The following is a 72,089-nucleotide window of genomic DNA, read 5'->3' as shown; positions in this document are numbered from 1 at the left end:
AATTTATGTTTCAGAGAATTTACAGTTGATGTTGCTTGTTCTTCATTTTTCCATTTCCTTTCCTTTCCTATTTTCGTATTAACATTGAAATATAAATCTATGGCAAAGAAGTGTTCGTTTTTTTGCAACTTCCACTTGTTTTGCTCCACATTAATCTGTCATGTCAAAAGCATAATTTCCAGTGATTCCCTACTGTTCCTGCATTCATGTTGCTCATTGCTGTTTCAAAGTAATGCTTTTATTTGCTTAGGTGATAGGCCATGAACTCATAAAATCCTTTGATTCCTTCATCTCTGTAATTGTTTGGTGGTGCATAACCCAGGATCAATTGGAGTTTGTAATGTTTAGACAGTCTGATTATTAAATAGACTATCCCATTCTCAATGTTTTCAAATTTGTATTATCAACTAATCCAGTATATCACTATCACTTATTCCACTGCCTGTTGTTCCTATAGTATAGCTAATATCTTTGTTTAATATCTAGGTGTTCTTCATCTTTAAATCTGTCTTTGCAAAAGCCATTCACACTCCATATGATGTGCTGTAGTTTTTATTTTATTATTCTAATATTTGCTTGTCTAGCATTTAGAGTAGCAATATTCAGAAATTCCTATGATAACCCATTGGAACCCCTGAGATTCTTAACATTTAATTTAGACTTTGCCAATATTCCACATCTTTGGCACTAAGGTTGTTTGAAACTGTGTATTCATAACGTTAGTCTTTCATAGAACATGGACATTGTAAAGCTGAATAAGACTTGTTCCCTGCACACGTCCTGTTGTTTGACTTTTACTATTACATGTGCTTAATCTCTTATCTTTCCAAACTAAACCCTTATCTATTTGTGTTTATCTCTGCCTGACGACAGCATTTTTCCTATGCCTAGGGTTGTCTTGTGCCATCGCTATTATTTACGTTGTGCCTCTCTGATAGTGGTCATTGACTTTTTCAGTCCTTTGGTGTTTTACGCTTAATCTTTGGTTGCTCTGTGTCACATTCCTAATTCAGCCTAATTTTGCTGACTGTTGGGAACTTTAGTGTAGTGGGATACAGTCTGGCCTCAGGAATCAGTTAAGCTATGCGATTAGATAACATTTTATGCCAGTTACATCAGGAAAACGATTAGGCTGCCTGTTAGAAATGTTTACAATTAGTGGATTTTTCCCACCCGTCATTTTGTAACTCTTCTTTTTCTTGGATATGGCTTTTCAGCTTTGCTTGAATAAGTCCCTTTTGCTGGACGTGTCTGCCATTGTTACTCAGGCATATAGCCCAGACAATCACAAACCTTGAAAATCAAAATGACCGATTAACCATACATCTTGTCTTTAACCTTCAAGAATGAAGAGAAACACTTAAAAATGACAGCCAGAAAATAACTTGTGTGCATTATCAACATGAATCAGTCTGTTCAACAGGGGATTTACACTCAATGAGAATGTATTCTGTAAAACAGACGCTATACCAAATGCAATACATCCCTCCCTAGTTACCAATAACAATTAGAAGAAAAAAATATGTCACTAAAGAAACAATTCATTTAGTGTGTTTTAATGTGTGTTTTACTCCCACATACAAACAACTGAAGAAACCTTCTAGAACATCACAATGTCTTGCAATTTTTAGTGGAGTCTCCTTAATAAGTCTTTTATACTGTTGTTGAGGAGAAACAGTAGCAAGTTGACAGCACTGGGAGATGGAAAGACTAAATAAGAACTTTTAAATGGGCAATGGTCAGAGGGCACAAAGACAAATAAAGAAGAGCATTAACTGAACGCTGACCAAAATCAGCCCAGAACGTTAAGCAAAATCCAAGTCAAGATACTTACTAAGAAAAAGGTCAAAATCATAAAGCCTATTGAGACATAAATGACACTGCAAAAGATTTCATCCAGAATACTTTCAGCAGCCAGTCTGAAGTAACCAGGGACAATCCTCCCCAATAAGGATGTATTAACTATATTTATTATCTGTTGTACGGCTATTATGAGTGACTTTTACAAAAATAGTGGAAACTGTTTTCAAATGTGTTGTAAAAAGGTGACACAAATATGGCAAATAAAGGGGTCAATGTCTAAAAACAGATCCACAAACCAGATCAGGACCATCACTGGCCAGCATAAATATTGAAATGTCTGCAAGCAGACAGGGTTTGAGAGTGAGTCAGGAGAACAGATGAAATTCAAAAAAGGTCAAAAGTAGGAGATCTAAAGAAATGAGCATCAAAGCCAAAATGAGAGACAAAGTGAAAAAAAAGAAAAAAACAGGAGCAAGGAAGTCATTCACCAAAGGTGTTGTACAAAAAAAAGTTAAAATTTGAAAAAATGATTTGAAAATGGTTTGAATCCACAACTCGAATGAGAAGAAGTTCAATGGTGGTCCTTTTATCCTGTCACATTGTGTCATGACCTCAGAGGATACTCTTCTAACAATGAGTACAGTTGCACTAAAGGCAGGAGCTCCAAAATGGTAGTGAGAGTGAAAACAAAAAAAGTGGACAATATGGTTCAAAAAATTATTAATGAATAAAAGGCAGTACAATCACCACAAATGGCTGTCAGAATCAAACTCTGTGACTTAAAACAACAATAAACAAAACCAGTGTGAGATTACCAGAATCCATAGAAAGAAACTAAAAAAAACAGAAAAGAAACCCAGTCCTAAAAGATATAGGCCTCAACCCTGGCAGCCAAACCTCAAGCTCCACAGGGTACCGGCTTACCAAATAAAAGAAAAATGTTCTAAACACACAAAACACCCTTCATAAACCAGCAAACCTTGATAGCCTGATATATAATAAAGATTTCATTAAAATAACAAAAAGAAACAAAAATGAAGGTAACCAGAATTAATAACTGGCTTTGTAATGACTACTTGCTGTTGAACTCTAGAAAGACTGGGGTTGTAATTGTTGCTCCCCTTAGGCTTCACTCTAAGATTAGTGTCAAGATGGCTTCTGTCTCACCAATTGAAGTCGAATTTACGTAACCTGGGAGTTTTTTTTTCGATTAGTCTTTAAGCCTTGATTCACATGTGAGGTCTGTTATCCACTTCTGCTTCTTTCATTTAAGAGCCCTTTCTAAATTGAGGTCTGCAGTCTCAAGACCAGAATTGGAGATGCTTGTACATGCTTTTATCTCCTCAAGTCTTCACTACTATAATATCCTGTATACTGGTCCGAATAAATCCTCCCTTTCTCGGGTACAGTCTGTGCAAAATGCAGCTGCCAGGCATTAAACTCCATCTAGTTGGAGGGTGCATATTACGTCCTTTCTGTATGCATTGCACTGATTTCTGGTTTATTACAGAATTCATTTTAAAATTTTGGTGCTTACCTGTAGAACTCTCAGCGGGTAAGCCCCTGAGCACCACCATATAGCCTGTCGGGCAGTTAGGTCTGGGCAATAGGGCCTCTTAGTCATTTCCTCTTACCTGGCTTAAGTTACATGGGGATTGTGCTTTTCAGTCCATTGCATCAAGGCTTTGGAATGGTCTTTAATTAGCGCTGCACACGGCTGAGTCAGTTGATGTTTTTAGTAAGTAACTTAAAACATTTTTGTTTAATCGGGGTTTTGAAAACAGCTGAGTAGTCTCTGCTTGGAGTTTTCTTTAGTTTGTTCTTGTTATTTTAATTTATTTTTTCTTTTTCTTTTTCTTGTTTTGTTATATTTGGATGCCACTTTTATGTGTTTTTCGTTGTACAGCACTTTGTGATGTTATTTATGTGAAAGTCACTTTTATAAATAAATTTTACTTATTTACTTGCATATTTACTTACACTCCTGAATGTGCAGAAAAGAGTGGCAAAGTCCTTTGCAACCATGAGACGATGGTTCTTAACATCAACCAGCAACCCTTTTTCACACAGGAAGTCCGCCCCCAGCAGCACCCAGTCCACCTTGACCAAGACAAAAGTCCAACTGTAACGATTACCACTGAAAGATAAGGTGGTGTGTCATGTGTCATAGGTGGGGATTTTAGTGTCATTAGCTGCCTCCCGAATGGGCCCTTCTCTCCCTGAAGCCACATCAATAGGCAATGCAGATAGCACACTCACTTGTGCACCAGTATCACACAGAAAAGGGCAGCCAGACTTGGAATCTGTTAAGTAGAGCAGTTGTCTTGTGGGGTCCGAGGAGACAGTGTTTGCAGGCCCAAGTGGGCTAAACCTACAAGGTAGACAGCATTTCTTCACTTTCTCGCCAAATCGGTATGGTAAAAACACAGGCCAGTTGTTGGGATCGAAGCAGGAGGAGGAGGAGAAGCGCTAGCCACAGTCTTGCTAAGAGGACTGATGAGGGTTGTAGAAGACAGACAGCATTGTGAAGCAGAGTGCAGGTTTTTGCCAACTCTCAGGAGTCAACAACGGAAACATTTGTCAAAGCAGTGTGCACTTGTTCGGTTGCAGAAACAATTCTCCAAATATGAAACAGTGCTTATGGCTTCCTAGCAAAGTCAACATGTGGTTTGCAGAGGGTTTTGTGTCTCTGAGGCCTGGCAGTGATTGTAGTCACTATGCCTGCTCTGACTCTATGAGACCATATGTCTCTAAAAGGTATGCCTTTAAGGTTGCATACTTGTTTGTATCTGGGGATTTTTAAGCAGACTCACCACCCTGGATGCTGTGGAACTGTTAAAGCTGCAATGACGTAGTAGTACCTTGTGTCATCTGCGATAATGTTGCGTAACGTGAACTATGCCTCTTCTTCGGCAAACCACACTGCGGCTTGTTGTTCACAAAATGCCAGCAGTCTTAATGCCACTGGATTGGCAGACATGTCTAACATAACTCTGGAATCATCTAAGAGCATTGGGGTCACCACTGCAGTGCCATGTGAGGGAAGAAAACACTACAGACAATGTTTTCTTGATGCAGGCAAAAGACTACTGAACTTTATTAAACATGACTCAAAACTACTGTATATATACAACTGTTGCTTCTCAACTCGTCACCCCACCTTCTCCCACACTGCAGTGCATGTAAATTATGTTCCTACAGTGGCACAGCGCCTCCAGCCACTACAGGGGTATCTGCTCGTAAGTTAGGTTCAAGCTGCTTAAATGGTAGCACTAAAGGTGCTAGCCAGATAGTGAAGGAAACAAAAACATTTCAGTCTGATCTTCAACCTGCATTTGACACTAGAAATAGTCCTCAGCAATCAGTAGAGACACAGCAGTTAGCTGAGGTTGCCAGAATTGCCAATTTATATCTGAAAAAAATCAAAAGTTGAAAACACTGGAATTGGAACAACTTTCAACTACAGAACAATTTGCAAAAGTGCCTTTGATTAATTAATCAGAAACGCTTGCCAGCCTGCCATGGGTACTTGATGCCTTTCTCCAATAAAGCTGTTATATCGATTAACTCTCCTATGCTGTCAACTGGCCCACTTCAACAATTAATTAATGGACTTACTGCTATTGCTGGGCTCCATGTATGTTAATAAGTATCAAACTACTTTGTTTCCCAGTCTATTTAAGAAAATTGGTGTTTTTAGGTGTACTCATTATGTTATTTATAATTTGTAAAGATTGTATTTGCATTTTACCTAAGAATCTGTCACAGCGCTCTGCGCCTGCACTCAGTATGCAAGAATATACTAAATTAATATCAGTTCTTTAATATAAAGGCAGCTGGCGAAAAAAATGTGGGCGGGGGAGTAGTTTTTGGGGGGTCAAAGTGAAGCAGCACTTATCTATTATATAGTGCCTTTCACAGCTATCTATTATATAATACCTTTCCCAAGCTCTTGTGGTCCTCATCTGTCATGATTTAGGCTGAAAACAGATGCTTTGTAGCCTTTTCCTTTAAGAGGAGTCATATTGTATGCTGCTGTCATCGTCACGCCCTTCATTTCTAGGGGTGCAGTCTGAGTATGACATCCTGGGTATGACGTTAAACTGCATCCGGCCCTGCAAGCGGTCCTCCGACTTGCAGGGAAATCATGAGGGTTGGTGGCAGGAATGGCACTCCAACCACCATAAAAAAACCTCACACAGCTCCGAGACAATAGAAAAGACTTCTTTTTGCTCTGCTGCAGCTGCCCATAGGAAGGCTGCTTGCATCATGAAGGGGATGGGGGAAAGCCCTCAGGAGCCCCATCCCTGGAAGAGTCGAAACTGTTGGAGAACTAATGGGGTCAGGTCTGTTGGGTATCAGAACTGGTGTGATGCTGAGGCGTTGCCCGCTGCAAAGCAGCACTCGGTTCCAATTTGAGATGGCCCATCCAGGTAGGTGCATGAAATGTCTTGTTTCTCCGGCAAGATGATCATCTTCCTCTGCTGTTGAAGGAGCTGCGTAAACTCTGCATTTCAGTGGCAGATCTCTCTGAGGAGTGCAGACCTGGGACTGGCCAGATCTCTGTACGTGGATACACCTTTTATTAGTCTGTTCGCTCTGATGGCTGTCATACTCGGGGAGTAGCTGTTGCTGTAGCGGATTGGCTTCTTCAGATGGTGTCCGAAGTCACTCCTTTCAATGAGCGTATTATGAGACTCAGATTACAGCACTCCCTGAGTGCCTTGACTGTTGTCTGTGTATTCTCTGACTGTGGTGAGTGATGTCTCGGTGAGGGAGACATTTTATTCACAACAGTGGTTGATGGTGCCCACGAGGTGACACTCCTCTGGTCATGGGTGGCTTCAGTACAGCCACTGGAACTCACTGGGCTGGCTATGAGGATTGTCTCAGTCCCCATGGATCTGGTGACCATGGTGAAAGTGGCTCCATGTTCATTGACTTTACAAAAGGTCAGGGGTTGCAAATCGCTGGATCCTGGTTCCAATGCCCTGAGCCTCATCATTGGACTTGGTACTCCAATGCTGGTGGTGCAGTGAAGGAAATTGATCACATCCTCATGGGCAGACGCTGGAGGCTGTTGCAAAACTGCAGGATATATAGAAGTGCACAGTTTTTGAATTCTGACCACAGACTTGTTGTTGCTACTCTTAGGATCCACCTTAGGTCCAGTAGGTTATGACGCAGTTTGTGTGAGGAACTTGTGGATTTGGGTGTGACTGCTGATCCTAATGTAATGAGGGAGACCTTCCATGACAAAACCCTGAAGGTTACTGAGGGTTGTGTTGGTGTTATCGGTGTTCCCAGAAGGAGGTGTTCGCCTGCATTCAGTATGCAAAAATATACTAAATTAATATCAGTTCTTTAATATAAAGGCAGCTGGCGAAAAAAATGTGGGCAGGGGAGCAGTTTTTGGGGGGTCAAAGTGAAGCAGCACTTATCTATTATATAGATAATCTATTATATCCAGGGAACCCTGGATATCATCGAGAGGAGTCGCAGTGCATGGCTCAGTGGCAACTCTGGTCTGTACCAGGAACTGAGAAGGACAGCTGCGAGGGCTCTAAGGGCAGATAAAGAGGTGTTTGTTAGAGGAATCTGTGAGCAAGTGAAACACCATCTGTGGTCTAGCGACCCACATCTTGCTTACAGAGGAATCGAAGCATTAAGCACATCCGAATCTGTTCCTCGGAATGTCACAGAAAGGGTGGCTGATGGAACGGTCATTATGGAATGCCCTGCAGTTGTGACCAGCTGGGCTGGCTACTTTGAGCAGCTGTTCAAAGTTGATCCTCCGGCTAGGATGTTGGATATCTCTGGGTCAACGATTCTTGAGGCTGATCCTCCAATTAGCTGTGAACCACCCAGTCTCAGTGAGATTGCACAGATGGTGAACCAGCTGAGGGGGCAAAAGGCCACAAGGATCTGTGGTATCTGGGGTGAACTTCTCCAGGCTGGTGGTAAGACTGTCCTCCTGGCAATGCAAGCAATCTTTGATTCTATTTGGTAGACTTGCATCATGCCAACTATCTGGAAAGGGAAGGGTGATCGCCTGGATTGAGGCAACTACAGGGGAATAACACTGCTCTTGGTGTGGGGTAAGGTCCTTGCTAGGGTCATCCTCAATAGGATCTGTGATCACTTGCTCACCTACCAGCAACCGTAACAGGCTGATTTTATGCCTAAGAAGTTTACCATCGACTGCATCCTGGCACTGAGGGTTCACTGAGTGCAAACGCGAATATCAGAAGAGTTTCTTTGCAGCCTGCCACAAACTCGAACAAGAGCCATAGCAAGGTTTGGGGTAGCCACCCGTATATTATTTCCTGGCTGCAAAATTGAAAACAAGTGATAGCGCTGGTGTGCACAAATTGGAGTCCAAAACCGAACTGAGGGGATAGGGGAAAGGTGGAGGCTTTTAAAAGCCAGTACAGGATGTGACATCCAAGGGGCTGAGACCAGAACGATCTCCTCAGTCTGTCAGTGGAGCAGGACAGTGACAGCAGTCTGTCGCTGAAGTTGCTCCTCTGTCTGGAGATGATACTGTTCAGTGGATGCAGTAGATTCTCCATGATTGACAGGAGCCTGCTCAGTGCCCGTCGCTCTGCCACAGATGTCAAACTGTCCAACTCCGTGCCTACAATAGAGCCTGTCTTCCTCACCAGTTTGTCCAGGCGTGAGGCGTCCTTCTTCTTTATGCTGCCTCCCCAGCACACCACCGCGTAGAAGAGGGCGCTCGCCACAACCGTCTGATAGAACATCTGCAGCATCTTATTGCAGATGTTGAAGGACGCTAGCCTTCTAAGGAAGTATAGTCGGCTCTGTCCTCTTGCACAGAGCATCAGTATTAGCAGTCCAGTCCAATTTATCATCCAGCTGCACTCCCAGGCATTTATAGGTCTGCACCCTCTGCACACAGTCACCTCTGATGATCACGGGGTCCATGAGGGGCCTGGTCCTCCTAAAATCCAACACCAGCTCCTTGGTTTTGCTTTTGCACGTGGCAGGACTCCGAGTTGTATTGGAAGTCCGATGTATATAGGCTGAAGAGGACCGGAGAAAGTACAATCCCCTGCGGCACTCCTGTGCTGCTGACCACAATGTCAGACCTGCTGTTCCCGAGACGCACATACTGAGGTCTGTCTGTAAGATAGGAATTGCCCTTATTCAAGCCCTTTAGCTGCATCTCATGCGCACGTGTGTGACAAGCCTTTGTCGATTTTCGTAAAGCGTTTGACTCAGTTGATCGAGCTGCCCTGTAGGACATCCTGAGGGTTCCCGGGATCCCCTCGAGGTTGCTGGATGATGAGTGAGTGGCTTCCAGTTCCGGATGAGAGTAGGCCTATGCTGTGTGCGATCTGGCTGCCACTTCTCACCAGTGTCTTTTTGCTCTGTTTTGCTTTGTTGCTGTTACTACATCCTCTGCCTTGCTCGTACTTGTATGTTTTATGGATGGATTCTCACTGGATTCATACTGGTCCTTTTGTAAAGTTTTATTCCTTTCGCTGCTTATATTCCACGAGCCCTCTCCTCTGTACTCTTCCTGAGCCAGCATGGTTGGTGAGTAAGTCTTTACTTTCTTAGTTGACTAGGATTAAGACTTTCTTAGCTGACTTTGTTTTCTGCTCAATTGGAGTTAGTTTATAGGTTCTGGCTAATGTGGTGGTAGCTGTTACTGCTTTTTCTGAAGATGATTACCTACTCTACAACACAATTATCAGCTTACCGTATACACTCCAGACTAGATACGGTGACTTGCGTTTTATGCATGGAGCATGGCATTGCTTGATGGCGATATTTACACTGCTCCTCTCAGCGTCATTTTAATATCACCTCTGCATCCGCCGACACTATTTCCACGATTTTTGTTTTCTCAAAAAGACAATCCGCAAGACGATGGAGTAGGCAGATGAATTGGCTGAGATACCTGCCGCAAAGGCCGGACTGGAGTAACCAAGGATTACAATCTGACGTAACTCTCCACTGTGTGCTCCTGAACTGCAGATCAGTAACTAATAAAACTACTTTCCTTAACGACTTATCAACTTCTAAAAAATTGGACATGTTGTTCCTTTTAGAAATGTGGCAAAATTCAGGTGATTACTTACAACTAAATCTGCTTACCCCCGCTGGTTACAGTTACCTTTCTAAACCCTGTCTGACAGGCAATGTTCCCTCTAAGGAGTAGCATATAGTGAGCAAAAAACATTGTTTATGAGCGACATTTTGTTTAAGCTAAAAATTTATGAGCACCAACTCCGACGGTCGGAGTGAGCGATCATGCGATAAGTACGAGCAACGCCGTCGGAATGAGTGATCGTGCGGGAAGTATGAGCGACGCTCTGAATTCGTGTGAGCGATCGCTCACGCGCTCAGCTTAGAGGGAACATTGCTGACAGGCCTAGGTGGTGGATTGGCGGTGGCTCAGTGTGATTGTCTTAAAGCAACCAGTGCTGATTTTCACAACATTACGTCTTTTGAATACGTGGTTGTTAAAATCACTGGAAAGGCTTCGCTTCACATTATTTTAATCTACAGACCTCCTAAGCTTCAGCTGGATTTTTTCTCTTAACTTTATGAAATACTCACTCTTGTCTGTGGCATGTCTACTGCTGTTATTTTACTTGGTGACCTTAATATTCATGTGGATTCTGACTGTCCATCTGCTTGTGAGCTACGTTCAGTACTGGATTGTTTCAGTTTTGTGCAGCATGTTGGTTTTTCAACCCATGCTAAGTGTTATATTCTGGATCTTGTATGTTCCACTGGTCTGCAGAATGTCTGTACATCCGGTAATGTTATTGGAATCTCCGATCACAAACTGATTGAATTTAGCTTCACTCATCCCCTCCCTAAAATAAGTCTAAAATCTAATATAACCTATCGTAATATCAAGAACATTGATCAGTTATCCTTCTCTATGTCTGTTGGTGCTTCCTGTCCCCATGATGTTTCTGGGTTGTCTTGCCCTATGCAGATTTTATCTCTGTATAATTCCACATTGTCACAAATTTTGGATCATTATGCATCTATTAAATCCTTGGTTGTTCCTACTACCCGGTCATCTCCATAGTTTACAGCAGAATTGCGTACCATGAAACAAACTGGTCGCAAACAACTTGGAAAGGCTCTGGAAGAAGACTGGTCTGACTGTTCACGCCCTGGCTTACATCGAACACTTGAAGGAATACAGTTCAAAGTACTATTCCACTCTTATTGACTTTGGTACTTGTCACCCTAGATGTCTTTTTAATACAGTTAACAGACTTTGTCAACCTGCTGTTAAAATTCCTTATTTCTCTGTTGAGCACTGTAATCTGTTTTTGGACTATTTTCAGTCAAACATTATGACCATAGGGCAGCACGGTGGCACAGTGGGTAGCGCTGCTGCCTCGCAGTTGGGAGACCGGGGGACCTGGGTTTGCTTCCCAGGTCCTCCCTGCGTGGAGTTTGCATGTTCTCCCCGTGTCTGCGTGGGTTTCCTCCGGGCGCTCCGGTTTCCTCCCACATTCCAAAGACATGCAGGTTAGGTGGATTGGTGATTCTAAATTGGCCCTAGTGTGTGCTTGGTGTGTGGGTGTGTTTGTGTGTGTCCTGCGGTGGGTTGGCACCCTGCCCAGGATTGGTTCCTGCCTTGTGCCCTGTGTTGGCTGGGATTGGCTCCGGCAGACCCCCGTGACCCTGTGTTCGGATTCAGCGGGTTGGGAAATGGATGGATGGATGGATTATGACCATATATCAAAGTTTCTCTACTAACCATTCCTCATCTCTGTTGACTGATTATACTTCTAAATCTACAGTTTATTTATCTAAATTTAACCCCACTACACCAACTTATATTGCTGAAGTAATATCTAAATTAAATCAATCTACCTGCCACCTAGATCCTGCCCCTACTTTACTGATTAAGGCTTGCACTGACAAACTTTCTGCCACCATTTCTCACTTTATCAACTGTAGTTTCCGCACTTGTGTTGTTCCAAGTAATTTAAACACTGCTGCTGTAACTCCTGTTTTTAAAAAAAACCATCTCAGATCCCTTACAGCTAAAATTTTATCGCCCAATTTCTAATCTTTCATTTATGACTAAGATCTTAGAAAAGGTTGTTGCTGCTCAACTCAATGATTATTTAAATTTGCATAACCTGCTTGAGCCTTTTCAGCCTGGATTCAGAGCCCTACATAGCACTGAAACTGCTTTAATTAAGGTAGCCAATGACTTACTTATAACCACAGATTCTTGGATGGCTGCTATTCTAATTCTTCTTGACTTGAGCACAGCATTTGATACAGTTAACCATAACATTTTACTGTCGCGACTTTCAGCTATTGGTATCTCTGGTGCTTCTCTTTCTTGGTTCACATCATTCCTTAGTGATCACCAGTATTACGTCTTCATTAGGAAATACAAATCTGCCACTACTTCATTCACACAAGGTATCCCTCAAGGGTCAGTTCTTGGTCCAATTCTCTTCAAACTGCTCCCATTAGGTGAGATTATTCGTCGGTATGGCCTGAGCTTCCACTGCTATGCCGATGACACACAACGTTATGTAAGTGTTGATGCAACTGCAACATCTTCACCTGTTGCGCTGACTGACTGCATTCGGGAAATCAATCATTGGATGACAGATCATTTTTTACAACTAAATCCTGATAAAACAGAAATCTTATTAGTTGGTACCAAATCTGTCCTCTCTATCCTTCGTGGGCTAAAAATTGACATTGATGTGATCCTGGTTCAACCCTCAGCATCAACCCATAATTTGGGTGCCATCTTTGATCAGCTTCTTACTTTCCAACCACACATTAGCTCAATAGTACAGACAGCCTTTTTTCATCTTTGCAACATTGCTCATCTGCATTCTTTCCTCAGTTTGAAAGATACTGAGACACTCATTCACGCTTTCATCACTACCCGTCTGGACTATTGCAATGCTTTGCTTTATGGCCTCCAGACTGAATATATCAACAGATTACAAAATGTTCAGAATCCTGGTGCTCGTTTACTTACACACACTAAAAAATCTGCTCACATCACACCTGTCCTCTATGTGTGATAGGCCCTAAAATTTGGAATTCTCTCCCACCCAGCCTTCGCGAGGAAAAATCTATTATTAATTTCAAATTTCTGTTAAAAACACATCTTTTCAATGAGTATTATTAATTTTTCATGTATGTAATTTCTACTGTTTTGTTAATATGTGTATTGAACTGTAAAGTGTATGAAAGGCGCTACATAAATAAAACTTGCAGAGTGGAGGCAGTACCTCTGTATTTTTCCCAGTTGATTCTGGGGTTTGTCAGGGGTGTATTTTTGCTCCTACTCTGTTTAATGCTTGTATTGACTGGGTGTTGGGCAAGGTCATGGGGTCCAACGGCTGTGGGGCATCTGTTGGTGAAGAAAGATTCACGGATCTTGACTTTGCTGATGATGCTGTGATCTTCGCAGAGTCAATGGAGGCTCTGATCAGGGCACTTGAGAGACTGAGTGAGGAGTCAAAGTGTCTGGGTTTGCGAGTGTCCTGGATAAAAACCAAGATCCAGGCCTTTAATGACCTCTTGGGCACAGACATCAGCAGTGTGTCTGTTTGCGAAGTGTTGACCTTGTCGAGAGGTTTACTTACCTTGGCAGTGACATTCATGTCTCTGGCGATTCTTCCTGTGAAGTCAGTAGATGGATTGGGAGAGCATGGGGGCTCATGAAGTTGCTGGAAAGGGTTGTGTGGCTCTCCCGATATCTATGCAAAAGGACGAAGGTCCAAGTCTTTAGAGTCCTGGTGCTTCCTGTCTTGCTATATGGTTGCGAGCCATGGACGCTATCCAGTGACCTGAGACAAAGACTGGACTCCTTTGGTACTGTGTCTCTCCGGAAAATCTTTGGGTACTGTTGGTTTGACTTTGTGTTGAATGAGCGATTGCTCATGGAGTCCCGAATGAGGCACATTACCTGCAGTATAAGGGAGCGTTAGCTATGGCACTACAGCCATGTGGTGCAATTCCCAGAGGGTGATCCAGCTCATAGGATCCTCATTGTTGGGGACCCAAGTGGCTGGACCAGGCCAAGAGGTCACCCACTTAACACCTGGCTGCGGCAGATTGAGGGTCATTTCCGAAGGGTGGGACTGGACCGCATGTGTGCCTGGGGGGTTGCTAACCGGGATCCCAAGCTGTTTCGTCATGTGGTGGGTGCGGCAATGCACTGTACCAGTGCATGCTCCCCAACTTGACTTGATTTGGTTTCCGGGGTTGTGACCTTGACTTAATCAAAAACATGCATTAAAAGTCAGCCTTTTGCTAGGAACTTTATCTGATCTGCATGCAAAATTCTTAATTTCATTTTGATCTTTTGTATATTTTCTCTTCTCGTATTGCCTGTTTTTAACTTATTGCCTGTTAATTGACTTTAATTTTGCCTCTCTTCTGGGTTAAGGTAGCTACAGATTATTTTTATTTTCTTTTGTTTTGCCTTTTGCCTGCTTCTCCTGGTTTACTCACAAAATCAGTTCTCCTGTTTTCCTGCTGAGATAGATATCATCATAGTGTCAATGCACATCTTGGCCTATCCAGTACCAGACACACAGGACAAACCCAGGCTAAAATGTATCATACCTTTTCCACCATGCTGACCAATCTGATGCCAGCTTTCCCATTTCTACTGTGCTCCAAAACATCAGTCTGTGACATCCACAGTCCCCTAATTCTTCCCATAACTTGCTCTATAGATGTAGAAAGTGCACCTACCACACAAATTTTATGCTACACCTATTTCTAAATTGCCCAATCCTCTGCCAACTTGCCCAGTTCCCCATTCCGCCAAAACCAACACCATATTGTCCACACGCCCACCTCCGTAATCATCCAATAACTTCTGTCTGTCCTATAACACATTCATAACATAAGTCCAATCCACATCTTCAAGAATATTTATTGTCATTTCATCCATATACAGTAGTACAGCATACAGTGAAACGAAACAACGTTCCTCCAGGACCATGGTGCAACATAGAACACAGGACAACGAAGAATCCATGACACATAACATAAAGACACATAATATATAACAAAGTGTATATATAACAAGGTGCATGTGAGGCAAATGTGCAAATATCTGCAACCATGTGCAACATTGCAGAGCAGAACATATATATCAGATATCAGATCGGTCCATGAGTGTTCAGGAATCTGACTGCTTGGGGGAAAAAACTGTTACACATTCTGGTGGTAAGGGCCCAAATGCTTCGGTACATTTTTCCCAATGGCAGAAATGTAAACAGTGAGTGTGAAGGGTGTGTTGGGTCATTCACAATGCTGGTGGCTTTGCGGATGCAGCATGTGGTGTAAATGTCCATGACGGGAGGAAGAGAGACATCGATGATCTTCTCAGCTGTCTTCATTATCTGTTGTAGGGCTTTACGATCCCTGACTGTGCAATTTCCAAACCAGACAGTGATACATGTGCTCAGGATGCTCTCTATGGTTCCTCTGTAGAAAGTTGTTAGAATAGCTGGTGGAAGATGGGCTTTTCTCAGCCTACGTAGGAAGTAGAGCCTCTGCTGGGCTTTCTTGGCTAAAGAGCTGGTGTTGTAGGACCAGGTGAGGTTCTCTGCCAGGTGGACATCCAGGAATCTGGTGCTAATGACGACCTCCACAGTTGAGCCGTCAATGTTCAGTGGAAGATGGTCACTCTTAATCTTCCTAAAGTCAATAATCATCTCCTTTGTTTTGTCTACATTCAGAGGCAGGTTATTGGCTTTACACCAGTCCGTTAACCTGCTGCACCTCCTCTCTGTATGCTGACTTATTGTTGTTGCTGATGAGACCCACCACAGTCATGTCATCGGCAAATTTTATGATGTGATTAGAGCTGTGCATTGCTGCACAGTCATGAGTCAGCAGTGTGAACAATAATGGACTGAGCACACAGCCTTGAGGGGCTTCAGTGCTCAGTGTGGTGGTTCTGGAGATGTTGTTTCCAATCCTGACTGACTGTGGTCTCTCAGTCAGGAAGTCCAGAATCTAGTTACAGAGGGAGGTGTTCAGTCCCAGCAGGCTCAGCTTTTCCGTCAGCTGCTGAGGAATAATCGTGTTGAATGCTGAGCTGAAGTCGATAAACAGCATTCGAACAAATGTATCCTTATTGTCCAGATGAGCGGGAGCCAGATGGAGAGTGGTGGCTATTGCTTCATCTGTTGAACAGTTCCAGCGATAAGCAAACTGCATGGGGTCCAGTGAGGGGGGCAGCACAGTTTTGATGTGCCTCATGACAAGCTTCTTGAAGCACTTCATGATAATGGGAGGGAGTGCAATGGGACGGCAGTCATTGAGGTTGGACACAACCACATGGTGGTGCTTTTGAAGCAGGTTGGGACAATGGTGGTGCTCAGGGAAATGTTGAAGATGTCAGTAAAAATGTGCCAGCTGGTCTGCACATTCCCTTAGTACTCTGCCAGGAATATTGTCTGGTCCTGCAGCCTTCCGTGGGTTGACTCTTCATAGAGTATTTCTCACATCGGCCACAGTCAGATTTATTCTGCCTCTGCAAATAGAGTGCCCAATCCTTGATAATTTCCACTGTTTTCCATAAATCCACATCATAGAGGGTGAGCCAAAGTGAAGTACCACATTTGTCAAGGTCATGGTGTGAGGTAGAGGCAGCCAAGTGGGTTGGGGTGGGGGTCCTTTGATGGGCGATGCCTTGTAGTTTTCAGTCTGCAACATGCCTTTGTCCAGTGTGCACCATGCTTTTGCTGAGGAAGTGTTCTTCAAAAACAACAAATCCATTATTACTACACAACGCGCCTTCTGAACATACTGTACTTCCACATTCCTCCTAAAGGTGACGTCCCAAATTGGAAACCAATTCTTCAGTGGGTGGCTAAATTTAGACAGACGGGTACAACATTAAACAGTAAATCTCCAGGCTGACCTCAGAATGTACGAATGCTTGAAAACAACCAAGCTGTAAAGGCATCAATTCTGCAGTCTCCTAGACGTTCAGCGTGCAAACATACTACTGCCTTAGGCATTTCCAACACGTCTTTGAGGAGTTTATCGTTCATCAAGATGTCATCATAATGTGTGGCGACGATGCACATTTCCATTTGAATGGTTGCGTAAATAGACAAAACTTTTGCTGATGGGCTGAAACCAACCCTTGTGAACTTCATTAGAGACCCCTACACAGTGAGTGTGTTATACTTTACCATTGTAGGTCCTTACCTTTTTGAGGAGGGGGGAGCAACAGTCACCATCACTTCAGAACGTTACATTGAAATGATAAAGAACTTTTTGTGGCCCCAACTGGAAGAAATGAATGTGGTAGTTGCCTGGTTTCAATAGGATGGAGCAGCAGCTCAAACGGTGCGGAGATCCATGCAAGTTTTGCAGGAGAAGTTTCCAGGGAAGCTGATCTCTCTGCGTGGTGAAGTTGGGTGGCCTTCACGTTTGCCTAATCTTGCTCCGTGTGATTTCTTCTTGTGGGGCTATCTCAAGTCGAAGGTATACACACACCAACCTCAAATCCATGAAGCCCCCAAGGATGCTATTTGCCACAAAATCGCCGTTATTCCCCTTGAAATGTCCGAACGAGTCATGGGAGTGTTCAGAAATCATCTTGAAGAGTGTATTGCCAATGATGGCCACCACCTTGAAGACATAGTATTTAAAACATAGTGAAAAAAATCTATTTTGTATACCCTTTCTTGTGTTAAAATGAAATTTATTTTTATCTTGTAGCTTTTTTTGTAGAATAAACATTTGAAATGTGGTACTTCTTTTTGGCTCACCCTGTATAATCACTAGTCCTGCTTCCCAGTTTATCATTTAACACAATCATAGAGTCATTCCCACAATAATTATATTCTACACTTCCTGTCAGTTTGCACGTTTGCCAGGCTTACCTCACCTGGGCACAAATTCACATTGTAATATCCACAGACCCTCATGTCTTAAAACATAACTTGGTACCCAACCTGTCTTGTGCTACATCCACAGGACAAGTCCAACCTAAATCTTATTCTGCCTTTATGATCAGGATGCCTATATTTCCTTGAACAAAGATTTTCCCACTTTTCCTTCAGGGCTGAAAATTTCTCATTTACTTTCTGATTAAACTGAATCATTTCACTAAGCATGCCAAAAGAAATTAGCCTAATACTATTGTCTAAATAATTTTTTACCAACCTTTTTTCTTTGATTACACACTTTTTGTAGCCAACATCATCCCAAGGCACACCACTATCTTACTAACTACAAGCACATCATATCTCATACATGTCCTCATCCGTCCAAAGAGGTGGGACCACTGGAGAAGCCAGTGAAAAAGCAGTTCTGAGATCATTGTTTGCAGACACGGCACTTTGTGACCACTCTACTGGCATCTCCCAGCTGCTTCGTCCCTTTGCCTGCCCCTCTCTGCCTCAGAGGCAACTCGTATGCCCACTATCCACTGGTCCTGTGAGACTCTCTGGCGACCACACACCCAGGCAGATGGACTCTAGCAGCCAGGAGATGCATCTGAAGTGATCGAAATGCTGTGTCTGCAACACAGCGATCATGGAGTTGCTTTTATGCCCTTTTCTCCAGGTAGACCTATCCTTCTTAGACAGATCTCGACCAACTGCGGAGCTGTTCCCTTTCAGGTTCAGACCCAAGTGTGCTACACTATCATTTCCACGACACACTTGGGTAGCTCTGGTTGAAAAACATTGCTCCAGATGACAGCAGCTACTTTCATGCTGCTTGCATTTTTCAGAGAGATGTTTTTCGGTCTCATACTCCCATTGTTGCCCACAATGCTTCTATACCGACACTTTGAAACAACAAACATGTAAAGGAAAAAAAAGGTATTGTTTACACCACATCCTGATAGCCAACTCCGTTTGTCATAACGAGAGCTGGAAAAAGTCCATGTGTAAGCTTATCTTCGACTATTTGCCTGCTGCTGAATTCTTAAGTCAGGCTGGTCCAGTCCAAGCTCTTTTATCTTCTCTTTTTCTTCAAGTGAATGATTTATGAAGTGGTGTTTCATTTAAGAAATAACCAAATTTTCTTTGATTTCTGATGCTCCACTTGGAGTTGCCATCTCCATAAAGCTGCGCTCGCTTATCTGTAGTTACATTGATGGCAGGTGTGAACTGTGAAACATTGATGCCAACATGACATATTGCGTCAATGACTGTCCAATCACATTAGATTAAAAAAACCTAAAACAGCACTAATTCGCTGTCAGTAAATGTGGGAGTGTCTGGGGCACAGAGAGCTGCGTCCCCAGAAAAACCTGAAAGCAACCAATTAAAGGGCAGCTTCAGATCACCTGCTTGCCAAAAAATGAAGGACTTACATACATACGCCCTTCACTTAGGAAAGTACAGTTTTTAAAATATTTGGAAGGGGCAGCGCCCCACCATCACGCATTACAAACCACCACTGTTGAATTGTCCCCACACTAGGGTGGCTCAGCTCCTCTGATTCTTACCTCAAAAAGGGCATTTGAGAAAATCAAGGGTGGTTAAAAGGTCAGTTTTCAATATTTTAATTTTATATTCTGAAGTTTAAAAAATAAAAGTATAGTTTAAACTGACCATTTTTGTCACAAATTATCATTGTAGGCATTATTTCCAGTAAAGAGCATAAATATCACAAATTAGCCATTACTATCAGAGTTATAAATATTTGCAGTTTGATGTACGCTGGAATTTGTCTTAAAGCTTTTCTCAGAATATTGAAAATCTTGAAATGCTGCTATTATTTATATAGCTCATAATTCTGTTTATTAACTAAAGTTTTATGCAAGTACAACAACAAATTTCACCTAACAATGATCTGGAAATACTTCATTAATTGAATTGTTATATTTGCATAGAGCATACTTTGAATTACACCAGCAGATAAAATGTTTGATTATGACATTAAGATTTTGCAAAATCCTCATAGTTTCAATAAGGGACAGAAAACTATTCCTGGAAACTTCCCTTCATATAAAAATGTCACAATTGATAGCTAAGCCAGATCAAAGCTCATAATTTTTTTAAGAATGAGAAACACGGCCCAAGAGATACAGTATGTATGCCTCTAAAGGTAGTGCAAGAAAATATTAGTTTAAGGGTCCCGTCATTTTTGTCCGTGCTGTTTTCATTTGTGTTATTAAAAAATTTCTGTCGAAACAAAACTCTAAAGCAAAGACTGACTTTTGTTTAAATACGAAATAAACAAGAGTGGGTGCTAATCACTTTTGTTAGTTTCAAGTTATTTCAGAGACAAACATATTTATCCATGTCTATTATATGATATAGCACTATATGATAGATAGATAGATAGATAGATAGATAGATAGATAGATAGATAGATAGATAGATAGATAGATAGATAGATAGATAGATAAGCTTTTTTCTTAAAAATAAAGAGAAGCGCCACAATAACAAAGGTTTGGGGACTGTCCCCATATAATGTCTGTAGGACAAGAAAAAAACACAAAAAGACTGTTTTGCATTGATCAAAAGTATACATATCACAGATGATGAATGGTACATGAGAAAATGGTGTTTTTATACAGAGGACAAAATGGAGACGGGAAATGAGTTGGTGGGATATGACGTCGAAGCTGTGGGACGAATACAACATCATCAACATAGGACCAGAAGTGATGTCATCAAAATGAGTCGGAGGTGTCGTCATGAGGAAGTGCTGGAGGTATTGTCATTGTATGCGCCGGGAGTGACGTCTTGGCGGCCATCTTAGAACCCGGAAGTAAGTGCTCTATTTTTCTTCGCATTTCCTGATGAGAAGAATGAGAGAGTCAGGTTAGTACCGTATGTTAACCCTTTGTCTCGCGATGTTTCACTCACCTTTAGGATTTTTGACTGCCTCCTAAGTGCATGTGTGACAATAGATAGATAGATAGATAGATAGATAGATAGATAGTGAAAGGCACGATAGATAGATAGATAGATAGATAGATAGATAGATAGATAGATAGATAGATAGATAGATAGATAGACACCACCATAAGTTTTTATCACACTCAGAACAAAATCACAAAGATTACAGAGAATGTTTTTATACGAGTGAATGTGTTTTACGAATGCCTGTCCATTCATAGAGGCCAACCACTTTTGGTGAATCTCACATTCACAATATAAAATTATGGTAGCTACACAGTTGTTGGTATCACGAAGCCACAAGCTGTTTACTATTTAGATTTATTTATTACATCATATCTTACTAACTGCATACATTAAGACTGCAGCTACTGGAAAAATACACAAGGTTATAAAAGTGCTGAAATGTCTGTTGCCTTGTTTGACCTGTAGGGAGAAGCCAATTCCAGGGAGAACTTCACAAATAAATAAAAAGAAGTGCAATAAGAAAAAGACAAAGTCTAAACTCTGTGCACTCCAGGTGTCTGTCAGAGACAAGGCCTAGAGTAACTCAAACACGTATAACAGCCACCTCACACACACACACACACACCTCCTGACTTTATAAAGGTTGATGATCAACAAATTATCAACTGTAAGTTTCAATTGCTTTATTCAGTTTCACAGTCTTCTAATTCCTTTTTTTAAGCTCATACTGACCAGGAAAGCCATTTCATTATAAGATACAGTATGCAGGTTATTTGATCAATTTTTTAATGTAGTGTCTTTTTGTAATAGACACAATCCCAATGTGCTTTTTAAGTAATGATCTATATTATAATAATTTTTTTGTATTTTTTATGAAGGAAAAACATGTAGGTTATATGGCTTGTCACTGTGACCTGGCCTCCCTGTTATTTAGAACATTAGAACAATTGTGATGAGAACAGGCCATTCAGCCTAACAAGCTCATCCATCCAAATCATTAAGATTGTTGAAAATAACATCAAGTCGAGATCTGAAGATTCCTAAAGTCCTGCTCTCCACCACACTACCTGGTCATATGTACCATGTGTCTGTGGGTCTTTCATGAAGAAAAGCTTTATAACATTTCATTACCCTTAACAAGTTTCCAACCGTGTTCTCCTTCAGAATGTAATGGCAGTTGATTATTCACTTACCTCAATTGCCCAGCTGGTAATGTATACTAGCCATTGTACTTAATCAATATAAGACAGGAAGTAGAGGCATTCTGGATGGAAGTAAAGAAACTTTATTTGTAATTATACCTTTACCCATAACTGCAACTTGAATGGTTTATTAAAAGCGCACTCCACTTGGAGCCATAAACACATAGGATGCACTGTACTAATTTCCTTCATAATTTTAAACACTTCACTTGTGTGACCTTTGAATCTCAGTTTGATTAAACTAAAAATGTTCATCTCCTTCAATTTCTCCTCATAGGTTCAGTGTTTTGGACTCTTTGTCCCACCTCAGCACTTCCTTTGATATGCAGTCCTTCTTCTATCATGAAATGTCATTTTGGAGAGTTATATCTTAGTAGCTACTGTTATATTTTTTATAGTTTTTCTATTGATCCTTCTTTCCACTTATTTAGTTTTTTCATTTTTTTAATAGAATATCATTATTTTTGGTCTTCATTCAACATTTCCTAGGTGTCTCGTAATCCCCAAAAATTCAGTTTTCCTACACATTATAAGTCTTTGCGTTTGTGTGAATTTTTGTATTTTTACACAATATCAATCTAAGCCAAACTAGGATTTCTATTGTCTAAACTATTAACCACGTGTTCTTCTCTCACTCTTTTTTTGTTGTTAGTTAAGATGAAGTCTAGGTAGGCATGTTGGGTTTGAGACAGAGTGGTGGACCAGTCATTTACCTTGGTCTTCATTTTAATTTATACTTTCACATTTCCAAGGAGGGTGTCCCAGTTACTGTTTGGCAAACTGAAATCTCCAATAATTATCACATGTTCTTGGTTGTATGTATGTCTTATTAAATAACAAATTACTGTTTGAAGCCCTTTGGATGACCTGCCTACTCGCAACATTCTGATATACGAGGTGAGACACAAAAATAATGGGACTAGGCTTGGGGCTTTCCTGGAAAACCGTCTGGAGGTCTGCCGAACGTGAATCATAGAACTATATCCCCTCCTACATGCCCTCTCAAACCGCCAACCAGCTAGGTATATCTGTGAATAGCCCAGTCAGTAGTTGCACATCAATCGCTACATGAGTTACCGTGATAATGTCAGGTGAAAAAATCGAACAGCGAATCAACATCAAATTTCTCGTGAATTTTCTCTTTTTCTGTAAAACACTTTTTGACTGACAAAAACATTCCTGTCCTCGCTCATCCTACCTATTCGCCCGATTTAGCTCCCTGTGATTTTTACTTGTTCCTGAAAATTACAAGTGACCTGAAGGGAACACATTTTTCTTCAATGGATGAAGTGAAGACAGAAACGGCAAGTCTGTTGAACAGCCTCAATGGAAGATATGTATGGAACTCTGTAGAGATCACGAGGAGGAGTATATAGAAGGTGACAATGTTTAGAATGCTGTAATTCATCAATAAATATTGTTTTTACTAATCCAGTTATTTTTATGTCTCATCTCATACTCCCTTCTTCTGTGTTGATCTTTTTCACATTAATTTTAGTCTGGGAACCACTCTCAGCCTGCATAATAATTTACTCTAGTTTCAACAAAAAAGATAACAGTGGTGTGTCTTTCATTTCCTAGGAACATCTGAGTACTGCGGTGTTTTCCAAACAAAGATTTTAGTGAAGCAGTATTTAGTTGTATGAAATTAAATCAAATGTGAAAAACTGGCTGTGCAAAAATTTGGGTCCCCTTGTAATTTTGCTGATTTGAATGCATGTAACTGCTCAGTTCTGATTACTTATAACACCAAATTGGTTGGATTAGCTCGTTAAGCCTTGAACTTCATGGACAGGTGTGTCCAGTCATGAGAACAGGTATTTAAGGTGGTCAATTGCAAGTTGTGCTTCCCTTTGACTCTCCTCTGAAGAGTGACAGCATGGGATCCTCAAAGCAACTCTCAAAAGATCTAAAAACAAAGATTGTTCAGTCTCATGGTTTAGGGGAAGGCTACAAAAAGCTATCTCTGAGGTTTAAACTGTCAGTTTCAACTGTAAGGAATGGAATCAGGAAATGGAAGACCACAGGCACAGTTGCTGTTAAACCCAGCAGGTCTGGCAGGCCAAGAAAAATACAGGAGTGGCATATGCGCAGGATTGTGAGAATGGTTACAGACAACCCACAGATCACCTCCAAAGACCTGCAAGAACATCTTGCTGCAGATTGTGTATCTGTACATCGTTCTACAAATCAGCGCAATTTGCACAAATCCCTTTCTGCACTCACGCCACAAACACAGTCGCTTGTTATATGCAAATGCTCATTTAGACAAGCCAGATTCATTTTGGAACAAAGTGCTTTGGACAAAAATTGAGTTATTTGGTCATAACAAAAAGAGCTTTGCATGGCAGAAGAACAACACCGCATTCCAAGAAAAACACCTGCTACCTACTGTCAAATTTGGTGGAGGTTCCATCATGCTGTGGGGCTGTGTGGCTAATTCAGGGACTGGGCCCTTGTTAAAGTCGAGGGTCGGATGAATTCAACACAATATCAACAAATTCTTCAGGATAATGTTCAAGCATCAGTCACAAAGTTGAAGTTATGCAGGGGTTGAATATTCCAACAAGACAATGACCCAAAACACAGTTAGAAATCTACAAAGCCATTCATGCAGAAGGAGAAGTACAATGTTCTGGAATGGCTGTCACAGTCCCTTGACTTGAATATCATCGAAAATCTATGGGATGATTTGAAGCAGGCTGTCCATGCTCGGCAGCCATCAAATCTAACTGAACTGGAGAGATTTTTATTGAAGAATGGTCAAAAATACCTCCATCCAGAATCCAGACACTCATCAAAGGCTATAGGAGGCGTCTAGAGGCCGTTATATTTGCAAAAGGAGACTCAACTAAGTATTGATGTAATATCTCTGTTGGGGTGCCCGGATTTATGCACCTATCTAATTTTGTTATGATGCATATTGCATATTTTCTGTTAATCCAATAAACTTAATGCCACTGCTGAAATACTACTGTTTCCATAAGGCATGTCATATATTAAAAGGAAGTTGCTACTTTGAAAGCTCAGCCAATGAGAAACAAAAATCCAAAGAATTAAGAGGGGTTCCCAAACTTTTTCATATGACTGTATAGCACTACAGTTTTCTTTTCTAACTTGTCTGTATTTCCTGTACGCATACTTCCACTGATGTTATTTTCCTGTTTTATTTTCATTTAGCTATGACTCTGGAACTCCAATTATATCATAATGCCAAATCCACATAAGAACATAAGAAATGTGACAGACAAAGGGAGACCATTCAGTCCATCAATCTAATTTGTATAGCTAATAGGTAAGCTGTCCCAATATCTCATCTGAATACTTCTTGACAGTTGTCACGTTTCCCACAATCTGACTTCAGTCCTAAATGCAAATCCACCTAGCATTAAGTTGCAAGAATTCTGGTAGATCTACTTTATCTGTGCCTTTGAGCATTTAGAAGACCTGGATTAGGTCCCCAAGTACAATGTAACTTCTGACACATTTTTTTTTTTCTAATACTATTTGATAGTGATAAATGAAACAATTTGCACAAAATTAAATTCAAAGTGAAACATTATTTTTTTCACAAAAAATGTGTTTTGCAACTGGCGAAATTTGTGCTGTTAGCACATATATTTTTATCTATGAGCAACAGAATCTGAAAATGTATTCCAGTGAATGGCGCAGAAAAGGCGTTGCAGCTGAAGAGCACTTATCTGCAAGCACTTCTCTGATGCTAAAATCAATTGGCCTGGGTGCGTATCCAGCGGCGAGTCCCCTGGTTGGATCAGTTTATAGAACTGGGAAGCGGAAGGCAGGCATTGCATGAGGCCGATGACAAAAAGGTGGAGAACGTGCATTGAGACAGGGCTGATGCCCCAAATGATTGAATGCAAGTTTTGCTGCCCCAATATATGTCCATACTATGCATGAATCAATACACTTAACACACTTACAGTAAGTATTGGAGACAGGCTTCATAATACAATATGACCATGATACAGTACCTCCTCAGAACAACAAGCTAAACAATACATTAAAAATATTATTTTGACTGCTCATAAGAATGCAGCAGAACTGTAGTTCTGAGATATTCCAAAGATTCAACATTACTTGCCCAGAGAGTTTGGACACGTCATTGTTGTCATCGTGTATATTCCTCCTCAGGCGGACGTGGAGATAGCGAGTGACATCATCTATTCTGCTGTTGCTAAGTTACAAACGCAGCACCCTGAGGCACTTGCGCTAATCGCTGGAGACTTTAACCATGTGACGCTGGACAAAACATTACCTGCATTCTCCCAGTATGTGGACTGCAACACCCGGGGAAATAGGACTATTGATTTACTGTATGCAAACGTTAAAGATGCATACAGTGCCACCCCGCTGCCTGCGCTTGGGAAAGGAGATCATAACCTGGTTCTGCTTCAGCCTCACTACAAACCAAAAGTGAGAGTCCTACCTGTAACCAAACGATCATTCAGGAAGTGGACCCCAGAGGCTGAGAATGCTCTGAGACAATGTTTTGGAACTACAGACTGGGATATCCTGCAGGGATCACATAGTGAGAACATTGAGGAGGTTGTTCAATAGTGAAACATTTTCTGTTTGTAGGGTGTTTCTAAATTCTTGATGGAAGAAAAAAACGCAAATCATCTGGACTGGTACTTTGTTAGCACTGCAGGATTTTTTTTTTCTTATTCCAAGTTTGTGGTCATTTTTAGTATTTTGCTTGTGGTTATCGTTCTGTGTCTTTTGTTGTTTGAAGCATGGTGGCACAGCGGTTAGTACTGCTGCCTCACAGCTCAAGTCACAATTCTGGCCTCACAGCTCAAGTCACAATTCTGGCCACATTAATCAGTCCAGACTTGTTGGCAGATGTGTCCCTAGCCCTCAGGGATAATCCTCTCCAAACTAATTTAGCTCCTCCTTCCCACTGACCTCAATGCATTTCATTGAGTTCGGCGAAGTTCCTGTGAATTTCTGTGGCTTTGCCAAATTCAGAGTAAAGTGAACTCTGTGGGGCTTGCTCATCACTGCTTAACAGTAAAGCTTTCAAAACCCTCTTGTTCAAATCAAGACTTCATTGATGCCTTATGGTTGAATGTTTATCTTAAGCTTTAAGACTCTCAGGAAAAATAACAGATTTGATGTTAATCTTAAAATTGTTTCAGAACGCAGAATTGTTTTAAAAAAGTATTAAATACAAAAGGCTTTCTCTAAGGATGTATCAGTTCAGTTTAAATGAATGTAAATCAAGGCATGTTATGCTCATACTATACAATGCATATGTGAGACTGTATCTGGTGTTTTGTGGGCAGTTCTGGTCACCATGCTGCAAGAAAGACATAGTAGCACTTTGACGCTGTGCAGAGGAGAGCAATCAAGTGCATCCCAGGACTTAAAACCATGTGACACACTCAAGAGAATCAAACCTGTTAAGTCTCGAGCTGAAGAGACTGCATGGTGACCCAATCCAGGTCTTCAAAGTTCTTAAAGGTATTAATAAAGTAGATCCAGCAGAATTCTTTCAACTAAAAGGTGAATCACATACTTGAAGACAACTGTGGAAACTAAGGGGAAGTGCATTTAGGATTAGAGCTAGGAAGAACTTCTTTACACAAAGAATTGTGGGAATTTGGAACAAGTCATATTTCAAAGTTCTTTAGGTAAGGATTGTCTGTTAAAAAGATTGGACATATTTTGGTCTGTGATGATGAATCTGATATTAGTCTTAAAAAAGACTAACAAGAAACCTTTAACTTTAAGACACTCAAGTCTGGTAAATACCTGTATCCATTGCTAATGCAAGTTTAAGATGCAGCTAATCTGATTTGAACTAAAGCTTCAAGAGGACTCTCTGGATCCACCATTGCCAGTGAGATCTAGGTTACTACTTGTACTTGTGAAGTACAAGTTATAAATAGTAAATAGCACATGTTAACATTATTTCTTTTAAAAAAGTGATTTAAAATAAAATTGATCTGTGTACATTATTGGCAAACTTACTTCTTTCACTGCAAGCATTAACCTAGATCTTAAGGGTGTTAAGAGTTAACAATTATCAGAAGTGTTAAAATGTACTTTTTGTGCTTGGAAGCACTGACAGGGACTTCACTTTAAATAGTTTTGAACTGTTTTCTGATGCAAATAAATCAAGGTAAAATGTTCAGATTTGATTAAAGAAATTAAGTGTGTATATACAGTACACATGGATGTCTTATAGACTGTATGATCATCCATGCAATGACTGTGTGAACAGTGATTATTTTATTTGAGTAGGTAGCATTACATTTTTAAAGACAGATTCTAAAGTACAGTCAGACATGTAAATAAGTGTGCATATACAGTACGCGTGGACATCTTAGAGTTAGAATGTTCGATCATCCATGAAATGGCTACGTGAACATCGATTGCTTTATTATTATATTTTTAAAGAGAGATTCTAAAGTAGAGTCAGACTTGTAGTGGTGGTAAAAGTAAAGGCACAGGAGATCAACTTGAAGAAGGTAGATTTCCCTTGATGATGAGTCTTTGCTTTATTTCCTCAGAACACACACATCGAATAATGCAGCAGCACTCAGATATTAAACCTTTGGAATGCACACATGGCAAAGTGAGATGGCTACTCTTTTCACCATATATTCAAATATTTTTTGCAAGATGTCATCAAGTACATAATGCACTAGTATGACCACATCTGGAGTATCGTGTGCAGTTCTGGTCTCCACAGTACAAGAAAGACATAGCAGCAGTCGAGGCTGTGCAGAAGAGAACAAACAGGTGCCTCCCAGGACTTAAGGACATGTTCTACTTGACAGGCTCCGAGAATTAAACCTGCTTATTTTTGGGCAGAGGAGACTGCGTGGAGACCTAGTCCATGTCTTTAAAATCCTCAAACACCTCCTTGATAACGAAGAATACTTTTAGCTTAAGCCTTTAAGAAGAATGCGGATGAGATGTTGGGACAGCTTAGCTATCAGTAAAACAAATAGCTTAATGGACAGAATGGTGAAATTTCTTATGTTCTTATTTTTGTATTGTTCTCTTCACTAAGTACAGGCTCAGAGCATGCTAAATAATTTTCAAGTAGAACATAAATTACAAAAATTTTTTTTTTACAAAAGCCATATTTGGCAAACCACAAAGTAAAACAAAAGCAATTTCAAACTGGTAAACATAAAATCAGGGATGCCCTCTCGTCAAAGAGCCAAACTGATCCACATCTTGGAGGTATAGCTTAGGGCTTGCAGGCCCAATTTAAGGAGGACACGGTGAATGAGATGCATGCAGCCCTGCAGTGGGGCTTAACTGTTTGCCTCTTCTGCCTACAAAATAGAGGGTGCCGTTTCCACCTTTTTTTGCTCCACAACTCACTCAGAGGGACAAAATATAATAAGGTTGTCAATATGGAGCAGAAGGTAAGGTCAGCACACATGTGTGCTTTAACCTTTTCTTTGATTTTCAGCTGCCTAATGTCAATAAACAAAGATTGCCAACTGGTCTGGTTGTTTGTTTTTTTCTGCAGGGTGCCTGCTGCCACCTGACAGACTGAGGGCTAACAATTGGCGTTCCATCGGTTCTACTGAACCGCACCCTTAGCAAGGACATATTAACATACTCCCCTTCAACCTTCAGATGGTAGCCCCACCTTTTCTCGACAGGGAGGATCAGGCTTTCCTGGCACCAGTTGATAATATTTCTTTAAGGAAGGCTGTTAAGGCCAGATGGCAATGAATAAAAGGAAATTAAAAACTCCAAACAATGTGAACACTGGAGCGTTTAGAACCACCTTGGGCAGTCCACAGATCCTCCGAGAGCTGGCAAATGTCCCTGATCGTGATGGTATTTTTGTGATGATCCCATGCTGAGGTCTGCTCTGGGCAATTTCATTTCTCTTTTCTGCTATGAGGTCCCATTCCAAGGTGGCAGAAGATGTGGTGAGCACAAAAAGAGAAGAGGAATGAGTTTTTCACAGTTAAATGTTACCAAAGGCACAGACAGTACTGCAACATCAATGATTACACCAACAGGAGAAGTCCATTATGAAGTAACAGGCCTTCAATCTTACACTGGCAGCCAGATTCTGAAAAGTCCTACCATCTGAGGTTATCTTAATGCCACAAAGTTAAGGTGTTGACCTCTTTCACTTTTTTATTCCTCCCCATTATTTTATTTCTAATTTTGTCAAAACTGGAGAATGAAATCTGAAATTTAACAAATAAATACAGCTTTGAGTGAATTTTTATTTGCCAGTATTTGTCTGATTCTTTATCTTGAAAGCCCTATATGATTTCAACAAAGAAAAAGAATAATCATGAAGCTTATCTTCACTACTAGACTGTTGTAATGCACCTTGGTGTGGAATAGATAGATAGATAGATAGATACTTTATTAATCCCGATGGGAAATTCACATAGTGGGTCCGCTGGCGGTAAGCAGCGAGGGTTCAGTTTTTAAATAAATAAATAAATAAACAAATAGCTAGCTCAATCTCTGTGGGGGTGTAAGCCCACGAGGTTGGTGGGGTGATTGAGCGCACCTGCATGTAAGGGTGTGGTCTGCTTTGATTGTTTCATTGGCTTTCCGCAGTTTGTGATTGAGGTGCTGCTCCCACGTAGGCATAAGGGAGAGCCGGCACAGTAGGAGAGGAGTCATATGAAAAAACGAAAAGGCGGAGGTTAAAGGACAGTTCCTTGCCTTTGGATCTTAACTTCATTTTATGAACTATTAATTGGATTAATTTTTAACTTCCACAATCACTGTTTTATATTGGAGAATTTATTTACTGACGACATTTTGAGTACTGCACTTTGAACACTGTTTGGATTTGTTTAGCTTGTTTTAATAAATGCACTTTTTTTTTAATTTACCACTTGCTGTAAATGTGTGTCCTCATTTGCCCGGCTCATCCCTTGGTTATGTTACAGGGAATGCGGGTTCAAGTGGTTCCCAAAAAGTCAGGTGGGAGCCTGGAGCCAACTTGCACCATCACACCTGGCCATACAGGTTGCGAAACAATAATATGCTGCCACCCTAGAGCGGCTCAAAAATCATTGAAAAGCGGGTGACCAACACTATATTGCCAAAAACTATTTCAAAAAGTACTAAAAAGACCTAGTCTTGCAGGGCCGGTTGTGTATTCCCAAACATGAATATATATCTGGCAACAACCAGTTAAAAAATTTGTAGCGAATAGCGGCAAAATCCAAAGCAAGAAAGGCTATACCGATAAAGCTCCATCCTAAAACACACCCCAATTTCTTGTCCGTGCACTAAACTTAACCACTCGAGTTCAGAGATGGCAAAAGAAAACGAAAATATGACTTGACACAAAAAGGAAAGAAATAGGTAAAACTGCTGTTATCCATTCAGGAGCCCAGTAGCAGAAGGTAACTGAAGCTTAATAATTAATTTGTAGGTTGTAATAACAGAGACAGACAGACAGACACATGGACCTCTGCAGCTACATGCATTAGAGAAACGATTCTGTCTGCTAGGATATCTTTCTGTCATTTTGACTATTGCACCACTATATGACATAACCACAGCAAATTGAGTTTAGATAAGCATCGTGGTCTACTTCTGTGTTAAAATGCTGCAGCTATATTCTGACATGGCATGTTTGCATTTCCAATTAGACAGTAATGTTAAATTCCTTCAGTTACTCATTTAGACGTGCACTCAGACTGTGGATGATATGTATCGTTAGGCAGATTTATTGATTCAGGTGTTTTGAGCACTGAAATCTGTGTTTCCTGTGACTCTTCGTTTTCAGCTCTCTTAGCGGCAGACCTTTTGACAGGGTGACACGCCCTTTATTTCCAATGCATATTTTACAGATCACATTTTCTCAAACATGGCTGCCAATTTTTTTCAAACTCACAGCGAGTCCTACACTATTGCAATGGTGAACAAGAGAGAGCACACACAGCATATCCAACAACATATCGCTCAATTGTACCACTCGTGCACCAATGTCTTTGAATGCCAATGTATAATCTAATGCTACAGAAGGTTTTTTTTTTGCTTGCAACAGGTTATGTTTATTTTTAACATGCATTTATATGTTTAATAGGATGTTTTACGAGACCTGTCGACTGCAGACAGTTCACTGTAATCGTGAGTTTGCTCTCTGTCAGAAAACCTTATTGAAAGCACAATTGCCTCTTTGCAGTTCAAAACCATCACCACAACTTTGAGTTCCACCTTCATGAGGTGTTGATTTGGTTTAGAAATGTGACACTCAGTAGGCTGTCTAGTTGTTTCCACCCACTTTTAAGCAAAATTCACTATTAGTGATCTCTAGACCTACTGTATATATTACATGTCTGGATTAAGTGAGACTAGAAATGACCCGACCCAAAAGGTGAATAAAAACAGAAACAAATTAATAGCAAGTAATAAAAAAGGAACGTATTTACAAAAGTCCCCTGCATTAGCATGAGATTTCCTAATAAACAATAATCACCTCAAAGCAAACAAAAGAATCATGCAAGTATGGCAACAATAAACTGTTCAAATAAAGGATAAAAGTCTTTAAGCTCCTTAGTGCTACATTTTTTTCTCTCAAAAACACATAAAAAGCATTGCATTTTTTGGCTTGAAAAATTACACTTTTAATAAATCTTCTCTTTCTACTGTAAAACATACAAAACAATAAAAGTACAAAGTCAGAAGTGTAAAAAGTATAATAATAATGTATACATACCGTCAAAATATGTCTTTTGTGTGGTATATTTCTGAATAGGAAAACTACTTAATTGTATGGTCATTTACCTGACTCTGTTCAGTATAACGGTTCATCTAAACAATTCTTTCTATTACGTCATCATCAAGAAATAACTTCAGGTAAGTAACTGGATCTTGACTGTGAACACTCACTTTTATTCTTGGCTGCCCCACACAATCAAAACGATGTGGTGCTGGTTTATTTGAAGCAGGGTCAACAGAAATCCAGACATGAGTGTCACTTTTGGATTCATCAGAATCACTTTCGGTGTCACTGGTTGTTTCAATTTAATTGCCTGCTGACAGATTCACATCCTCAACATCACAGCTTGTATCACCGCCAAGAGCGTGCAACACCTGGACTGCTGAAAAACATTTCTTACAAGACACCATTATGAAGCTAGGAGAAGATGCATCTACATTGTTGCCCAGCTAATGCTTGGGCCTGATGCTTATGTGAGACATGCCAATACCATCGCCCAAGTAACACTTGGGACTAAAGTTATTCACATTTTTACAGTCTGACTAATCCTTGGGTCTAACACTTCTGCGAGATGTGTCTATACAGCTGCCCGAGTGACACTCTGGACTAAAGCTTTTAGCACCGTCTTTATAGCCTGAGTGATGCTCAGATCTAATGCTAAGGAGGTAAAAGCATCCAGGCAGGATAACAAATGTAAATAACATAGTAAATGAATGGAAGGCATTGATAAGATGGCGCTCTTGAGGGGGTTTGCCAAATATATAATCAGTTAGTGTTACCAGTACATCTTCAGTTTCACCAGAACACTCAAATCTACCTATTATATAGGCATTATTTGGGTTCACCTGATGGTCCAGATGTTGGCAATCCACACCACTAAGTTGCTTTTTCCATGCCGCCAATCTCATTGTCACCTTCCTTTGTTCCTTTAGCCTCCCACCTCTTGGAAAGTCATTTGTTTGTAAAATTCCAGTGATTTCTTAGATGACTAATTTGTATTGATCCATTCCCAGACACATCCATGCATGATGTGCTTGCACAAATACAATTGAAGACAACGTTAAAGTTCCAAAAAGAAGTAAATAAGACAGACACAAATGACTGCAACTTGTAACTTATTTTTTTTTTTCAATTAAAAGAAAGCAGTGCTGTGCTTTAAATGTGACGGAGAACAGGTACGATATTTGTTATTCTTTCAACTACTTTCCTCACAAAAATAAGTGACCATAAAAGTAGGCCGTAACCTGTTTGTACAAGGTCTGGTTGCGGGCACTGATGATTTCATCAAGACTCTTATAAGAATACTCTTTTATATGTTACTTACCCCATGTAGTTGGTAGTGATGACCGAAAAAAATTTTAATCATCTGATTTCATTTGGAACAGATCTAACAAAGTTTATTACAGAGTAGATATCTATGGAGACCAATCCTGGACAACAAGAAAGAATATCAAAATGTCAAAAAATCTTACATGGCTCATCTAGCTCACAGACCTGCATATGTTTACTAAAATATTCTTAAATCACTTTCAGAAAATGCTTTTCTGAATGAATACAGATAACGCTCAGACACGAACAAGCATTTGAATTGAAGACCCCCAATCAATCTTGAGATGTACTCGTCTCTCATTGGGCGACTTTTGTTGATATTACATGAAGCACAATTCCACCAATGAACAAGCAGTTACTGGGCTGGACTCCTGGTGGGACTTCGGTTCAAATACTTGTTCCTATCTCAGCACACTCTGTTTTAGCTCACAACAAAATTTTAGTAACAATATTAAGTAAAAATTGTAAAACACAATATTTCAGTTAGTTACTAGATTCAGTTAGCAATATTTTAGTAAACATTACATCTGTATTAGAATGTTGTGAGCGTACGGCTGCTGGACTTTATATTTAAATTATGCAACACCAGTAATTAGATTTTTTCTATGGACATTTTGATACAATTTGCTGAAATTTCACATACTGATTTGTAGTAAAGGTGGCATCCTATGACAGTATCATGTTGGAAGTCACTGAGCTCTTCATTATGACCCAGTTTATTGCAAGTGTTTGTCAATAAAGATAACGTGGCTATGGGCTTGATGTTATACACCTGTTAACAATGGCTACAGCTGAAACACCACAATTCAGTAATATGGACTGGTGTCTGCACACTTTTGACCATACAATCAGGGCCGGATTTTCCTATACGCTAACTAGGCTTCAGCCTAGGGCCTCAAGATCAAGAGGGGCCGACATTCAAATTGTTAGCAAAATTTTATTATCTCTAATGTAATTTACAAACTTAAAAATGGAAGGTGAAAGGGCCTCATTAATATTTGATGTTTCTAAAATATCAAGAAACATTGTTTTCATCAAAGGACAGGCAAGCTTAACATTACAATTATAAATGTTGACAACAGGACAGTGAGAATCTAAATATCCATCTGTCTTCCTTTTTCCACTTGTGCAGTGTTTTGCCAGTAGTGTATAAAGTTTATTGAAATGTTACTACTTATTATATGGCTGACACATATATTCAAGGCGACTTACAACACCTGAGTTACAATTGGTTCCACTTCCATTTGCTTTTCCAATTGGAGCACAGACAGGAGAAGCGACTTGCTCCTGGTCACACTGTGTCAGTAGCAGGACTTGAACCCACAGCCTTAGGGTTCACAAAGCCTTCACATCTGCACAACTAATTTTTTCAAAAATACATTTGGGCAGCATGGCAGAACAGTGATTTTCATGGCTGCCTTTTAGCTCTGGAGACTTGGGTTCAATACACAACCAAGTCAATGCTTTAGCAGAGTTTGTTTGCCTGCATCCGTTTTCACTTTTAGTACAAGTCTGAAATTCTCAGTGGTGTGGCCATTAATTTAAATTCTCATTAAACAGACTAGGGATGAGTAAAGTTGAGGTTGAGCATAACTATGCCTGAAATGAACTGCCCTGCCACACATGGCTGGTTCGTGCATAGCGTCTGACATTACCAGCATACACTGCAGGTTCCCATGACCCTGTTGTTTAAAATGCGAGGCTATATAGAAGACACAATTTTAAAATTAGGTAGGTCAACTTAAATACTCATATTTACTTCATACCAGTCTGTAGAATATGAAAAACATACCTTCATACTGCTCTTGAAACCCATTTTAATGAAAAACAAAACGGCAAGACTGTACTTTCTATCAGAAAAATGCTGTGGGCTTCTGCATTTGATGGATTCCACAACTCTAAAGAACATGGAATAAAACGAAGAAACAAATGAAATAATGTAACAAACCGTAAAAAAGGACACATATATTCATAAAACTGCTTTTCTTTTAAATTTTTAAAATATTAAATCACAATACAAAGATGATGGAAATTACAACTTCAAAAAAAAAAAAAAAAGCATTCCCTCCAAGTCGAGTTTCCTGACCTCGATCAATCAAAATGTAACTGACCTTATCTTCTGTTTGTTTTGTGCTTTATTTAAAGCCATTGGCTTGAGAAAGATCACCTGCATGACAGATATTGGTTTTTATGAGCTAATCATTAATAATGTGCAGACCAGAGATACAGAAGAAACACGTGCCATTACTATAAAACACAGTGCCATGGAAAAATATCCTCGTCTCCGATTCCCCTTGTTTTTTCTCACTCATGACACTAGCTTCTGTTCTCCAAACTAAGTTTGTATCTTACAAAAGACCAAATGAGTAAGCACAGTATGTACAGTTTTTAAATGATCTTTTGATTAATTGAAGGAAAAAAGTTCACCAACACCTGTACTATCCATGTGTAGCAGTAATTGCCTCCTTAGTCACTCTGTCAACCAATGTACCAAATTTGAATGACAACAGGTTAATCTTACTACACAACCCAAACTTAATTTCTACTGGCCCTATTGAATCTAAATAAACCTTAAATAGTTGTCCAGAAGGTCTCAACCAGTAGCACACCATGCCTTGATGAAAAGAAATTCCACAGGACCCAAGAAAGAAAGTTGATGAAATACATCAGTCGGGAAAGGATAGCACAAGGTCAGGCCAGGCTGGGGAGCATGCACAGGTACAGCTCATTGCTGTAACCACCACATGACGAGACAGCACGGAATCCCGGGTTGGTAACCCTCAGACCGACACACGGTCCAGTCCCACCCTACGGAAATGACCATCTATCTGCCACAGCCAAGTGTTACATGGGCATCCCCTTGGCCTGGTCCAGCCACTCGGCTCCTCAATAATAAGCATCCTGCAAGCCGAATCACCCTCGGGGAATCGCACCACATGGCCGAAGTGCCATAACTGATGCTCCCTCACAATGCAAGTAATGTGCCTCATTCGGGACTCGCTTCGGAACCACTCACTCGACACAAAGTCAAACCAATGGTACCCAAGGATTCTCCAAAGAGACAACATATCAAAGGAGTCCAGTCTTTGTCTCAGGTCACACTATCTCTAAAACCCAGGACTCCAGCAAACGACTGGGAGAGCCATCATTTCCAAATGAAGAAATCTGAAGGGAAGAGTGGGTCAAAATTCCTCCACATTGATGTCAAAGACTGAGCTCCTGTTACCGGAAGCATTTGATTGCAGTTTTTGCTGCTGAAGTAGACACAACCAAGTATTAAAGAGATGTAATTAATTTTTCACAGGGGTTTACTGTACTTTTTTTCCTTCAGTTAATCCACATTTTAAACTGTGCATTGTGTTTACTCAGAGTGTCTTTTTATTATACTAAATGTGTTTGGAGATCAGAAATAATTGTTGCAAATAAGCAAAAATAGAAGAAATAAGGAAAAGGCAAATACTTTTTCACAACACTGTAAATTGGTGCATGTGGCATATTCGGTTTTGTTTTATAATACACCAAATGTCATGAATAAATGTTTAACTGGAGAGAAACAAACACATTTTTTTGCATACAATGTCATCCATAAGGTTTGGGACAAAGACGCATTTTCTTTGATGTAGCCCTCTGCTGCAAAGTTTAAAAATACAAATCACACAATTCAGATGTGATTAAAGTCCACATTGCAGACTTTCATTTAAGGTCACTTGTATACATTTCGGGCACACCATGTAGAGATGACAACATGTTTTCCACATGGTCCTCCCATTTCAGGGTGCCATAGTGTTTGGCACAATTGGCGTTACAGGGGTCTGGGATTCCTCAGGTGTGTTTCATTGCTTTATAAGATACCTAAAGCTTTCTTTAACACTTTGAAATCTGTGGTTGCCATGGTTCAACATGACTAAAAGTCACATAATGTGGCTTCGGTTTAACTGCCCTACAAAGCCCACAGTATAGCCCACCTTAATTTTTTTGCACAAACCCTTTCTTGCTGGCACTGTCATGGTGGTCAGCTTCAAATCAAGTGCAACTTCATGGATCATGATGCACAATAAAAAAAGATTCAGGAACAAGTGCTTTCAGGATGAGATATTTGATATTGTTTAATGAAACAAATCTTTCAAAGCGTGCCTCCTTTAACAGAATTTTTGAACAAGTGACGCACAAATAATAAGTACTGGCTTCTCTTCAGAGACACTGTCCTTGAAAACATTCCTCTAGTTGGTTTATACAGTATATTTCTAAAATGATGGGTATGAAATAAAACTGTCTGCAAAGTTGATGTGAAATTAAGAACAGTTTAAGAATGACCTGATCCAAAAACTATTATCAAAGCTGCTTAAACACAATCTGTTGCAACAGGACATTAACCTTGCGATCACATCCAATAGTCTGAAGACTCTGGAGAAAACACGTCAAGACAGCCGAACTGTGTGCAAGAAAAGCAAATGGAGTAGATCATATCACAGTGACCGGGTCATTTATGGGAGTGACCTTTTGGCATTTTGTGTGACCCAGAATTTTTTTTTTTTTTTTTTTTTTTTTAAGATTTTGTGGCATTTTAATGCTGTTACATGAAACTAAACATGACCAAGCCCCTCTTTTAAGCCTATTTATTATTAGAACACAAAACTAAATAAAACGAGTTGAAGTAAATTACATGATCTTTCAAAGCACATATATCTCAATGTTTTAAATTCTTCTCTTTATTCAACTTCACATATATAAATGTTAAGGAAAGTTGTGAAGATATAATCCAGATCTCCAGATGTGGCCTCACAAGTTTACGGATACCTATTTTATTTGCATTTTCACTCTAAGATTTTTTGGCCATATTGTCTAGTATGTGAAATAGACAAAATTTTCTGGTTGTAATGGTATTGTTTTTGCCTTCACAGAGACTGTCAGACACTAATTTAACATCGTCAAATTGACAGGCTCTAAATCCTTAGTTTTTTGGATTATATTGTACCATGCGGATTAAGCTTAAATTCAATGAATTTTTTTCACAAATGAAAATCTTTCAATTTTCTTTTCATGGTTCACAGGAAATGAAGGGAGGTAAGTGCTCAGGACTTCTTATCTTTCCTCCAAATCAGGGGTCTCCAATCACAGTCCTGAAGGGACGTAGTGGCTGCAGGTTTTTGTTCTAACCCGGTTGCTTAATTAGAAAGCAATTCTGCCAATAATTTAATTTCATGGCTTGTTAGTGCTTTAACTCTGCTATGTCAGGTCATTCTCATATCCTAGACTTTCTTCCCCTATCTAAGGATATCATCCAAATGATTTGAAGGCTAAAATGGACGAGCAATTCTCAATCATGCACTTTTTTCTCTTTACTTTCCTTCCAAGTATTTAATTAAACCAAATAATGCAAGATAAACACACACTGGCGTAAATGGTAACAAGCCAAATGGAGAAATGCTGGTCTCTTTTGTCATTCACATGTTATTGCTAATCAAAATCTTAATGAGCGAGACAACTAAAGTGAAGCAGAAGTGTTACTTGAGCAATTAGTGCTTCTTATTAAGCAATTGGGTTGGAGCAAAAACCTGCAGCCACTGCAGCCCTCCAGGACTGTGATTGGAGACCCCTGCTCTAAATAATGTAAATGAATTCAAGCATAGTGATTAGAAAATGTATGTATACTTGTCCCACATAACTTTCTGTATATGATCAAAAGACAGCATCATGCCCTCACTAAAACTAAAATGTAATGTAACTTAAAATTACATTATGCTACACAGTTACTTTATACTCTGGAGCTTAAACAGGAAATCAATAATGGCCCCTTTGGAATGACTACCCACACTATATGACTATCTTAGTAACAATGAAGAGCTGAACCTTAAGCCAATAGCACATTACATACCTTTTTTTGGGGGGCAGGGGGCCATATCAGACCTGACTGTGTAAGTTTATGCAACTAGAAATTGCTGGCCGTATCAAATTTTACGTCACTGGGTGACAACTTTTCAGCACAGTCTCTGACAATCTGACAACCAATACTATACTGCCTGATGGAGCTGGTGGCCGTACGCAAGGTTTACAGGTACAGTATGACAAACAGGTCAGCTTTTAACCTTTGCCCTCCCCATTCTGTCATGGTATGTAAAACATGAGATATCAGACAGATAAGCCTCTCTTAGGGTGGCACAGTGGTAGTGCTGCCGCCTCGCAGTAAGGAGACCTGGGTTCGCTTCCTGGGTCCTCCCTGCGTGGAGTTTGCATGTTCTCCCAGTGTCTGCGTGGGTTTCCTCTGGGTGCTCTGGTTTCTTCCCACAGTCCAAAGACATGCAGGTTAGGTGCACTGGCGATTCTAAATTGTCCCTAACGTGTGTGCGCCCTGTGGTGGGCTGGCACCCTGTGTTGGCTGGGATTGGCTCCAGCAGACCTCCGTGACCCTATAGTTAGGATGCGGGTTGATGGATGGATAAACCTCTCTTGTGTTTGTGGGGTCCAAAACACCAATGTTCCTTATGCTTCCCAGGTGCATTCTATATTTCATATTTCCATCTCATTCGCTCAGTCGTTTCTGGCTCTTGTACACACAGAGTCTGCATCAAAAACCTAAGACACAATAAAACCTCCTGGATTTTGTTTGGCGAAATCGCAGACTGACTGGACCGAGTCACTAGATATGTCAAACTATAGGACTGTCAGTCACCAGAACATGCAGCAACTGCCCCAGACTTGTCAAGATTATATAAATGAAGCCTATGACTAAACATTGCTGGTAAAGTCGTGCAATGTGACAGAGCCTTTTAAAGTATTTTTCACATTATGAAAACAAATTCACTGAAAAACAAAAAACTTAGGAAAGAGCACGAGTTACTCAGTGTTACACTTACAGAAACAGTCCTAAGATGAACGCAAAAATAACATACAAAAAAACAAATCTTAAAAGTTAAAAAAGTTTATTTATTAAACAAACTAGACAGCATTGTAATAAACACGCCAAAATATAATTAAGTGTGCATGTAAGGCACAGAGACTTGCAAAAATTCTTTAGCAGTTTGCAGTCCTGAAAACAAAATCTTATTTGTTTCAAATAATTTTACAGCAAGTTAGTGATTCACATATTAAATATGTAGACCCTAGACATACAAGAGAGGACAAGATGACAAAAAGAACGGAAGTCCCTTTTAACATTAGGAATACCTATGCTGTGTGGTATGAATCTGAAGACAAAGTGATTGTTAAGATGCAAAGCATTTCTAAGGGCTTGAATATATTAAATTGGTTAAACTGAAAAATCAAATTGATTTTGTATGGAACAGACCATAATTGTTTACTTAATAGAATGCAGTTGAAGTAGATAAGCAGAAAAACTCACTGCATAAATTAAAAAAAAAACAAAAACACACATAAATATATATCAAATTCATTAACTGGAATTTAACTCAAGATTTAGTTTTAATAATCAAATTCACAAACCATGACGTAGAAGAGAACACATTGTCATTTGTAAAACAGTAGCTCTTCCACATTCCTATAAAACACAAAGTACACATTTCAGATGTCATTTTATTTACATTCCATCTATTATAAATTATTATAATATAATATGTTTGGCAGGTCAATGTGTCCTAAATGTATCAAAAAAGAATAATGCTGCCATGTTTTAAATTGAATTAATGATTAATGGCCTATTTGGCTGCAAATTTACAACAGCAGCAGCAGGTTACATTTGACAGAAGTACAAAAAAAAAAGGATGAAAATACAATTGAAAAAACATTCTTTTTACCTTCTTTTAAAATCTAATTATATGTTACTGCAACATGACCCCACATCATTGCCAAAGAAATATTCCACTTTGACAGGTATCCAGTTGTCATGGTTATTATGATAAACAAACAAAAATGAATGAATGATAAAAGCTGCTCTTTCAACTAGGCGGTGCATTTGAAGCCATGTTTGCAAATAAGTTCTTATGATATTCCATTCTGTATACTTAAAAGGGCAAATAAAACATAATTGGAAATATGGGGGTGGATAGTATTGAAAGATTAGACTTCTTGAAAGAAGAAATGTGTTGTGCAATATTGCAAAATCACATGAAGAAGAGATGCTAATAAGAAATGTGTTGTTCACAATGCAATATTGCAAAATCACATGAAGAAGAGTGCTAATAAGATACATGGATAAATATGAAAATGGCACACTTTCACCACTGTCCAAGCATCTTTAATAAATTCCATATTAGCCTTCTGATTAATATTTAAAAAAAAAAAATTGTAGATAAGTTGGGAAGTAAATCTTTATAATAGCCAGTGATTAACCATGTAAATTACTCATTTTCATCAATTATTTCACCTGATGTGACCAGAGTTCTTTGGCGAAAACCATTCTCAGCTTTTACAAGCAGTGAACAAAGTGTTTAAACGCTGCCCCTTTTGCAATAAGATTTGTTTCTTTAATGATCAAAAAGCTTTCAGGTTACCAAGGATATGGCAGGCACACATCCTGAATGAAGTAAAACACTTCATGAAAAATAATCACACGGACTGGCACACCTTTGAGAGGAAAAAAAAAAAATAAACATCATGGGAGTTGTGACTTTAGTTTGCATTGCAGAAAAAGTTTAAACATTCTTAGGGACAAAATGGTATTATGCATACACATAGATAACTTATTAATCCCACATTTTTAATTCAACAAAAAATCAAAAAGTATACATTAAAAGTTGAGTATTTCTCAAGTTACTAGTAGCTCTTTAAATAAATCAATCAATACATATATTTATCTTTAGTTTTACATTAATTAATAAAAGGTGTGTCCAAACCACTAATGATGTAACTTGACCACTAATCCAAACAGCAGTGTTTGACTTCCTCAGCCACTGTACATAATTTACAAAGATGGCATTGTTGGGTTGATAGGGAGCAGCCAGGGAAAGAGATCCTATGTTTCACAGATTTGTAAGACATTATAAACAGATTTCAATTATTTCACGTAGTGGGGATAAAAATACTCCCATGATTTGAACACTCTGTCTGTACTGCTGAATTTGGAAAATATGGTCGTGTCTAACTTAAATCTTCAGTTAGATGTGCAGCTGGAAAAATGGAAATATAGCTGATGTCCACTTAATTGTATTTTTTAGGATTTGGATTTGGCCACAGCCAAACCAATGAGGCCTGCCAGTCCTGCCACACCTAGTCCAATCCCTCCAACAATCGCCATGCCAACCAGTCCATCTGTGAGCAAAACAGAAAAAAAAAAACAGATTAATAATAAATGGAACATATGCAAAATCAAAAAGTAATAAAAGGACTTGGAAGGATCAGATGGAAAGTTTAACATTAATTTTTCCTTTCTATAGTCTTAAATTTTTTATGAAGATAAGATAAGGTTAATGTATGATGATGTTGATATTTAGACTCAATTTTGCTGTATATAAAAAGTACATTATATTCTGATTTGAATTTCCTTTTAGTGGCTGCTTTCCTTTCACCCAGTTCATCCCAAACTAACTCAATGTGGTTTAAGTCTGGGGAATGTGCTGGCCATTCTCTGTTTTGAAGTGTACGTACTTGTTATTTTAAAATGTTCTGACAGAGCCTGGAGGTACAGTGCATCCGGAAAGTATTAACAACATGCGGAAAAAGTGATGCGCTGTGATGTTACAGCCTTATTCCAAAATGGATTAAATTCATTTTTTTTCCTCAGAATTCTACACACAACACCCCATAATGAAAATGTGAAAAAAGTTTACTTGAGGTTTTTGCAAAGTTATTAAAAATAAAAAAACTGATAAATCACATGTACATAAGTATTCACAGCCTTTGCTCAATACTTTGTCGATGCACCTTTGGCAGCAATTATAGCCTCAAGTCTTGTTGAATATGATGCCACAAGCTTGGCACACCTATCCTTGGCCAGTTTCGCCCATTCCTCTTTGCAGCACCTCTCAAGCTCCATCAGGTTGGATGGGAAGCGTCGGTGCACAGCCATTTTAAGATCTCTCCAGAGATGTTCAATCGGATTCAAGTCTGGGCCACTCAAGGACATTCACAGTGTTGTCCTGAAGCCACTCCTTTCATATCTTGGCTGTGTGCTTAGGGTCGTTGTCCTGCTGAAAGATGAACCGTCGCCCCAGTCTCAGGTCAAGAGCGCTCTGGAACAGGTTTTCATCCAGGATGTCTCTGTACATTGCTGCGGTCATCTTTCCCTTTATCCTGACTAGTCTCGCAGTCCCTGCCGCTGAAAAACATCCCCACAGCATGATGCTGCCAACACCATGCTTCACTGTAGGGATGGTATTGGCCTGGTGATGAGTGGTGCCTGGTTTCCTCCAAACCTGACGCCTGGCATTCACACCAAAGAGCTCAATCTTTGTCTCATCAGACCACGGAATTTTCTTTCTCATGGTCTGAGGGTCCTTCAGGTGCCCTTTGGCAAACTCCAGGCGGGCTGCCATGTGCCTTTTACTAAGGAGTGGCTTCCGTCTGGCCACTCTACCATACAGGCCTGATTGGTGGATTGCTGCAGAGATGGTTGTCCTTCTGGAAGGTTCTCCTCTCTCCACAGAGGACCTCTGGAGCTCTGACAGAGTGACCATCGGGTTCTTGGTCACCTCCCTGACTAAGGCCCTTCTCCCCCGATCGCTCAGTTTAGATGGCCGGCCAACTCTAGGAAGAGTCCTGGTGGTTTCGAACTTTTTCCACTTACGGATGATGGAGGCCACTGTGCTCATTCGGACCTTCAAAGCAGCAGAAATTTTTCTATAACCTTCCCCAGATTTGTGCCTTGAGACAATCCTGTCTTGGAGGTCTACAGACAATTCCTTTGACTTCATGCTTGGTTTGTGCTCTGACATGAACTGTCAACTGTGGGACCTTATATAGACAGGTGTGTGCCTTTCCAAATCATGTCCAAGCAACTGAATTTACCACAGGTGGACTCCAATGAAGCTGCAGAAACATCTCAAGGATGATCAGGGGAAACAGGATGCACCTTAGCTCAATTTTGAGCGTCATGGCAAAGGCTGTGAATGCTTATGTACATGTGCTTTCTCAACTTTGTTGTCATTATGGGGTGTTGTGTGTAGAATTCTGAGGAAAAAAATGAATTTAATCCATTTTGGAATAAGGCTGTAACATAACAAAATGTGGAAAAAGTGATGCACTGTGAATACTTTCCGGATGCACTGTATGTCGGGAGTCATTGTCTTGCTGTAGGATGAACCCTTGACCTACTAGATGTCTACCAGAAGAAAATGCATGGTGCTGCAAAATGCTGTGGTAATCGTTTTGAACAGAATGCTAGTCACTCTGTGACTGTCACCAACACTGCCTCCAGCAAAAGAAACCCAGACCATCACACAGTTGGTGTCAAACACTAAGGAACCATCCTTTCACCAACACGGTGGTGTACAAATACCCTGTGAGATGAATTGAAACATTTCAAATTTTGATTTATTGGTCTTTCTTTTGTCTAGTCTGCAGATATACAGCCGGTATTTCATGGCCCAGGCAAGCCTCTCTTATTTAATCCTTTAAGGAATGGCTTTCTTACTGCCACTTGCTGTGTCAAACCTGCAGCACAAAGTCTCATCATCACAGCAGAAACTGACATTTGCTTTTTTTGACTACTGTTAAGCTATGCTTGAAGCTGCTGTGCTACCAACATAACCTGGTGACTCTCAGAAACCTGTCTTCTGATTGGGTTGTGACTTTGGGTCTGCCAGATCTCTTCCTATCAAGAGTTCCTTCCAGTTTCCAAATGCATTTGGATTGTGTAGGACACCACTGTACTCACTGACACTTTGATTTTTTTTTTTTACAACAAGGGCTCTCTCTCATTTAATTTGTTAATTACTGTTTTCTTGCCATTACCACTGAAATTTACAACTTTCGACAGTGTAATATTATCTAAGTAGTACTTCAGAGGGTTTGATCAAACTCTGCTTTAAGCCAGACATTTTAAGTAATTAACACAAGTTGGGATACCTGTGCAAATTGTTTGCTTCATCTTTCAAGGCTTAATTACCTTTAACTGTTACAGAACACCTGTAGTTATATTAGTTGTAGTATATATTAGTTGTTCCCTGAAGAAGGCTCATTTGTAATATTCTGAAATTTACTTTTTCCAGTTTTTGCTAACCTAAACTTTAAATGTAAACCTCTAGCAGTTTACTGCTATTCACCATTGTAGGTCATTTCAAGTAATTACAATTGAAGAAAAAAAAAAATGGAAAAACTGAGATGCTCTAAAACATTTGACCAGTAAAGTAACAAAAACAAAAAAAGATGTACGAAAAGAAAAAATAACCAATTGCATTTTTATATCCTTTAATGCCACAACATTGCTATCATTGTATATAGTACATGAAAAAAGTACTAACCTTTTTTCATTGCATTATTTATTAGCTTTTCTAGCTCCAGAGCCTGGTTGTTATTTGGTTCATTTTTCAGTAAAGTTCGGATGTACTTTAATCCTTTTTCATACTCCTGCAAAACAAAAAGAAAACACACTCTTTAATCTAGGCATAACACACCATCTACAGATGACTGTAGTAAATTGCAAGGAACTCTGATGTTCACTAAATAACTGGAAACTGACACAGAACAGACCAAGATCATTGGACACCTCTCAAATGTACACTAAAGAACACGCATTAAATATATCAAGAAACTATACACTGACAGTGATGTGAAAGTGAATGCTCTTATGTGTGTGCCGACGTGTGCTTTGCAAACACTTGAGGCTGTTGAGAGTTTTTGGTGTGTTCTGTGGTGTGAGATTTAAATAAAAAAAAAATACATTTTGCTCTGAAAAACCTGGGTTTTTGTTGCCACTAAGGAACCGTGGGGAAATTTTAAAAGCTTTTTTCCTTTTATAAAGGGTTATTTTTGCTTTTTTTTTTCACCCACACAAGATCGAAAGTAGATGGGTGTTTGGAGGTGCACTTGGAACAGTTACTTGTACTTGTTTTTGTTATCTGTATTTGAACCAGCATTGAGGAGGCAGGGTAGAAAGCAGCTGTAACTGATATTGGCATTTGTAAGCAAATAACCACGTTGTAGTAACCGATTCATTAGTTTAAAGGAAAAGTAAAAAAAAGGCAGTGGCTGACTTCAAAGCAGTAAAAGGGAAGGCTCAGCAGTGCGCAGGTAAGTGGCCAGCGTTAAGACACAGATCAGGCACAAGGGGCTGTAGGAGCAGATAAAGTTTTATTTGTTTATCTTAGATTGAACAGTCCTTAGAAGTAGAAAAAAGTTAAACGGGAGACAGCATAAGGGTTCATTAATATGGAGGAACACAAACAATGGGAGTGGAGAGCTTACAAATAAGAGGAGCGCAAAGTTAGGAGAAGAGACAAAAAAGTAAAGTTAACCTCATAGAAAGACAAATAGCAGGCATCTGAGAGGGAGAACAGTACATGAGCTTAAGGGGAAAACGTATAAAATAGCTGTAGCAGATCTTAGTGTTACCATTTGAGTTAAATTATTTAATTTTAAGAAGATGTTACAGTGTGTTAAAGCACCAAACGTGGGGTGAAGCCTGTCTGGATTTAGTATTTTATAATAATCAAGATACAATTGAAGGTGTAGAGGTGATTGAACCACTAGGGTCAAGTGACCATAATATAATACAATTCTCAGTATTTTGTAAGAGTGCAGATACAAAGACTAAATTGTTAAATTGAACTTTGGTAAGGCAAATTTTGACCAGATGCGACAAAGTCTAAGGAGGATACACTGGGATAAGCTTTTAAGTGTGGAGACACAGGAGCAGTGGAACACGTTTAAAAATGTTTTACATGTAATGCAGGACAGATACATACCTAAATTTAGAATTAATAGGAAATTAAAAAAAAAACAAAAACTCCACAGTGGATTAAACCAAGTAGATTTAAACAAAGAAATTGCAAAGGAAAAAACTGCTTTGTAAGGCATATAAGACTAATGACTGCAAAGTGAGTCGTACAGCATATGAGAACATGAGGACAACCATTAAGAAGGATATCAGTGAGGCTAAAAGACAGTTGGAGAGGAATATAGCAGATAAGGCGAAAGAAGATCCTAAGAGATTCTTTCAGTATTTTAGTAGTAAAAGAACAGTCAAGGAGGAGGTCAAATGCATCAGAAATAGTGAAGGGGAACTAAAAGACAATTAAATACCAGATGCCCTAAACTTACATTTTTCTGAGGTGTTTACAAGTGAGCAAGTGGATAACCTCTCAGAGGTAAACGTGACTACTAAGTAGGTACTGAGGGATTTGGAAATTGTAGAGGAAGAAGTGCTGCTCAGATTAAATAAGCTGAAATCAAACAAACCACCAAGACCAGATAATATTTATCCTCGAGTTCTTAAGGAGGCAAGCGAGTACATATATGAACCCTTGACACATATTTTTAAGAGTCACTGCGCACTGGAGAGATTCCGAAAGGACTAAAAAATGGTAAATATCATCCCATTATATAAAAAGTGTGACAGGACAGATCCAAGCAACTATAGGCCAGTAAGCTTAACATGCATCAAAGGAAAATCAATGGAAGGAATTGTTATGGATAAGATTGAGCAACACCTGGCCTGAGGAACCTCATCAGAATTGGCCGATGTTAAGAGTGGTATTCCACAGGGGTCAGTGCTAGGGCTGCTGCTATTTTTAAATTGTCTCTTTCTTCCAGGTGTGTAATAGAAACCACAGCACAGAGAGAAGTGTTGCAATTGTAAATGTAGGAAGGACGGTCCTTGCATGTGTGTGAACTGTTAACATTTGAATTTGATGATTGCATATAGCGCTGAACTGACCTCTCTATACTACTTTTTTCTCTGCATGTCCTGGAGTACAAAAGAAACAATACCATACAGCAACATGTGGAGACTGGCAAGATTGGGGGGGAAAACACGTGGTCACTGATTATAACCGCAGGATGTTATGCGAATGAATATGAATAATATGAATAATGTTGCATCCGTGCCACAATGTTTTCCGAAATGTACTATACAGGTCATAAAATGAGTAATTCCAAATATCATATATACCTATGTCTCTGTTTTTCATAGACCATAAGGTGCATACTAATTCAGCGTGAGCAGAAACACTCAATAAAACTGAATTAAAAAAAAATAAAAATCAAGTGACGGTGAAATACAAAGAAGGTAGATTCACCAGCGTTTGTGTGTCAGCTTTAATCCATCCAGATCAGAGAATGTCCAGTTCCATTGCCTCAAAACACCACTCACATCTACAGTTATTCCCAGTTTCAAATAAAAACTAACAGCATCAGATCCCGGGGTTGGATGGGGGTTGGTAGTATTTATCATGATCGTGACTGAGAGAATAAAAGTGGAAAAAAAAAAAGTACTATAAATGTACACCGTCTGTTATAGACGCAAACCAAATGTATGCGTTTACTGTATAATATTAACAATAAGAGCAGCTCACTACTGAAAACGGCAGATGTAGGAGGCAGTTGGGATTGAACCGGGGTCTCTTGATTACAAGTCAGCAAATCTTACCGCTACGCCACGGAAACGGTTGTATTGTCCTTGAACCTTTTGTGAAAGTATTTATTTGATCTTTGGACTTCAGGCTTCACACATTATATAGTTCATGCCAACATTTTATCATTTACTACTAAAATATGAAAAACGTTTGTTTTAACAATGCGTTTACACAGATTATTGTAGAAACGGAACACGCATGAAATGCATTTGTTCTAAATAACGATCTATTATTTCCACTCTAAAACTCCAGCACTTCACTCCCAGATAATCAAGGCATGAGCTCGGAGAACTTTGTGCATGTTCTGCGGGGATGGAATAGCAGGCTGCTTGCTGCTTGTCTTTATCGGCAAATTTACAGGACAAAAGATGCTGACGGAGAGGTGCGATGGGATTTAAGATGGGCCGGATCGAAGAGTTTTTTTTGTAGGCTTTGGTAATTCTAGTGTTAAGAAGGCTAACAGAATGTTAGGTTATAAATCTGAAACAGTCCACCAATCTGCTCTTTACAGCAGAGTGGCCAGACGGAAGCTTCTCCTCAAAAAAAGACACATGAAATCTTGCTTAGAGTTTGCAAAAAGATATCTAAAGGACACTCACATTGAAAGAAACATGATTCTCTAGTCTTTTGAAAAGAACATTGAATTATTTGGCATCAATTTTAAGTGTCATTTTGGGAGGAAACCAGGCAAAGCTCATTACATAGGCACTACCATTGGCAAGGCATGGTAGTGGCAGCATCATTGTTGTTTTTCAGTGACAGGGATTGGGAGATTTGTCAGGGTGAAGGGAAAGCTAAACAGGGCAAACTTGAGATATTATTAAAGAAACTCTGCTCCAGAGCGATCTGGACCTCAGACTGGGCCACAGGTTCAACCTTTAACAGAAAAATTACCCTAAGCACAAAGCAAAGACAATACAAGAGTGGATTAGAGACAATTCTTGGAACGTCCATGAATGCCCCAGTCAGAGCACAGACTTGAACAAAGTCCAACATCTTTGGACAGACCCAAAAACATCTGTCCACTGATGATCTCTCTTCAATCTGACAGATCTTGAGAATATCTGCAAAGAAGAACGGCAGAAAAATCCAACAATCAGGGTATGCAAAACTTGTTGCAGCATACCCAAGGCGGCTCCAGGCTTTAATCACTGCAAAGATGCTTCAACTAAGTACTGAGGAAAGGGTCTGAATACTGAGGCTATGCAATTATTCTCTCTCTTTAAAAGAATTATAGGACATCAAAAACAACATAGACACTCTTGTATTACCCATTATAACAAAGGGTTAGTCAAAACATTTTGAACTATTTTAATACTTTATTCCAAACTAATTACACTTGTAATTGCACCATCTTTTAAGATGGTTAAAATTTTCAATGTTTATTTAATATTGTTAGTCTGTAATGAACTGACAGAGATATCCACAGCATTACACAGCATTAGATGTATTAAAAATTGTGCAAACACAGTAAGAAGATACTACTTTGTTTACCTTTAATCTGTAATTTGCCACCGCCAAGTAGAAAAGATAATCTCTTAGTTCGTCCTTAGTTCCCTTGGGCACCAACTCTGAAAGATTCAAGGTCACAATAAACACTTAATACATGTACTACTTACTGAGGTTATGCCAGGCAACTTTCCCCTGTAACGGTGATTGGATTGTGTGGCACAACACTGCAGTGTTTAGCACTACTGCCTCAACCCACTAGCGACATTGGTTTGTTTTTATGAAATATGCATACCATCCTAGTATTTGGATGAGCATGCGGGTCTACTCACAAGATCTGAAAGACATACATCTAGGTTATTTGGTCTATTGAGTGTGTAACCATGCTAGACTGGGATGCCATTCTTGAATGGTTCCCAGGCTACACTGTGACAAATGGTTGGGTATCATCTTGATATTACATTGTATTAGAGAACAGGTTCAGCAAATGGACAGAATAATTGATAAAATAACAGACTGTGTGTATTAATAGGTTCATGCAATTAAAATGTAAGTAGGTATACTTCTTTGAGCTGGAAATCATGCTATACTTAATGACTATAGATGGAACTCTTTGTCTTGAATATGTCAAATTACATAACTAGAAAGATCAGGGGATGACCCCTTATATAACTATCATTATGTTTCAGCAGTTTCTAATTTCCAAAGTACTGAGAGCTTGCTGTGTTATGACAGACAATTAATGTACTGCCCAACAGTGCTGGAGGGTGTCCAAATATTATCCAGGTATGAGGAATTTAGCTGCCATCTTTTTCCTGCTCCCACTCTGTTGATGTAAGACAAATACAAACCATATGGCAGATGTAGTTGCTTTAAATTGTGCATTAAACTTTACTTCTGGCAGAGTGCTCCAATATATGGAGGCAGGTTAATCGAGATGTTACAGTGTGTTAAAGCACCAAATGTGGGGTGAAGCCTGTCTGGATTTCATATTTTGAAATAATCAGGAAAGGATCGAGGGTGTAGAGGTGATTGAACCACTAGGGTCAAGTGACCATAATACAATACAATTCTCAGTGTTTTGTAAGAGTGCATATGCAAAGAATAAAATTGTTAAGTTTAACCTTGGTAGGACAAATTTTAAGCAGATGTGGCAAAGGAGGACAGACTGTGATAAGCTTTTAAGAGTGGAGACAGTCAAGGAGCAATGGAACACGTTTAAAAATGTTTTACATGTAATGCAGGACAGGTACATACCTAAATTTGGAATTAGTAGCAAATTAAAAAAAGTTCTGTAGTGGGTTAATGAAGAATTAAAAAAGCTGCTGCAAAAGGAAAAACAGCCGTGTAAGGCATTTAAGACTAAAAACTCCAAAGTGAATCGTAGGGCATAAGAACATGAGGGCAACCATTAAGAAGGATATTGCAGAAGCCAAAACACAGTTGGAGTGCAATATAGCAGATAAGGTGAAAGATGACCCTAAGACATCTTTCACAATTTTAACAGTAAAAGAAGAGTAAAGGAGGAGGTGAAACATCAGCAATAGTAATGGGGAATTAAAGGATACAGAGAGTGAAATAGCAGATGCTCTAAATTTACATTTTTCTGAGGTCTTCACAATTGAGGAAGTGGAAAACCTCCCCATGATTTAGCTTATGAGAATGATTGATAGCGTAGAGTCCACTACAACTCCTAAACTTCCATACAGTGTTCAGAAGCCATTAAGGAGGCAAACAAAATGTTAAGTTAAATAGCATGATGTCTAGAGTATAAGTCCAACGAGGTTATGCACTGGTGAGGCCACATCTGGAGTATTGTGTGCAGTTTTGGTCTCAAGGCTTCAAAAAGGACATAGCAGCTAGAAAAGTTCCAGAGAAGAGCGACTAGACTCACTCCAGGGCTACTGGGGATGAATTATGAAGAAAGATTAAAAGCCGAGCATTTTCAGTTTAAAGTAAAAGAAGATTAAGAGGTGACATAATTGAAGTGCAAAATTATGACGGGAATTAGTACAGTGGATTGAGACTTATTTTAAAATGAGTTCATTAAGAATACAGGGACACAGTTAGAAACTTGTTTTGCACAAACATTAGGAAGTTTTTCTTTATACAGAGAACCATAAACACCTGGAATAAGCATCCAAGTACAGTGGTAAACAGCAAGATTTTAGTGACTTTCAAAACTAGACTTGTTTTTTTAGAAGAATAAAGTGGATAGGACTGGTGAGCTTTGATGGGCTGAATGACCTTCTCTCGTCTAGATTGTTCTAATGTACTCAGTCACAAATTCCCTCCACTCCCCATCACATTTAAGATTAAAAACATCCAAAAGCTCACCTTCAAGAAGCAAGATGCCTTTCTTGATATCAGGGGAATATTTACTTCTAATGAGACACCAGGCATATTCAAACTGTGTGCCTTTGGAGACCCGCCCTTTGGTGAACTCTCCATTATATTTCTTTTCAAACTTCTGAAAGACAAGATGATATCAAATTTTCAACACCCATGTATTTTTACTGTGCTTATTTTAATTAACCAAAATGTATCACCACCATCTATGTCCACTTAAACCATAAACCTAACAGCAGAACTGACTGTTCCCAGACTATTAGCAAAATTAACTCTAATGAAAACATTTTATTAGGATATTCAAATGCCTGTGGATTACATTAACATCAAGACCAGCTCCTTTTGGAGGACTGAATAGTAATGTGCAAGACAGAAAACATTCTTTGCACTAGGTGTCTGTTTTAAATTAATATGAACTACAACCAAAAACAAGAATAATTTGAAAACACATTTAATAAATTAACTGTTTGTTAGGTTAACTGGTCATCCTAAACAACCGTAGTGTGGGTGTACACAAGTGAGCCTAATGAAAACTACTACTCAGTCAATATGTTGAAGGCAACAGGCATTGCCTTGACGTACCTTAACAGGAGAACCTGGTTAGAAAAATATATGGATGGTACTTAAATACAGCCACATGCAAAAGTTCGGATATTCTGGTTTTAACTGCATCTTTCACTGAATCTCTAGTAGGAGAAAACTTTGTCAACTCATAAAAAAGTGAAAGCCAAGAGGTTGAATACTTCTATATAATGCACATTACCTATCAACTTTGAAAGTTTAAATAAGCTCATTAGGCATTAAAATTAATGAACATAAGGTTTAAAATATTTTTTTCCAATTCTGGAGTTATTTGCTCAGAATTGTGTGACTATACTAAATTATCAAGTACTACACTAAGCCAGCTGCCTAAGACAATCAAATCTTAGAACACAAGGGTGAGCCAAAAACTCCCCCCAAAAATGACAGACAATATCTATCCATATAGAAGACAAAAAAATCCTGTATTGGTACCCAGGTGCAACATTATTCTGGTGCCCACAACAGAGCTGCAACATCCGATGAACAAATTGACAAGAAGCACAAACGAAGAATATCTGATGAACAAAGGCAATAAGATGAACAAAGAAAGAGGGATGTAAGGTCTTTCTAGTATAGACGATGAACCAAGGTTCCTAAATGAACAACATGATTGAGACAGAGTGACTTTGTATTGTACCTGTTTTAATAAATGGGTGCTCTGCTATGCTTGTTAGTAATAACATAACAGGTAAGGTTGTGGTAATAATATTTGGCTTTGAACTGTGTAACACAATTAATTGCATTTGACCTATTACTTTTACAATATTCCATGTTGTTCTCTTTTCACTAGTGAGATACTGAACATACGATATTTTTTGTAATTGAAGTTCTGCCAGTAAAACAGAAACATGCACTACAACAACCTTTAAGTATGGTCTGGTACTTGTACTAGTGTTTTACATATAGATATTTGTGATTACACTGAAGACAAAGTGAGTCACTGATTGTTCATTCACCATTGTTTTGATCCACTGAATTTCATTTTTGTTTTCACCAAGAACCTGGGCTAATGGATTAAAAAGCCAGGTTGTTATGGAGGTGTTGAAAAATTAGATTCAACTTGTGACCTCACAGATTCTTTGTAGAAAGTGCGATCACAACAGGTTGTCCGATAGGAACAGTCAGAAAGATAAGATCCCGAAAATAATTTATTAAAATACACACCCATGCCACTCACATATTCAGGATGCTGTTTACACCAAGGCTAGATGATGATTATGTAAATGATGTGTGTGTGGTTTCTTCTTAGGGAGACAAAAATTACATTTCGGAAATGTTCTTGGAATGAAACAAAAGAGATATGAATCCTATTGCAGATGAGAAGTTGTTCGAGAAGATTATCATAACAATTAACTAGACAACTAACAGGACATGCCACGAGTTGGTCATTCCTCTGCAGCGGATAACTACTCCAGGGCAAGGCAAAGGTGCTTGGGCCTATCCTCTCAGGACTATGCTACATTGACAGGTTATATTAAAAGATTTTTGGAACACAGCCACAGGGGTTGCACAAACCAGTGTGTTTCTTCATGCCGGTACTAAGCCCGGATAAATGGGGAGGGGTTACGTCAGGAAGGGAATCTAGTGTAAAATTTTGCCAGATAATATATGCTGACAATACACATTTCCATACAAGATTGGTTGAGGCCCGGGTTAACAACGGCCACCACCAGTACTGTTAGCCAACAGGGTGCTGGCAGAAATTGGACTACAGTTGGACGAAGATGAAGAGGGGGGAAGGAGTGTACAGAGGCAGAATGAGAGGAAGAAGGTAAACAGAATGGAAGTGATGGTAGGAACTTTGAATATTGGGAGCATGACTGGTAAGGGAAGACAGCTGATGTGATGGAAACAAGGAAAGTTCATGTATTGTGCATGCAAGAGACTAAATGGAAGGGAAGTAAGGCCAGGTGGATTGGAGGTGGATTAAAATTGTCCTATCATGGTGTGGATGGGAGGAGAAATGGGGTAGGGGTTATTCGGAAGGAACAGTATGTCGAGAGAATTTTGGAGGTAAAAAAAGAGTGTTAGGGTGATGATAATAATAATGCTGGAAATTGAAGGTGTGGTGATGAATGTTGTTAGTGTATACGCCCTGGAAGGTGGGTATGCGATGGACGAGAAAGAAGAATCCTGGAGTGAGCTGGATGAAGTGGTGAAGAGTGTACCCAAGGGAGAGACAGTGGGGATTGGAGCGGATTTCAATGGACATGTTGGTGAAGGGAACAGAGGAGACGAGGAGGTGATGTGTAGGTATGGTATCAAGGAGATGAATGCAGAAGGTAAGATTGTAGAGGATTTTGTGAAAAGGATGGACATGGCTGAGGTGAATATGCATTTTAATAAGAGAGAGGAACATAGGGTGAAGTACTAGAGTGGAGGAAGATGTAGAAGATTGTAGACTGCAAAATGGTGGCAGTGGGAAGTGTAGTTAGGCTGTATAGGATGGTGATCTAATGGAGATCAAGACAAGGAGGGGAGTGTGGGCAGAGCCAAGGATCAAATGGTGGAAGTTGAAAAAGGAAGACTGCAAGGATGAGTTCAGGGTGGAAGTAAAACAGGCACTGGGTAGCACTGAAGATTTACCAGACAGCTGGGCAACTACACCAGAAGTAGTAAGGGTGACAGCAAAACGGGTGCTTAGCATGACATCTGGACAGAGGAAGGAAGAAAAGGAAATCTAGTGGTGGAATGGGTAAGTACAGAAGAGTATACAGAGGAAGAGGTTGGAGAAGAAGAGGGATAGGTGAAGACAGTGGTGGCAAAGGCTAAAGAAAAATCATATGATGAGCTGTATTAGACGCTAGACACTAAGGAGGGAGGACAAGGACCTGTATTGATTGGCTAGACAGAGGGACCGAGCTGGGAAAGATGTTCAACAGGTTAGGGTGATAAGGACAAAGATGGAAACATACTCACAAGTGAGGAGGGTGTGTTGAGCTGATGGAAAGAGTACTTTGAGAGGCAGATGATGGTTGGATGATGTGGCAATGGTGAATAACGAAGTGCAACGGATTTTAACTAGATTGTTTAATGGAATCTTAGAAAGTGACAGGATGACTGAAGAGTGGAGAAGAACTGTACTGGTATTGATTTTTAAGAATAAGGGGGATGTGCAGAGTTGTAGTAACTACAGGGGTACAAAACTGATGAGCCACAGCATGAAGTTATGGGAAACAGTAGGGTAAGCTAGGTTAAGAAGGGAGGCGACGATCAGCGAGCAACAGTATGGTGCCCTTTCCTAGCATGAAACCTTAGATGCGATATTTGCTCCGAGAGTGTTGATGGAGAAGTATAGAGAAGGCCAGAAGGAATTGCATTGCGTCTTTGTGGACCCTGAGAAAGCATATGACAGGGTGCCTAAATAAGAGTTGTGGTATTGAATGAGGAAGTCAGGAGTGGCTGGGAAGTATTTAAGAGTGGTACAGGATATGTAAAAAGAAGTGTGATAGTAGAGAGGTCTGCTCTAGGATTGACGGTTGCATTCAAGGTGGAGGTAGGATTACATCAGAGATCAACTCAGAGTCCTTTCTTATTTGCAATGGTGAAGAACAGGTTGACAGACGAGATTAGACAGGAATCCCTGTGGAATATGTTGTTTGCTGATGACAATGTAATCTGTAGCGAGAGTAGGGTGCAAGTTGAGGAGACCCCAGAGGAGGTGGATATATGCTCTAGAGAGGAGAGTAATGAAGATCAGTAGGAACAAGACAGAACACGTGTGTAAATGAGAGGAAGGTCAGAGGAGTGGTAAGGATGCAGGGAGTACAGCTGGCAAAAGGTGGATGAGTTTAAATACCTGGGATTATCAATACAGACTAACACAGAGTGTGGAAGAAAGGTGAAGAAGAGAGGAGTAATTTGTGGCAGACGGGTATCACCAAGAGTGAAAGGAATGGTCTACAGGATGGTATTGAGACCAGCTATGTTATAAGGGTTAGAGACAGTGGCACTGTCTAAAAACCAGGAGACAGAGCTAAAGATGTTGAACTTTGTTTGCATTGGGCGTGACGAGGAAGGACAGGATTAGAAAGGAGTACATTAGAGGGTCAGCTCTGGTTGAACAGTTTGGAAACAAAGTCAGAGAGGCGAGATAGTGTTGACTTGGACATATGCAGAGGAGACATACTGGATATATTAGGAAAAGGATGCTAAAGATGGAGCTGCCAGGTAAGAGGAACAGACGAAGATCTAAAAGGAGGTTTATGGATGTGGGGAGAGAAGACATGCAGGTGGTGTGTTCATCAGAGAAAGATGCACAGGAAAGAAGGATAAAGAAAAAGATGATCTGCTGTGACAACCCCAAACAGGAGCAGCCAAAAGAAGATTAAGAGATTATTGATTGAGCAGTGAATAGCAACCTGTAGAGGACACTCAGAGTTGTAATCAGGAAACAACTACAACTGAATGATGGATCTTTTGTACACAAGTGGCTCCAAAAGGTACTGTTTTCTAAGCTCTTCATCCTCCTCATATACATACTGCACAGACTCTCTGGATTGCAGCATCATTTATGACAGTCTGTCTTTGTCTCTAAAAGTTGAATTAATTGAACTATGCAGAATTATGACTAACTGTAATGCTAATCCTGTACAATGGGGGAAGGCAAATACTGTACCTTAACCTGTTCTGTATGCAGTCATATGAAAAAGTTTGGGTACCCCTCTTAATTCTTTGCATTTTTGTTTATCATAGGCTGAGCATTCAAAGTAGCAACTTCCTTTTAATATATGACATGCCTTATGGAAACAGTAGTATTTCTGCAGTGACATTAAGTTTATTGGATTAACAGAAAATATGCAATATGCATCATAACAAAATTAGACAGGTGCATAAATTCAGGCACCCCAACAGAGATATCACATCAGTACTTAGTTGAGCCTCCTTTTGCAAATATAACAGCCTCTAGAAACCTCCTATAGCCTTTAATGAGTGTCTGGATTCTGGATGGAGGTATTTTTGACCATTCTGCCATACAAAATCTCTCCAGTTCAGTTAAATTTGATGGCTGCCGAGAATGGACATCCTGCTTCAAATCATCCCATAGATTTTCGTTGATATTCAAGTCAGGGGCCAGTGACGGCCATTCCAGAACATTGTACTTCTCCCTCTGCATAAATTCCTTTGTAGATTTCAAACTGTGCTTTGGGTCATTGTCTTGTTGGAATATCCAACCCCTGCGTAACTTCAACTTTGTGACTGATGCTTGAACATTATCCTGAAGAATTTATTAACATTGGGTTGAATTCATCTGACCCTCGATTTTAACAAGGGCCCCAGTCCCTGAACTAGCCACACAGCATGATGGAATGAACCTCCACCAAATTTGACAGTAGGTAGCAGGTGTTTTTCTTGGAATGCGGTGTTCTTCTTCCACCATGCAAAGCGTTTTTTGTTATGACCACATAACTCAATTTTTGTTTCATCAGTCCAAATCACTTTGTTCCAAAATGAATCTGGCTTGTCTAAATGAGCATTTGCATAACACAACCGACTCTGGCGGGAGTGCAGAAAGGGCTTCTTTCTCATCACCCTGTCATACAGATGTTCTTTGTGCAAATTGCACTGAATTGTAGAACGATGTACAGATACAGCATCTGCACCAAGATGTTCTTGCAGGTCTTTGGAGGTGATCTGTGGGTTGTCTGTAACCATTCTCACAATCCTGCGCATATGCCGCTCCTGTATTTTTCTTGGCCTGCCAGACCTGGGTTTAACAGCAACTGTGCCTGTGGCCTTCTACTTCCTGATTACATTCCTTACAGTTGAAACTGATAGCTTTTTGTAGCCTTCCCCTAAACCAGGGGTGGGCAGATTCAGTCCTGGAGGGCCGCAGTGGTTGCAGGTTTTTGTTCCAACCCAGTTGCTTAATTAAAAACCAATCCTTGTCAATTATTTAATTGCATGGCTTGGTAGCACTTTAACTCTGCCATGTCAGGTCATTCTCATATCCTAGATTTATTTTCCTTTCTAAGGATATCATCCAAATGATTTGAAGTCTAAAACAGATGAGTAATTCTCAGTGCTTCACTTTTTTCTCTTCATTTTCCTTCCAAGTATTTAATTAAACCAACTAGTGCATGATAAATACACACAGGTGTAAATGAAAACAAGCTAAATGGAGAAATGCTGGTTTCTTTTGTTGTTTGCATGGTATTGCTAGTTAGGAGCAATTAAAAACCAAGAATACAGCTGTTTAAGACTAAAATAAGCAATAAGGGTTCAAAATCTTAACGAGCAAGACAACTAAAGTGAAGCTGAAGTGTTACTTGAGCAATAAGGGCTTCTTATTAAGCAATTGCGTTGGAGCAAAAGCCTGCAGCCACTGCGGCCCTCCAGGACTGAATCTGCCCACCCCTGCCCTAAACCATGATACTGAACAATCTTTTCAGATCTTTTGAGAGTTGCTTTGAGGATCCCATGCTGTCACTCTTCAGAGGAGAGTCAAAGGGAAGCACAACTTGCAATTGACCACCTTAAATACCTTTTCTCATGATTGGACACACCTGTCCATGAAGTGCAAGGCTTAATGAGCTAATCCAACCAATATGGTGTTGCAAGTAATCAGTATTGAGCAGTTACATTCAAATTAGAAAAATTACAAGGGTACCCAAATTTTTACACAGCTAGTTTTTCACATTAGATTTAATTTCATACAACTAAATACTGCTTCACTAAAAATCTTTGTTCGGAAAACACCCCAGTACTCAGATGTTCCTAGGAAATGAAAGACATACCACTGTTATCTTTTTTGTTGAATGTAGAGTAAATTATTATGCAGGCTGAGAGGGGTTTCCAAACTTTTTCATATGACTATGTATGAAGGCCAGCAGTTGGTGAGGCTGGGCTACTTGCCTGTGAAAATATAACAGTACAGTACACTAAATAATCCAACTCCCTGCTCAGCAACTACTTTGGAAAAAAAAAACAAAGTCAACCATTTGAAGCATTCAAAACATTGCATTACAAGGACATCTTGTGGTCAGATGGAGCTCCTTCTGGCAAATAAGATCTGATCAATTCAACTCTATAAATGATATTATGGGAGGAAAAAAGGTGTTTGTTGTTACACTACAGACAGTTTTGTGGAGAAAAAAATGCAAAAAGTGCAATACCAGAGACAGTGTTTCAGTACTCATCAAAATTATTTGTTGACATTATGTTAAGTTTTCCATTTATATACTTGATTTGAACTTTACTTGGTGAACACATTTGCCCATTATATTCTTTCTTTTGCACATCTACAGTCACTGCTCACATGACTGCATTGAGCTTTTATTCAGTCTAAGTGTAGCAAGTGTGATTACATTTATATTGCAAACATTTTGTATACTGGTGTACACATGTCAAATACTGTGTGCATATAATCTAGACTTCTTTTTTTTGATAATTTTAGATCTGCTTTTTTAAGTAAAATTATAGAAAAGGCAGTTTTTCAGCAATTACATTATTATTTCAAACAACATTCTATTCTTTTTAAGTTTCAGTCAGGCTTTAGACCAAATAAATCATTGTACTGAGACTGCATTGGTTAAAGCAGTAACATACAGGTGCATCTCAGTAAATTAGAAGATTATCAAAAAGTTGTTTTTTTTCAGTAATTCAAATCAAAAAGGGAAACTCACATATTATATAGATGAAATATATCACTCTGTGTTTAATTAAAGAGTTTACTTTTCATTTTGCCGATTATGGCTTATATAGCTAATGAAAACCTAAAATTCAGCATCTCAGAAAATTAGAATAGTGCGAAAAAGTTCAATATTGTAGACTCATGGTGTCACACTCCACTCAGCTAATTAACGTAAAACACCTGCAAAGGTGTTCTGTGCCTTTAAAATGATCTCTCAGTCTGATTCAGTAGGCCACACAATCAAATCTTGACAGTTGTCCAGAAGACAGTCATTGACACCCTCCACATGGAGGGTAAGCCACAAAAGGTCACTGCTAAAGAAGCTGGCTGTTCACAGAGTGCTGTATCCAACCATGTTAATGGAAAGAGGAGTGGAAGTAAAAATGTGGCAGAAAAAAGTGCACAAGCAACAGGGGTAACTGCAGCCTTGAGAGGACTGCGGCTGGAGTCAGTACTTCAAGAGCCACCACACAGAGACATATCCGGGACATGGACTACAACTGTCGCATTCCTTGTGGCAAGCCACTCCTGAACCAGAGACGACATCAGAAGCGTCTTACCTGGGCTAAGGAGAAAACAGACTGGACTGTTGCTCAGTGGTCCAAAGTTTTCTTTTCAGATGAAAGTAAATTTTGCATTTCATTTGGACATCAAGGTCCCAGAGTGTGGAGGAAGAGTGGAGAGACACAGAATCCAAGTTGCTTGAGGTCCACTGTGAAGTTTCCACAGTCAGTGATGATTTGGGGAGCCATGTCATCTGTTGGTGTTGGTCCACTGTTTTTTATCAAGTCCCAAGTCAGCGCAACTGTCTACCAGGAAATTTTAGAGCACCTCATGCTTCCCTCTGCTGACAAGCTTTATGGTGATGCTGATTTAATTTTCCAGCAGGACTTGGCACTTTTGGCAGTGTGGGCAGGTGTCAATACCTGCTTTAATGACCATGGTATCACTGTGCTTGATTAACCAGCAAACTCACCTGACCTACACCCCATAGAGAATCTATGGGGTATTATCAAGAGGAAGATGAGACACCAGACCCAACAATGAAGATGAGCTGAAGGCTGTTATCAAAGCATCCTGGGCTTCCATAACACCACCGTTGTTTTTTTTTTTTTTTTTTTTTTTTATTGGTCTTACGTAATATTCTAATTTTCTGAGATACTGAATTTTGAGTTTTCATTACCTGTAAGCCATAATAAGCAAAATGAAAAGAAAAACACGTGAAATATATCACTGTGTGTAATTAATCTATATAATACATGAGCTTCACTTTTTGAATTGAATTACTGAAATAAATTAACTTTACGATGATATTCTAATTTATTGAGATGCACCTGTATCGGTCCTTGTTCTCCATGACTTAAGTGCAACAGACTATTCATACAAATCACCTTAGAAAAAAGGTCTGTCTCTCTGACAGTGCCCCATACTTGTTCTAGTGTTATTTAACCGATTGAAAATTCTTTGTTGGCTGTGGTGAATGTAGTTTGAGGATCCACGATACTGTGATAAGACTGCAAGGGTCTATTCTGGGCCTGCTGTTATTTTCAATCAACATGCTCCTATTAGGTTATATTCTTGCCAAACACAAGATGAACTTACCATAGTTAAGCATCTTTACTTATCTATAGCATTCGATTACCCAGAAGCTCTGGGCTTGCAGATCTAATGTCTGTCTTGTATTTCTGAATAGATGTTTAGTAAGTTTCTTAAAAAGTAACAAGGAATAGAAATCTTAGTTGCTGGCAAAAATGGAAATAGTGAAGGTCTTAGAAATAAACTCGATCCCTTAGCATTAAAAGTCAAGCCAGAAGCAAATATTTAAGGTGTAATCATTGATTCTGGCCTAAGCATTACACTGCATATTAACCATATTACTAGGACTGCATTTTTTCAAAACATTACAAAAGTTAGACCTCTTACAATATTGCAAGATGTTGAGAAATTATTTCATGCTTTTGTCTTTAATCAACTAGATTACTGTAACTTACTCCTACCAGGACTGCCTAAGAAACACCTCATGAATGTAGCAGCAAGAATGTTAACGAGAAAACCTAAATTTCAGTACATCTCACCGGTCTTAGCATCGTTACATTAGTTAACTGTGTCTTCTAAAATTGGTTTTAAAATAAAATTACTGGTATATAAAGCTCTAAATAATCTTGTATCCTTACAATTCAAGTGTTAACGTTTGATTTTCTGATAATAGTTGTTTTTTTCTAAGAGCCAAGTATCTGGAATACTTTGGTACGCCAGGCCAACACCTTGGAACATTATATTATAAATAAATAAAACGGAATTATTTTGTAAATGAAAGACTCCTCTGACAACATTCATCCATTATCCAACCCGCTATCAAATCACCAGTTTGTGCTTTATTTTCCTACGCGGAATCCCGATAAAACGTTTGTAACTTTTCGACACAGAGACGTAATGATGCTTCATTCAAGCGTCGTCACGGAGCTTTCTCACTTTGATAAGGACTTAAAGCATTGTTTCGAAACGTTACGCTTCATATGGGCTGAAATAGCTGCAAATCACTGTTTCGACTGTCATTACTACCCAGAATTGAATCCGAACTTATCCAGTAAACGAATGTTTGAAAATAATCCCACTACCCCATCTGCAGGACGACTATGTACAACACAAATAGCAGCTTACGATGCTGAATACCAAGAAAAAAATACGCATCCACATTTTGAAAAGGATGGATGGCTTAAAAAGCTACTGAAGTACCTTCTCTATTGTTACATTACGCCTTTCCAAGTAAACACGTTCGGATCAACACACGTTACAAATGTATCGCAAAGACACTAAGACAATGCTATAGTTTAATAACAGCGTATATTTCGTAATTCTTAGAACATCGTGTTTTTAATTTTTACAGTAAATATAGCCACCGACAACACCCTTTAAGCTAAACTAAAATATAAAACTGATTGACAATATCGTCCTTAAATCAAACAAAGGTGAATGAAAGTTGTATTTGCAAACAGAAACAGCTTAGAGCTACTAGGCCTACTAAGTATGAACTATTAGCAAGAGAAATTTCTGGTAAACATCAATATGTTTGAGACAAGCAAACCCCTTAATCCTTCTCTAGATCTAAAATGTTTCAACGCCAAAAATTTGTTTCCCACTGGGAAAAAAAAACAAGGTCACTTACCAACAAGTCTTCTGGAGACACTACCTCATTCACCACCGCCTCCATCACTGCCTGGTGCCCTCATTAACAGGATGAACGCAACAGTGACCTCACCTACCGGATATTACGTTTAATATTTTCTTTCCGGTGAGTCAAGGGTGCTTTTAACGATATGTATCAAATTAAAAGCTCTCGTAAAGCCAGTACTTGTGTTGTTGGGAAAAATCTTCTATTTTAAGTGACCTGTATCTCAAATAAATAAATACAAGTTTCAATGGAATGTACACTTCACTGTGCAAGACTTAGTTTGGTTGATTTTTGAGCTAATGTAACACGCTAATTTAAGACGAATGAACGAAAGCACACACCTGCCATGGTCAGTGTTGGTAACCCCTTCTTAGATTGTTTGGTCAGTTTTACTCTATTTTTTATCGTGTTTAGTTTTTTTGAGACTTTTAACTTAAAACACACACACACACACACACACACACACACACACACACACACACACACACATCATTTATATAACATTATTGTGATAGCGGATTCAAAGATGCATCCTTTGCAGTAAACTGTGCTGTTCCTGCAACTCCCTTTTTGAAAATAAAAGTTGTGCAGTTTTACAGAAAATTGATTTTTCATTATGAGAATTCAAACAGGATGAGTTGTACTTACTGCAAGTGGACTTTTATTTTTGTAAAAATAATAAAAATAATGTATTATATTTACATTGTACACATTTCGTTGCTTTATTTCTGTTGTTAATGGTTGCTGGCTTTACATTGTGCGACTTTAATTTTTACTGAAAGAAAAAAACAAAACAATTACACAGACATCTTAGACTGGTTCTAAACAAACCAAATTACCACATTATTAACATATTTTTAAAAAGACTAATTTCAGCAACTATACAATTATACAAAAGCCTTGAATTCACTACAAACTTATATATATTTTATGTCTTTCTTGTTTGTGGAGATTCTAATAGTTTTCACATACAGTTCACATTCTTAACAAAAAACAGAAAAGAGGTTTCTTATTGGTAAATTTACACTTATGTATAAAATATTTGGGCAAAATTATAATTAAATTAACAGTATACCTGCCTTTTAATACATCTGCCATAACTCAGATATTGAAATATACATTCACAAAACAAAAGTCACAATACAATTTATCAATAATAATCTTGGAAATATCTGACTATAGCTTTTTAGTATAAGGAAAATGCCAAAAAAGATGGGACTCTGTTTCTGGTTGCATTCTAGGAAAGGATCAATCAACATTTACATCTTTTTAGAATTTCTGACAAAAGTGCTTTACAGAGTAAATCTTATATATAATCTTAAAAGAAGTTTTCCCTTGCACTAAAATATTTTTGAGGCAAAACCCAAACATTTTCCCAAAAGGCAATGTTAACAAATCTGATCCAAAATGCAATTACATAAGCTTAGAAACAAAATCATGTTGAAACAAAGAGCAGATAGCTCAATTATCATTATTCATAGAGGACTGTGAAAACACATCCTTCCACAAGGTGTGTTAATAGTGTTAGCTAAAGAAACATCATTAGGGCAGAGACACCATTAGGTAAAGTCACATAACCATCAGCTATCGCCCCCATTACAAAGGTAAATTTTTTAGCTGTAACAGAAAAGTTACAATAAGAGGTAAATTCACTACAACTTTTAACAACAACAACAACATTTATTTATATAGCACATTTTCATACAAATGATGTAGCTCAAAGTGCTTTACAGGATGAAAAAAGAGAACAAAGACAAAATATATTAAAAAATAAAAGTAGGCAATATTAATTAATATAGAATAAAAGTAAGGTCTGATGGCCAGGGAGGACAGAAAAAACAAAAACTCCAGATGGCTGGAGAAAAAAAAACAAAATCTGCAGGGGTTCCAGGCCACGAGACCACCCAGCCCCCTCTAGGCATTCTACCTAACATAAATGACCTCAGTCAGTCCTCATTGTATTCAGGGCTCTCATGGAAGGACTTGATGATGACGGTCACGTGGACTTCTGGTCTTTAATCCATCAATGTAGGGACAGCACAGTGCTTTGACTAGGTGGTGGTGGTGCACATCACCACCACAGAAAAGCAGAAAAAGAACAGCAAAGAAAGTAGAGGTTAGTACGGATTTTGGAGCCACCATGAATGATAATGATAATTAAATGCATCTACAGAGTATCAGAATTAAGCTAAAATGAAGCTATGAGAAAGCCATGTTAAAATAATGTGTTTTTAGCCGTTTCTTTAAAGTTCTCCACTGTATTAGCCTGGCAAATTTCTATTGGTAAACTATTCCAGATTTTAGGTGCATAACAGCAGAAGGCCGCCTCACCACTTCTTTTAAGTTTAGCTCTTGGAATTCTAAGCAGACACTCATTTGAAGATCTAAGGTTACAATTTGGAGTGTAAGGTGAAAGGCATTCTGAAATATAGGATGGAGTGAGATTATTTATTGGGATTAATAAAGTATCTATCTATCTATCTATCTATCTATCTATCTATCTATCTATCTATCTATCTATCTATCTATCTATCTATCTATCTATCTATCTATCTATCTATCTATCTATCTATCTATCTATCTATCTATCTATCTATCTATCTATCTATTTAAGGCTTTGTAAACCATAAGCAGTATTTTAAAGTCAATTCTAAATGACACAGGTAACTAATGTAGTAACATCAAAACTGGAGTGATGTGCTTGGATTTTCTTTTCCTAGTTAAGATACTGGCAGCTGCATTCTGCACTAGTTGCAATCGATTTATGACTTTTTTGGGTAGGTCTGAGAGGAGAGCGTTACAGTAATCTAGCTGACTGAAAACAAAAGTGTGAACTAATTTCTCAGCATCTTGCAATGTTATAAGAGGTCTAACTTATGCTATATTTCTTAAGTGAAAAAATGTTGCCCTAGTAATCTGATTAATATGTGATTTAAAATTCAGGTCAGAGTCAATAGTTACCCCTAAATTCTTTACCTCAGTCTTGACTTTAAATCCTAATGGATCAAGTTTATTTCTAATACCATCATTATATCCATTTTTGACAATCACTAAAATTTCTGTTTTCTCTTTATTTAGTTTGAGAAAATTACTACTCATCCACTTAGAAACACAAGTAAGACATTTTGTCAGTGAATCAAGAGATTTGGGGTCATCAGGTGCAATTGATAAATACAGTTGTGTGTCATCAGCATAGCTTTGGTATCTTATGTTATGCCCCAAGATAATCTGACCTAATGGAACCATGTAAATCAAAAAGAGTGGACCCAGGATAGAGCCTTGTGGAGCGCCATATAGAATATCATGTGTCATTGAAGTATAACTACCACAACTAACAAAGACTTTTCTACCTGCCAGGTAGGACTCAAACCAATTTAAGACACTGCCAGAGAGGCCCACCCATTGACTAAGGTAATTTCTAAGAATATTGTGATCAATGGTATCAAATGTGGCACTCAGATCTAAGAGGTTGAGAACAGATAAATGGCCTCTGTCTGCATTTACCCGCAAGTCATTTACTACTTTAATGAGTGCAGTTTCTGTGCTGTGATTTGTTCTAAAACCCGACTGAAACTTATCAAGAATAGCATGTTAATTAAGGTGATCATTAAGCTGCATAATGACTGCCTTCTCTAGGATTGTACTTAAGAAAGGCAGGTTAGAAATAGGATTAAAAATTTCAAAAGCAGGGGAATTGAGATTATTTTTCTTGAGCAGGGGTTTAACTACAGCAGTCTTAAGACAGTCTGGGAAGACCCCCGTATCTAATGACAAGTTTACTTTATCAAGAATACTATCAATTAGCACACCGGATACTTCTTTGAAAAAACTTGTTGGTATTGAGTCAAGGACGCAGGTGGAGGGTTTCAGTTGAGAAATTATTTTATATAAATCAGGTAAATCTATCCTGGTGAAAGAATTTAATTTGTTTAAAATGGAGTACCATGGTTTAAGAGGATCAGTATTGGGGAGATGTACTATATTATTTCTAATATTATTGATTTTGTGATTAAAAATACAGCAAAAGCCTCACAAGTTTCACTGGAAGGAGGCATTCCTTTGAGTTACCTGGGTTTAGCAGACAATCAATCGTAGAGAATAAGACTCTGGGATTCCTAGCATTGTTATTTATAATTCTACGGAAATAATACCGCCTCTCAGGATGGACTGTTGTTGTATTCTGTTATTAAGAGTAAGAGTACCCTTAAGAGTACCCTGTGTGTTCAACAATTTACCCACTAACAAGATGCCTTCATCAAACCAAATAACCTTCTTTTAATATGATATAATACTGTTATTTCAAATATAACAATGCTGTGGAGAGAAAAATCTGTTTGTAGGTGATCTTCCATACCAGTCATGCTTGTTTGTTCAATTCTGATTGCTTAAAAGGTATTTATTCAATAACTGAACATCAAAAGAGTGAGAGCTGTTCAAAAACAGATTTGAGAATAATATCATAAAAAGAGGAAAACAAACTCTATAGGCTTGCCCAACACCTCTTTTCAAGCAGAACTTTCAGGTGGTACCATGCCTTAATTTCAGTAAATTATTTCCATTTGCATATAGGGTTTTAATAGCTGAACTGAACATCTGGAACCAGGAAGTAGTCACAAAATTGAGTGCTCAGATTTTACTGCTGCTCGTTGATCATGTTGATAATTGAAGCTCGAGACTACATTTGTTCTTTTGTTAAAAAATCTTGACAAGTTTTCAAACATGTCACATTTTGAATGTTTAATTTAACTGTCCCACATTTCAAGTTTCTGTATTGTAGCTTCTCTTTTATTTTGGACTTGAAAAACCTTTACTCATTGACCGCAAAGATCAACACTGAATCTGATAAGTGACTAAAAAGTCTGAAAGATAAGCCAATTTGATTAGCCACTCAAAATCACAGAAATGATTTGTGATTTCAAATTTTCAGTGTGATTAAAAAAATTCCTATTTCATCATGCAGCTCAAAAAACCAAGAATGCCATCGTACTTTGGTATGTAAAAGAAGCTCATTTCTTCACATAGTACTCAGAACAAGAGTGATTGTTGAGGCCAGGGCTTTATGAATTAGTTAACAGCTTAAAGGCTCTGGTGGTGGTAATTCCTTGCCAAACCACAGGGTGGCGCTATATACTAACATCTCTTCTCTTCCCCACTCTGCAGACCGGATAATTGACAACCCTACAACCTCTGACGTCACTTCCAGTGTCCATCCTCCTGGGCCAGCCTCTTCCTGCCTGGCCTGTATTTAACTGGAAGTGTCGCTATCTTGGGCATTCCATTTTCAGACTCAAGTTTACAGAGATGCTGAAAAGCACTGTGTCATTTTGTTTTTACAATATATATGGGGTTGCGGTGTCACCCCAAACCTTTATCTGTCTTTATCTTCTTATACAACTACCTTAACACAGACACTCATGAGAAAGAGAGCTAGGCCAGCAGAGTAAAACTTTAAGCTAGTAAAAATAAGTAAATAGAAAACAGGGGAGAGAATCTGCTTCCTCAATTAAAATGCTTATTCTAAAATGTTATTGATTAGTTCCTAACAGGTTTTGAAAAAGTTTTGTACAGATCCTCTAAGTGAGAATATGATGTTTTTCCAATTTCAAATAGTATATAACATCAGTTACCCACTGACTCAAAAGAGGTGAATGAGGATTCTTCCACTTGAACAAGATAAGTCTACGTGCTAATAGTGTAGTGAAGGCGATTACAGTTTGTTTGTCCTTCTCCTCTTCAAGCCCATCTGGAAGAACACTAAACACAGCTGTTAATGGGTTAGGAGGGATTGTGACACCAAGGCTGTCTGAAAGACATTTTAAGATTTTGGCTCAGAATGATGTTAATTTTGTGCACCCCCAAAACATGTGACCCAGTGAGGCTGAAACTTGATTGCAATGTTCGCAAGTTGGGTCTTACCCTGGAAACATTTTGGACAATTTTAAATAAGACAGATGTGCTCGATATATAATTTTAAGTTGAATAATTGTATGCTTTGTGCATATGGAGCTCGAGTGAATTTTGTGCATTGCTACCTTCCACTCCTTTTCTGAGATGTTGAGTGAAACATCCTTTTCCCACTGTACTCTTGGATCTTTGAAAGGGAGGGACTGTAAAATGGTTTTATATATTACGGAGATGCTGTCTGAGTCCTCAAGACTGATCAATATTTTTTCCGGCATAGGGGTAGGTAGGAGGTGAGGAAAATTGGGCAGGTTTTGTTTAACAAAGTTTCTGATTTTAAGGTAATGAAAAAAATGTGTTGCTGGAAAGTTACATTTGGATTGTAATTGCTTGTAGGATGCAAAGATGTTGTTTATGTACAGATCTCTAAGTGATTTAATCCTGAATGTTTTCCAGACATTAAAAACTACATACGTTTGAGAAGGTGGAAAAAAGTGGTTCTCATGCAGAGGTGCCACAGTTAAAAGATCCTCTATCTTAAAATACTTCCTACATTGGTTCCATATTCTGAGTGGGTGAAGCACAATTGGGTTGTTAGTATATTGGCGATAACTTGCATTTATTGGGGCACAAAGCAAGGAATATAAAGAAGTGCTGCAGGATTTTATTTCTATTGTGGACCAAGCCCGTGTATGTTCGTCTATTTCTGTCCATGTCCTGGTTTTTATAGCTTGTATATTTGCGGCCCAGTAATAAAACTGAAAGTTCGGTAGAGCCATGCCACCTTCCACCTTAGGTCTTTGTAGGGTCGTTGCTTTGGATACATGGATGTTTGAATTCCAAATAAATGAGGTTACAGTTGAATCTAATTTCTTAAACAATTATTTATTGATCTATGTTGGAATGTTATAAAAAAGCTTAGGAAGGATATTCATCATAACAATGATGATTCTTCCAGCTAAAGTGAGATGAAGGGTAGACAATCTATGCAAGTATTGTTTAATTATTTCCATACAGACAGCAAAATTTTGTTGATAAAGAGCTTTATGTTTATTTGTGATATTTACCCCTAGGTATTTAAACTGATCTGCGATGATAAAAGGGAAGGTGTCCAATCTAATATTGTGTGCTTGAGAATTCACTGGAAAGAGCACACTTTTAGTCAGGACCTCAGACTGGGTAGAAGGTTCACCTTCCAATAGGACAAAGCAAAGACAACACAGGAGTGGCTTAGACACAGCTCTGGGAATGTCCTCTGTTGCCCAACCAGAACCTAGACTTAAATGCATTTGAACACCTCTAGAGAGACCTGAAAATAGTTGTCTACTGGCAGTCTCCATCAAAGCTGAAAGAACCTGAGAGGATCTGCAGAGAAGAATGGCAAAAAATCCCCAAGAAGACCCTATAATGGAATTGTTGCCAAAGGGGCTTCAATGAAGCACTAAGTAAAAGTTCTGAATACTTGTGTCCATGTGATATTTTAGGGTTTTGTTTGTAATAAATTTGCAGTATTTTTAAAAAGCTGTTATTGATTTGCTACAGAAGCTGGCTCTTGGGACGTGGAATGTCACCTCTCTGAAGGGGAAGGAGCCTGAGCTTGTGCGTGAGGTTGAGAGGTTCCGGCTAGATATAGTCGGGCTCACCTCAACGCACAGCTT

General features: G+C 39.1%; 1 protein-coding gene across 1 annotated transcript; it reads right to left on the bottom strand.

Moving 5' to 3' along the window:
* Positions 1–40,784: 40,784 nt before the first annotated feature.
* On the bottom strand, positions 40,785–64,623 carry fis1 (fission, mitochondrial 1). Its single transcript, XM_028798334.2, has 5 exons — positions 64,525–64,623; positions 53,132–53,264; positions 50,840–50,916; positions 46,235–46,340; positions 40,785–43,085 (listed from the first exon to the last, which is right to left on the bottom strand). Exons 1-5 carry the CDS (start codon positions 64,567–64,569, stop codon positions 42,988–42,990), a joined length of 459 nt encoding a protein of 152 aa, XP_028654167.1. The 5' UTR covers positions 64,570–64,623; the 3' UTR covers positions 40,785–42,987.
* Between the last annotated feature and the right edge of the window lie 7,466 nt (positions 64,624–72,089).

Source organism: Erpetoichthys calabaricus, chromosome 3 (assembly GCF_900747795.2).
Source record: "Erpetoichthys calabaricus chromosome 3, fErpCal1.3, whole genome shotgun sequence".
NCBI lineage: Eukaryota > Metazoa > Chordata > Cladistia > Polypteriformes > Polypteridae > Erpetoichthys > Erpetoichthys calabaricus.
The sequence above is the reverse complement of the archived record's forward strand: the minus strand, read 5'-3'. Positions and strand labels throughout refer to the sequence as shown.

Bases quoted from the DNA above. Each gene is read 5' to 3' on its own strand.
- fis1 (XM_028798334.2), bottom strand. From the start codon at position 64,569: ATGGAGGCGGTGGTGAATGAGGTAGTGTCTCCAGAAGACTTGTTG. The intron at 53,265-64,524 runs GTAAGTGACCTT...CTTGTCTTTCAG, and splicing joins TGTCTCCAGAAGACTTGTTG to AAGTTTGAAAAGAAATATAA. The intron at 46,341-50,839 runs GTAAACAAAGTA...TTTGTTTTGCAG, and splicing joins TGGCAAATTACAGATTAAAG to GAGTATGAAAAAGGATTAAA.